General features: G+C 39.9%; 2 protein-coding genes across 3 annotated transcripts; one reads left to right on the forward strand and one right to left on the reverse strand.

Moving 5' to 3' along the window:
* Positions 1-320: 320 nt before the first annotated feature.
* CUNH2orf49 (chromosome unknown C2orf49 homolog) lies at positions 321-8,935 on the reverse strand. The gene is made up of 4 exons (XM_041468561.1): positions 8,772-8,935; positions 6,785-6,951; positions 4,014-4,386; positions 321-1,807 (listed from the first exon to the last, which is right to left on the reverse strand). The coding sequence occupies exons 1-4, from the start codon at positions 8,913-8,915 to the stop codon at positions 1,751-1,753; spliced, it is 741 nt and encodes a 246-aa protein (XP_041324495.1). The 5' UTR covers positions 8,916-8,935; the 3' UTR covers positions 321-1,750.
* A 3,654-nt stretch (positions 8,936-12,589) lies between these two features.
* Positions 12,590-49,094, forward strand: TGFBRAP1 (transforming growth factor beta receptor associated protein 1). 2 transcript variants are annotated; one of them, XM_041468452.1, is made up of 12 exons: positions 12,590-12,611; positions 15,247-15,948; positions 22,729-22,923; positions 23,886-24,040; positions 29,645-29,727; positions 35,351-35,692; positions 37,053-37,110; positions 38,447-38,590; positions 39,558-39,704; positions 41,004-41,163; positions 42,783-43,216; positions 43,827-49,094. In XM_041468452.1, exons 2-12 carry the CDS (start codon positions 15,264-15,266, stop codon positions 44,013-44,015), a joined length of 2,592 nt encoding a protein of 863 aa, XP_041324386.1. In that variant the 5' UTR covers positions 12,590-12,611; positions 15,247-15,263; the 3' UTR covers positions 44,016-49,094. The 2 variants fall into 2 exon arrangements, with proteins under 2 accessions (XP_041324386.1, XP_041324385.1); XM_041468451.1 differs by lacking the exon at positions 12,590-12,611 and adding an exon at positions 12,620-12,784.
* Positions 49,095-72,089: the final 22,995 nt, after the last annotated feature.

Raw genomic sequence — 72,089 nt, forward strand, 5'->3', positions numbered from 1 at the left:
AAACAGAATTCCCATCAAACAGTTACACAAGTGCAAAAACCAGCACTTCATGTGACCAGCACTAACAGCTGCAAAGCAGCTACTGACCCTTTTACCCTTAAAATGCTGATTACGTCAAGTCCACTGAAATACAACTGTATAAAATGAATAAGCTTAATTACACCACAAAAACAAGGCAGCACTGTTTAGTTTGCTTTTAATTTAATTTATTTAAATAGGATAAGGCTACTTAAAAGACAAGTCTTTACATAAAAAAACGTACATTACGTTAAAGTTTGCTGTACTCAAGTACAAAAACTGCACAAGTGTTTAGTAAAAGGGAAAGAGCACACCATTTCAAAACACACATTCTTACCATTTTACAGCATTCGAGAAGTGCCTTTTACATCATAACAGTGAATGGAGAACTTCTGTAAAGTAAAGAACTAAGCTACAGTTTTTGGTTTCAATATAAACCAGTGTTAAAAATGTAAACAAGCTTTCTGATCACTACCAAACTTCTTTTACTGGGTTAACTAAGTGGATTCAGAAGTTGATTCTTCTTGTTTTACCAAGTCTGGGACATTGTTATTATTCTTATTTACCATCTGTACCTAAAACTGATCTAAACTGCCTTCACCCTGAATCAATGAGTTTTAATAAAAATGTTTCCATCAACTCAATTGGATTTTTGCCCTGTGAGGCACTACCAATAACCCAGATAAAACACCAAATTGCACAGAAAACCAAAATCCTTTTTGCCCTGTGAGGCACTACCAATAACCCAGATAAAACACCAAATTTCACAGAAAACCAAAATCCATCTTAAATTATCAAAAGAAGGGAAAACAGGTTTGTGGGGTTTTTTTCTAGAGTGCAATTACAAGTGTTAATGCTCTCAAGGTACTTCTGTCTTCCTATCCACATCCTTCTTCAACTGTCTGTAGGCTGAGAAAGCACAGGTCTGCATTCCATTGGTTTTCTCCATATTTTATAAATAAGCATGATTGTAACCAGGAAAACAAGCAAATTTCCTACACTGGCACATTTTTACACTTATGTATGTAAAAAATATGCCTGTGTACTTAATAGAACATGGCACTAATCCATTCACTACTTCCTCTCGAAGTTCCGTTATCAGTCTAGTCACGTATTTCCATCTGTGCATTCCTTGTTTCATATATCAAGAGAAACTTCAATTTGAAGTAATGCTGTTAAAATAGTTCATCTCTTATTACCAACCTAACTTGCACTGCAAATTCTACACTCCTGTGCAACAAAAAGGAAAAAAAATTTTTGTAGACTATCCTATCAGCAGAATGGTCAGTTTTCTCACCTAAATTAATTACCTTTTTAAAGCCAAGAAGGCTCTAGGGATCACTCTAAATTTCAATAGCTATTTAAACTATTTAATCAGATGTGGAATAAAACTGAATCTTAGCGAAACAATGTGTGAATCACAGTGACATGGAGGAGATGAACTATAATAATCTTGAAAACTAAGAGCAGAGGGTTTAGTATAGTGTAATATCACCACCTTTTAAAGAAGTAATTAACTACTCGGTGTACAAGAGTGGATACTTTTAAGGTGACTGGTGATAGTGACTCCAGCTTTACAACAGGGAGCTGTTAAACTTGTTAAAACTTCACAGCAATCTGAATCTCTGTAAGTCTGTAAATTTTAAAATAATTTTATTTAAACTGTTTAAATATGGTCTATCTATTTGAAAATATGGAAGTAATATTTAGGTTTCGAGCACCATTAGCTACTTCATGGCCATGTAACATGCTGGATTTTCTTCTTTGCTTCTGAAGGCTTTAGGTCATTCTGGAATATAAGAAAATATACAATTATTCTTAGAGATATTGTGCAAACAGGAGTCAGTCATTAATCTGGCATATTTCAATGTGGTACTATCACAGTATTCAGCTACAGGCTACTCCAACAGCTTTCTATTGCCATCTTGTGGAGAAAGCTAAATATCACAGAACTTCTCTGGTGAAGATAAAAATAGAGCCAATGAATTTAACTACCTGCAAATCATACATGTGTTTTGGTTTTCAGCAACCTACAAATAAATATTCTTAAATATTCAAAAATTGCTTTCAGTTATGCCACTTAGAAACAGGTACATATTGGAGCTTCAAAACATACTTCTGAAGTTATTTCAGGTTGTCTTCTTAAAATACTTGTTGAAATGGAATTGTATAAGAAAAATTCCCCAAATATACAACTAGAAAACCAATTTACTTTTGTCAAATAGTAAAAAACATGAAAAAAAGAAACAGAAAATTTGGTCTTCCTTTGTAATGACCTGGATAAAAAGAAGATAAATAACTGCCAAAGCCTCAGATGAACTAATCTTTCAAGTCCCCCTGCCCAAAGAAACCTGTAAAAATCAAGAAAGCCCAAAGCAAAGCAATAGCACATGAAGTGGTAAAATAATTCCCTTTCATCATCTAAAATAATAATAATAAAAATTCTGAGAAATTAGAGCTTTAATAGCTCATATAAGCAGAGTAAAGGCAGGTATATGAGTTTTCAAGAACATACTGCAACACACTGGTTCAGGGAGTACAATCTAGAGATCGCTCTTCTCTTTAAAAGACTTTCAGTGTCAGTTTATTTACAGGAATCCTGTGGACTGCAACCACTGAAAGGTTTAAGGGAATTAGACCCAAAGACAATATGGATAGTTCTGTGCTATTCATTAAATTTTTCTTGAACATCAAGGAACAGTCACTTGCTTGGAGACATAATTGCCTTTACTGTCATTACACTAAAAATAGATCAGGCTTTACAGACATCTGCCAAGTACACTGATTCTTCCTGACAGCTTCACTTTCTATTCAATAGCACATTCTTTTAATTTCAGATGGTAGAGTAACATCCATAGAACACACATGCCTAACTTCACACCTCTGACCAGCATCAACCAAGGCATGACTGAACTGACAGGTATTAACTGGAACAACCTAAACTGTGGCTAACATAGAAAGTCAAATGTCAGAGGTCATAGCTTCTGAGTGTCAGTCATACAGGGATGCTTAAAAATGTCATCACTGTGTCTACAGGACATTTAAACCAAATACAAAGAAGCTGTGAGATGTATACCAAACAAGTTTCAAAAGCTCTGTAGATTCAGATCTGACCAATACTTGGAACAGTTCTAAATACTGAAAGAAGTTATTAAGTTCCTACTGGTAGTAGGAAACACACCTCTCAAGCATAAATTCCATTCAGAGCCTCAGCCATGGATCTTTTAAAAGCTGCTAAAGCTGTCTTTCACAACAGCCATATGTTTTGGTACTCATGTTTAACAGAAGTCTGATGGAACATACCAATCCATGCAGCAGAATATTACCTACATTCTTTCATTAAAGGACTTTTAAAAAATATGTTAATACTTTTATATATTATTATTAATATGAATGTTTTATTGCATCTCATGAGGCAATATTGAGAAAACAAAGTTCAGTGTCGTGTCTTAGAAAAATTCTAATCAATGTAACTGCACACTGTATATCTAAAGCTCCCCCTGCAGTTCAACTGAGAACAGATATTTCTATCTCTTCCGTTAAAACCCAGATTTATTCCAGATATTCCCGTATTCCAGTGGAAATGTGAAAACTTCTTTATTTGTATCATGAAGGAATGCAACACAAGTGTTAAGACCTCTGTCTGTATTGTGGCATGTTTTTAAGAGATAGCCCATTGCTCCCTGCTGATTGACAAGCCCTGTAATCACACCATTCCCAAAACTAACGACTGTTCTTTGTCCCCATCTGGCAGCTACACTCAGCACCATTACCTACACAGAAGCTTCCTACTGACAAGTAAAAACTTCCTTCATTCTAGTATTTCCCAAACTAGCTAAACTTTACTAGTACTCACTGTTTCTAAATACTCTACCATTACTCCAAAAGAAAATCAACCTGAAAACTCTTGCAAGGCTCTAACTTTGTCTCCTTTAAATCTCAATTAAGAAAAAAAAAAAAAAAAAGCTGCAAAACAAGATACTGCACAAACATACCGGCAAATCTGATTCCTCTTTTGGAACAGACCTCTTTAACTTCACAACAGTAGTTCCTGCTATTGGAGACAAAGGGCAAACCTTCAGACCAGTCAACACACTGCTGTCAGTCTTTGTAATATTGTTCTGCTGAGCCTCATTATTCCTTATTCCCAGCTTAGCGTCCTCTGACAAACTGGATGCTGAAAGGTATGTGGAGGCATTTGAAGGAACTGACAATCTCCTAACTGTGTTGGTGGTGCTTCCAGCTGGAGGAGGCTTCAGGCGATCAGCAGCTCCGTTCTCCGTCTTTTTCACCTTTATGCTTGTACTTGTCGAATTGCCATCAAATACAATCAATGGCCGTTTCCTTAAACCTTCCACTGTTGTAACACTGAAAATACAAATCATAAAATTCACAGAAACATAGGATCATAAAATTCACAGAAATGTAGGTTAGATTATCAAAAAATAGCATATCCATGACATGCTCATGATATGCTCATATGCTCCAAACTTAAATAAAAATAAATATACTTATATACACTTACATATACTAGTAGTGACAATTAATTTTATCCTCCCTGAAGAAGACATATATCCCAAAATATTAATATGAAACTCTCAGATGCTCCAAACTTAAATAAAAATAAATATACTTATATACACTTACATATACTTAAATAAAAATAAAAAGCAATAGAAGTCACTTCCAAAATATAAAGGCGCAGGGGGTTGTGTGAGGACCAGTGCTCCTCAGCAAGACGAGTTGTGTGAGGAACTGTCTAAGCAGACAATTATAGCTGTACACCAAAGGCACTATGCTTTTACCACTGCAGTTACTCTAGAGTAACTACAGAGATAATAAGTGTGAAGTATTTCAAAAGATGAGTATATAAGAAAGGGTGTGCTGCCTTACCTGCAGGGAACAGCATCTCATATTCTAACACTTCTAAATTTCCCTGTTTCCACTCTTATTCATAATCATAATGTTAAGGTAAGTCCAAAAGACAGTTAGCTAAGGAATAAAAACACGAATCAAAAAACCCATACCTTTTTAAAATAAGTATTCTTTGTACAGGAACCCTAAGTGAATTTAATGACATTTTTTAATAGTTTGTGCCTTTAAGCCTATGTGTAGTCAGAGCAGGCCATTTTAGTAACCACTGATTCATTAAAAGGAAAATTATCAAGCTAATATCAAAACAGTATTATCAGAAAACATCTTGACTGAGAAAAACAACGAAGTAAAACCATAACTCACACTATATGGATTCTGAGTTTTAAAAATGCAATAGTCAAGAATGACAAAGAGAAAGTGTTTGGAAAGTGCTGATTTAACAAATAAAAAACCCAAACCACCATTAAGAGAATATAATATTCCTGCTTAAAAACTTCAGTTTTCAGTTTTGATAAAAAGTTCTTTTGCACCTATTTCAGCACACTAACACTACCCAAACACTAACCTCACGCTTCCATCCTCAAGTCCACAGATGGAAACAAACTGAGGTACTCTAACCTCTTATGCACATGGAAAATAAACCGGACAAAAGACAGCTCAGTGTTTTAGCCACTGCTAGAATTTTAAAAAGCACCTAAAAACTGAAAAAACATCTAAAAAACCCCAAATCACTTGACGGAATTTGTTTAGCCCTTCACAGTTAGAAACCTCAGCAAAGCTAGAAGAGACTCAAGACATCAACAAGCTGTAATACTGAAAAACTACAGGAATTTCCATCCACCTTTCCTTAGGATTTACTGCTGAACATATCAGAATACCACTCATGCATATCACATGTCAAAGTCTTGGGCAGGTGGAAAGTTGGGTGAAGAGATTCAGTCAAACAAACTTTTGAAGAAGATTTTGCTTTCTGAGCAAATACAAAGAGAAAGATTTTTAAAACAAGACAGAATATTTATTTCAGAAAGCAAATGTTATTTTTGAAACAGACACACAAAATTTCTGCAGCATGCACCCCTCGCTCTAGATAGAGTAGGTCACCCCTGTACAGAAGAAAGCATAGTTAAATATGCTTTTAGCACTTTCCTTAAACACTGCAAACATGATTATTAATTAGTAATTATGCAGTGAAACAAAAAATATTTCCTTTCTCCTCCTTTATCAACACACACTGGGGGATGGAGGAACAATACCAACTCTCTGAACCAATACAGACTGGGGGTGAAGGGATTCAGAGTAGCCCTGCTGAGAAGGACTTGGGAATACTGGTGGATGAGAGGCTAGACACGAGTCAGCAACGTGTGCTTGCAGCCCAGAAAGACAAACATGTCCAAAGTAGCGTGGCCAGCAGGTCAAGGGAAGTGATTCTGCACCCCTTACTCTGCTCACCTGGGGTGCTGTATCCAGATCTGGAGCCTCTGCAGGAAGGACATGGAGCAGCTCCAGAGGAGGGTCATAAAATGATATAAGGAAAGGCTTAAGAGAGTGGAGGCTGCTCATCCTGCAGAAGAGAAGGCTCCAGGAAGACCTTACTGCAGCCTTTCAGTACTTAAAGGGGAAGTACAAGGAAGACAGATCTGTGAAAAGAAGCCCTATATGCCAGATAGCATTAACAACAATTAAATGGCAAAAGAAAAAAAAAATTACCCTCCCCTTTTCTCTATTTTTGCAGCAGTAGAATCTAACACTTCTGACACAGGCAAGCCAACACGGTGTTCTCTGTAAACTGTAACAATATCTAAAAGCTGTACAAGCTTCACTAATCAGGCAAAGATTAAACTAAATGCATTGTCCTAAATTGTCCAAGTGTGGCCCAATAAAGCTAAATTACCTTTTCTTCTCACTTTTGAAGTCATTTTGCTGTCTCTTCTTTTCCATCATTCTCCCCCATCTACTTTTTGGCAAGTCACGCTGAGGCAGGGGAATGGCATGTTGAATATAGAGATCAGTGAGCCCATCTTTGTCCATCTTCACATCATTTTCACCTAATATATTTTTCTGTGGGGAAGAGGAAAAGAGCTGTTATTTTTATGCAATCCAACATTCAACCATCTGAGTGGCAGAATTTCTTATTTCAAAATCCGCTGTGAAGTATTGTATTGGGCCAGGGTTCCAGAAGTAAAGGGGTGACCGGGATGATCAGTTTGGAGAGGCCATGAACTGTTCAGTGCCAACAGCCTGGTCTCCTACCTTCCTACTGTCAACTTCCTTCACTTTCTGTGTGGATTACACTCAGCCTGTCCCTCCAGTGAAGCAATGAGAAACACAGGATGTTTTGGTCAGTGCACAGTGGTTTCTTTTTCCACCACCTGCAAGTGCATTTCTTCTCATGTCTCCTCACCTGCCTCTTCCAGTGTGTCCTCTGGAGTCTCCTGCCCCCAGTGTCTGCTGCTCTTTGAGTGCATTTGAGCACAGGTGCCATGAGCAACTCTGCTTCAAATTCTGGGGTGTGATGGGCTGCTTTCTTCAACAGTGTGAGAGACATGGACCCAGCTGTGACCAGCACTGAGCAGTTATTCACCTTTGCTCACACAGGTCAACCTTGCAGCCCCTCTCCACTGAAATTACTGCAAGTTTTCCCAAGGAAAAAGGTAGCCAAAAAAGGGAAAAATTATGATAGACATACTGTTGATGGCTGATGTTTTCATGCACTCTTAAACACGCTTCCCTGAATCCAACTACAATACCAGAGCTCTTTTTCACATTTCTAGAAAACAGACAACTAGAATGCAATGCAAGTCAAACTTATAGATGTAGAACAGTGCTATCTTCCCCAGTTCCCAAAGAATAATGGAGATAAGTTTTATCCCGACATGAGGAAGAACTTCCTTAAAGATGGAACAAGCTCCCCAGGGACGTCGTGGACTCTCCCTCTCTGGAGACATTCAAACCCCACCTGGATGTGTTTCTGTGTCACCTGCTCTAGGTGACTCTCCTTTGCCGGGGGTTGGACAAGATGATCTCCAGAGGTCCCTTCCAACCCTAACTATTCAGTGATTCTAGGAACCACCAGTTAGAACACCAGTTTTCTTTCTAATCGTGTACTGGGTCGTGAACATTTCTTGGTACCTCATGCCAAATTTATGGGGTGAGAAAAAAACTCCACTAACATCCTACAAATCGAGGTCACTGAGAGCAGGTCAAGCCTCTGCCACTACTGGTTCTGGCAACACTTCGTGACTTCTGATGCTGGTCTGAAACCTATCCACACAGGCTGCATGGACAAAAGCATATGAAAATTCTTTAAGCTTATACAAAGCCCTGAAACTTTCATTACTATTGTTTCATTTTCAGCCAAGGCAGTAACTGGTATTCCAAACAACATCAACTAAAGCTTTTCATGGTCCTAAACTGTTCAGAAGTCCCTTTCAAACTCAATTATTTTCCAACTATCAAATATCAGTACTTATGCATTAAAGCATTAGCTTGACTGATTACAGAGGCTACATTTCTTTAACTCACAGAACTATTAGGGTTGGAAGGGATCTCCGGAGATGATCTAGTCCGACCGACCTGCCAAGGCAGGGTCACCTGGCTATGGACGTGGCAACTTTAACAGTGTAAAGCTCATCCTTCCACAGCCAGTTTTACTGTATGCAGACACTGTCTCCATTTGGGCAAATTGCTTTTTAGCAGCCTCGGTGTTCAAGCACAGCCCCTTTGCAAACACGGAGACATCTCCCGCGCCAGAGCCTCCTCTCTGCAAGTTCGTGGTGTCCAGAGCACCGACTTGGTGCCTGCTCTTCCCTGAGCACCGTGACTCTCTTCGCCCCGCCTCAGGGGCCGCCGCTCCGCCCGGCCCGGCTCCCCGGACGCACCTGCTCCAGGGTGAGCCGCAGGAATTCCTCCGAGAGCAGCTCCGGGTGCAGCAGCAACAGCTCCAGCTCCGACTCCGAGCCCCCAGATCCCCGCTCCTCCTCTCCACTGCCACCACTTGCCCGGGCTTTTCCATGCGCCGCCATCTTCTTCCCCCGGCGGCCCCTTCCCGGACTCCCACAATCCCGCGCGCGGAGGGAAACGCGTTTCCAGAGCAGCCGCGCGCCGCGGTGGCGTCACGGGCTGGAGCGGGGCCCGAACGGGGCGAGGGGACTGGGACAGAGGGGCCGGAACGGGCCAAAGGGGCCGGGGCAGCGGGGCTGGAACGGGGCAGCGGGGCCGGGGGTGTGCCCTGCCATGGTGGCACCGCTCCGTGGGGCAGCCGAGTCAGGGGAAACACACAGAATCCCGCAGAATCACGGAATATTCTGATTTGGAAGAGGCCCACAAGGATCATCGAAGCCCAGCTCCTGGCCCTACACAGGACAGCCCCAAGTATTACACCCCATGTCTTAGAGTGTTTTCCAAATGCTTGAACTGTGTCAGGGTTGGTGCTGTGAGCACTTCCCTGGGGAGCCTGTTCAGTGCCTGACCACCCTCTGGTGAAGAACTTTTTTCTGATATCCAACTTAAGCCTCCCCTGGTACAGCTTCAGGCCATTCCCTTGGGTCCTGTCGCTGGTCACCAGAGAGAAGAGATCAGTGCCTGTCCCTCATGAGGAACCTGTAGAACCTTGATAAGGTCTTTTCTCAGTCTCCTCCTCTCCAGGCTGAACAGACCAAGTGACCTCAGCCACTCCTCACATGGCTTCCCCTCAAGGCCCTTCACCCCATCCAAGTGGCCCCACTTTGGATGCTTTCCAATAGTTTTATGTCTTTTTTCTACTGTGGCACCCAAAACTGCCCCCAGCACTGGAGGGAGGCTGCCCCAGCTCAGAGCAGAGCAGGACAATCCCCTCTCTTGCCCAGCTGGCCATGCTGTGCCTGATGTCCCCAGGACAGGGCTGGCCCTCCTGGCTGCCAGGGCACTGCTGGCACATGCTCAACTTGCCATTGACCCCTGGGTCCCTTTCCATGGCACTGCTCTCCAGCCTCCTGTCCCCCAGTCTCTCCATACATCCAGGGTTCTCCCATCCCAGGTGCAGAATTGAGCACCCACCCTTGTTAAATGTCATATAGCTGGTGATTGCACAGCTATAATTTGTCTGGGTTTCTCTGCAAGGCCTCTCTGCCCTTGAGGGAGTTTGGTGTTGCTGATAAGGTGAGGTCACCCCCCAGCTGATAGCATGGAACCCGGAGAACATCTGTTTTATTGTCATTCTGTCATCACACAAAAGTATGAGTGCTTTGTGCTTCTGCATGCCGGAACTTGCTATGGAATGAAACACGATCTCCATCCTGCCCATAATTGCGACACCCACTGGTTAACGCTGCTTGATAGGCAACAACAAAAGTTGCCTTGTAATTCCGAAGTACAATAGCTTTGGATTCTGTCACCTGCTTACATGTTTTAAAGCAGAATAGATAATAACAAATGGTTACATGTGTAAATAACCATGTAGTTTTTACAACATAAAATTACAAGGTAATTTGAAGTACTTGATGCATTTTACAGAATTGCAAGGCACAGGCAACAATGTAACACAATAAAAGTACATCCACGTGGAAGGAGTTGAAGATACATTACTATGTATGTCGCTTTAGAACCTACAACTATACAGCACTTCAAAAAGCATAAATTCAAATTTTCAATATTTAAAAATCATTTAAGTGTACAAGTAGTAACATTATATCATATGGCTTCCTCAAAAGTGTCTTCTGGCAGTATATACAATTTGTTCTCTTGTGCTTTTTCTCTTCAGGGAAGCTGCGTCCAAGGGGAAGCACAGGCTGCATGCCAGGGCTGCCCAAAGCCCAGCTTTATAGTTCAGCAGGCACACAGCTAAAGACTAGTTCTATTTTCATTTTCTCATTCATTTCTCACTTCAGCCAATTATGACACAAAATCAGCTGAACTCAAGTAATCTTGTAAATGAATATAGCTTTTAGGGTGGATGTTCAGCCTGGATTTTGGTGCTTATTTCAGTGAATGAAATTACTTTCTTGTAAAGTACATGGATCATCTCTCTCTTCCTAAAGTACCTTGTAAGTTCTGCCTCACAGAAACATATCCTTGCTAACTGAATTAGTTGTGCTGATCAAGATTTCATCCCTGTGATTATCCTGTGTTAGTATTTACTTTGTTGGCATTTGTACCTAAAATTATAGTTCCTCTCTGATTAACCAAAGCATATCCTCTCACAATAAAATTCTGAAAGAGATTAAATGAAAACAGTCTGATAAAAATATAATGTTTATTTTCAAATTGCTGTAAAAAATATAATTTTAATGAGCTATATTGTTTTCATAGATTTGTTGAATGATCCTATTGCATTTCATAGTAGAGTTATTTTTTATATTTTTTTGTTAATGCAATAGGGTAATTTTAAATAAATGATACTAGGTACCATTTTCTCTTTTTAAGATTTTTACAATTAGGAAAAAAAAATGCTTTACATCACTTCTGATACCTTGCTCTTTACTTTGTTCATTAGCTGTATGTGTTGTCCCAAAATAGTTTCTTTCACCCAGTGAGCAAGAGGCCAATCCACACAGAGAATTGAGATATTTGATTATTTACAATTCTGTGCAGAAAGATGTGTTGGGCAGCCAACACATGCCACATGATTCCACAAAGCCAGCATGATGACCATCAAATCTTACCATTTACGTACTTTAGCAAACAAAGGCATTAATGTTCATTGGCTATAAATTACATAGTTCTTTCATTAATTAGTCTTCTATTGGTCAATGATTTCCTCACTTCTCGTGCTGATTAGCCTGCACAGTCTCCCTCTTCTCTTGAGCCAGTGGGTTTCTTGGGCCGTAAGTCAGTGACCAGAGCTCCCCCCTGCCTGAATTACTTTTTACCCAGTTGGAGCTGATTCCAGTGGAGTTGATGAGCAGACTTTGTCAGTTTCTTCCTTATCTTGGGAATTCTGCCAAATGTATTTGTGGCCCACAAAGTCTGCATTCTTTGTGTCCACTATCAGGAGCACACCCTTCTAACCAAGCTGTGTTAACCTCCTCCTAGGTCACTGAGGCATGTCAAGCCCTAAACTTTAACAAGGCAATTCTACCGATAAGTAATTTATCTTTTTAACATTTAATAGTTGGGAAATTTATAATATATTTATATTTATATAAATAATAGTAGTAGTATAAGTCTCTTATAATATATGAGACTTAGACAATATAAAAATACTATAAACAACATTATTGTAAGTCTCAGAGATGAGACTTATACTATTAATATTATTAAGTTAAATTTGAGTGAGGGCACTTTCTGAGAACCTGAGAAAAGCATCTCCCACATCATCATGTGTATATATATATATATATATATATATATATATATGTATGTATGTATGTATATATATCCCAAGGCTTTGGACTCTCTTATGTATCTATTTTAAATATATATATACAAATAAATATATACATATAAACATAAATATTAGAATATATTGAGGTAGAGATAGATATATGTATAAAATAGATGTATCGGTCTCTTCTCTCGGCCTCGAAGTAGTAGAGCTCCGCGAGGCGCACTGGGGCGCATTCCCGGCCGGCGCATCCCGGCTTTCCCGCACGTGACCGGACGCGGCCTCCCGCCGCTGCCCGTGCCCGGTGACGCGGGCCGGGGCGGGGCCGGCGCCGCACCGGAAGCGGCGCGTCCCCCCCGCCCGCCGCCGGCGGATCCCAGCGCGCCCCGAGGCGGCCGGCTCCGCTGTGCGCCGGCAGGTGCTGGGGGAGGGCGGCGGGAGAGGCTCCGTGTCCGGGCGGGCGCACCGGGGCCGGCCGGCGGCGGGCCTGGCTGCGCGGTGTGTGTGAGGGGACGGGCAGCGCATCCCTGCCCTGCCGGGGCTCCGCGGCTCCGGAGAGTGGCAGCCACAGGTTAATTAGAGCCCGCGCAGGTGAGGGAGCGGTGCGGAGCTGAGGGAGGCAGGGTGTTGCTCTCCAGGGCAGGGAGAGCACAATGTAATGCAAGGTTATTGCTTAACAGGAGCGGGGGAGAGCTGCTTCCCACTTCTTGCAGGAAATGAGTGCGTGCGGGGTTATTATTGCGCTCAAAAATCAGTGTCTACTACACTGATAATTTTCTTTGACTGTTGCTTTATTTTCCTTTGACAGAAAAACATCCCCATTATCTTGTTTTCCGGGCTTCTTACATCTAAATATAGTATAAAAAATGCTATCTGTAACTATGGAGTGGCCTCTTGCACTTCAAAGGAACGGCATGTTATGCAGAACCTGTTCCTTTACAGTGCTCGCTGGCCCCTAAGGTTTCATAAATGAGAACAAAAGAAATGCTAAAAAAGAAGTTATGTCCAGGTCATGCATGTTGGAATTGTTTGTTCCTAAAAGCTTTTTCTCACGTCTTTTTTTATTCTAGAATGAATGTTTTCATTTTATGTAGTACTATGGATTTTTTGTTCTTTCTGTTCAGGAGTCATGGATCTGTTAGGATTTCTTTCATACTTTTAATTTTCATCAACTTTGATTTAGGAAATTTGTTTGGACTTTTTAACACATCTTGGTCAGGAGTAAAATTCTGCATTTCTGTCAGTTACATTTTTACTTTGGGCTGGAACTTTAACTGAGTCCTTGGCAGCTTCAGGTATGAAAGCTGCCTGACCTCTGCAGATGGTAGTTTATCACTTCAGGCTACAAACAAGCTCTTAAGAACTGTTGGGGTTGTTTTGGCAGTCAACCTTTGGACGGTCCTCTCTAAGTTAAAATGCTGTGTTTCTTTTGATCCCGTTGGAGGGTAAGGTGGCTGTGTTGCCAGACTTGCATTATCATTTTACCCTCAGCTGTTTCTCTAGTGCTTCCTGGGTTTGTTTGGTTGGTTTTTTTGTTGAAGGTCGTAACACTAATTTACATTCCAGGTGAGGATGGAACTTGAAAATGTCACGGAAGCCCAAACTAAAATCTTTTTAACTTCTGATAAAAACCCGAAAAAATGAACTCTAAAGTATTTGGCACTAACACTTACTACTGTAACTTGGTAATATGGTTTTCTTCTAGCCATAATCTTAGTTTTATATGATTTTATTTCATTATTATCTGCAAGTTGTGTATCTTATCTTTTCTAACTCAATTATAGAAATTTTTGACCACAGTTTTTAGCATTCTCTTGTAAAAGCAAAGGGTTTTGTTAGATGTAGTAATTGGAAACTAAATTTGTTTTGACTGTGTTTAGTTTCAATTTTGTTTACAGGACCAGTTTGTTGATGTTGGTTTCTCTGTTGGTCCACAGAGATTTAATTTGGTGTTTTATACCACCACAGTACATGTGGAGTAGAAGTAATTGTGTGTGTTTGAGATGTTTAGTGTTGTGCCTGCGTTGGGTAAGGACCATTACAGACCAGTCATGACAAATTAAAAAGTGATTAAGTAAGATCAGCAGTTTCTCATTTGCTCTTCTTTGGAGTGTTGAGCACAGTTGTCTGCTGGTTTCTTATAAAATAACACAAGTCTGGAGTATAATAAAATTGCATGGATTGTTTTTAAAATAGTATTATCTGCTTCATAAATTGCATCTGTCCCTTGACAGTGCTTGATTGGAGAGGGGTAGGTATAGTTTGTAGAATAAATATTAGAAGTTCTGGTTAGCACTTAAAGACAGGCCTTTAGAATTATTGTGGTAGTGGAGAACAGAAACACTCTGAATTTCTGTGATACTATGTCTTGAGCTTAATGAATACTTTATGAGTCATGCACACTGCCTATGTTAAAAAAACCCAACAAGCTACAGACTCAAACCAACAACTTCTGTTATGAGTTTGATGATGCCTTGCGTAAGTTATTATTGAACTGGCATGGAAAGTATGTATTTCTGATTGCTGGAAACTAAGGAATGTAAAATATGTGTTAAAATGGAATATACCTGTGGTATTTTGTGAAAGGGCAGTGTATTAATAGGCCTGCAGTGGAGTGTAAAGCAATATGACATGTTAACTAGTAGCACTAAATGCCTTGCAGCCTCTCAGGAAATCTAAGACCTGAAGCTTGTCTGTTTTCATGTACAGGTGATAGAAACCTGTGCATGACAGGTTTATAAGTAACTAACTACTGGCAATAACCTCTTGTTGTGCCTGTGTCTGAGAGAGCCAATAACATGGTGGTTACTTGTGGAGAAAGCATCACTTCAGAATAGCTGGGTGCTGTTGTGAATCTGTTTCAGAATAGGTTAGAAGTGGAGGCATAGAGTTTGATTAATTTTTGTGGTTATTAATGTGCTTGCTCTGGCTTGTGTAGTTGGGTTAAAAAATGCAGTAGTTAAGTTTTTGTATAAGTGGATGTTAAATTGCTCTCTCTGATATTTGATTCTATGTGCAGAGGTAAATAGTAGTGTTTTTTTCTCTTTAATTAGATCACCCAGAAGACACAATGAGCGTTAAAGCTTTCAAGCTCGTTTCTGCTGTTGAGCGGGAGATGTTAATGGGAGACAAAAATTACATCAACATCGAGTGCATTGAGTGTTGTGGGAAGAACCTCTATATTGGAACCAATGACTGCTTTATCTATCACTTTCTGCTGGATGAAAAGGTATCCACAGCTGGAAAAATAACTTTTGCTGCCACCAAGCAACTACACAAATACCTGGGTTTGAAGAAGCCTGTGAGCGAGTTGAAAGCAGCCTCTGCCCTCACGAGACTGCTTGTGCTTTGTGACAACACGATAACACTAGTGAACATGATCAACTTGGAACCTGTCCCCACTGGTGCTAGGATCAAAGGAGCTGTGACATTCACACTGAATGAAAACCCTGTGAGTGGGGATCCTTTCTGCGTTGAAGTTTGCATTATCTCGGTCAAGCGTCGCACCATTCAAATGTTCATGGTGTTTGAAGACAGAGTCCAGATAGTGAAGGAAGTGTTTACTCCAGAGCAACCCTGTGCTGTGGCTGTAGATGGTTACTACTTATGCCTTGCCCTTACTACACAGTATATAATTTTGAATTACAATACTGGCGTCTCCCAGGACCTATTTCCTTATTGCAGTGATGAGAAACGGCCAATTGTGAAAAGAATAGGCAGACAAGAGTTTCTGTTGGCTGGCCCTGGAGGCCTAGGTGAGACTAAGGATTTTAATTTTTTTGCAATTTTTTATAACTTCTCTTTGTTTCTCTGAATTTCTGAAGCAAAGCTTTACAAATTAAGTGTTATGCATAATAATGATGATTTCCTTCACAGGTCTATATTGGAATGCTGAGATAAAAAGAGGATGATAAATTTTTGATACTTAGTACTATTATAACTCTATAATGCTATTATAACTGTAAAAAAACCCCACACTACCTGTTTTTTATTAATGCACAAGATTTTATTATTATTTTTATTCACATGAGGTGTTTTATTTTAATCAAAGCTTCATTTCATTACATCTTGCAGCCCCTACCAAAAAAAATTGTTGGGTATCAAGTGAAATTTCAGAGATTGATAGACAGTCTGTAGTGACTAGGGGGATTGTGTTTGTGGACGTTGCTACAAAATTGTTCAATTAGTGTAGATGAATTAATTTTTTCCTCAGTTGCTATTCAGAGGAGCTCATATGAAATCCATTTTATAGATTTTAACAGATTCTCAAGAAGGTATGTTGTGCTACAGTATTAGTAAGAAATTTTAGTGGAAATTGCATCCTACCTCCTATAATAGTAATTGCTGTCCTAACTGTAGGTGTTTTCAGATACTACCCAGTTTTTATGCTCTCATTTGCTTAATATTTTTAGTAGTATTTATTCAGCTCTGTTTTAACAGAAAATGATACTTTAAGTATTGCAAAACCAAAGTTAAATCATGTGAAATCATGCTCTTGTCTAAGAGATGACTGTAAGGACTACTGTAATCTATCTAAATGGACAATATGCTGTGAGGTTAGTAATCTTGAGCTTTTTTTGGAAAAGCTGCAATATCCCAGAGCTGACAGACCACAGAGAGAATGCTTTCATGCTGTTTGCCATATGACTCTCCTTTCAGGAGACACTGTTTATGTATTTTCCCTGAAACATTAAGAATAGCGTGGCACAAAGTTCACAGCTATTTAGGTCCTTAATTTGGGTTTTGGCTTTTTAATATACATTCCAAAGAAAATCAAGTGTGCAATTATTAATTCCAAAGAAGATCAGTTGCTTATATTGAAGTTTTGCTTTTTGATCAGAATGCGAGATGTACATCAACTCACTAGCTTTTCTCTGAAGAAGTAGACTCTCAGTATAATTTGAGCTTATGTGAGTTAAAGTTGTTCCAAGATGGACTTGGGTTTTTTTTTCCAGATACAGGGCTTTTCTAAGTCATTTCAGCTGCCTACTTCCTATTAAAGCTCTTAGTTCTTTTAGATACAGACATATATTTTTGGACATGAGCTGTTTTACTAGTGCTAGAGAAGTTAAAATTTGTCAATTAGCTAATTTTCTGAGAAGATTCCATTCTTACTTTAATTTGTAAAATTCTTTTAGGCAAGTCAAATCAGATTCCATTCAAGTAATTTATCTTTTTTTTTTTTTCTTTAAGACTATAATTTCAAAAGCGTAATTGTATTTATTTAGGAATCAGAATTTTATTTAGTCTGACTTTTGCTTTTGTCTGGTGTACTGTAAGAGAGATATATGAAGAGAAGGTTACTTATAAACTCCAACATTCTTGTGTAAGGTGTCAGGTATGTGAGATCTTAAGCAAATGAACTTGTGCTGCTGTAAACATGCTATAAACCACTCTTTTCCTGTACTGCCTCAGAGACCTTTTAGAGTATTTGCTATCAACTGTATAATTTGTCCTTGCTTAATTAATCTTCTTTTTTTTTAATCTCCTGTTCTCTATTCCCTCCCCACTGATGTTTTGACCAAGTATTATCCATCTTGCTGTTCCTCCTTGCTAGCATTCCTAGTGTCTTTAACACTTGTCTCTTTGAAGTTATGAAGATGGTTGGGCACCTTTATAGTAGACAAGTGTTGTGTATCTTGGTATCTCAGGTGGGCCTCTGCTGTGGAATGCATGGACTTGAAAAGGCTTGATGTAAATCTTCAATTCTAATTTTATTTGCTTTCATATGTCTCATTGATCAGGGCATGCTGGTAGGGCATCTGTGCTAAGTTCAGCCTCTTTTACAAAGGTGGAGATATTTTGCATTAATGTATTTGGCTTTAGAGTGTTTGAAGTGACACTTACTTGTATTAATTTTCTTTTGAGTTAAGACTGGAATTTACATTGGCAAAAAGCAAGTGCTTAAAATGATAATGTAAAAAATCTCGGAGTTTATTGTGTATGTAACCTTTTTCTTTATCTGTACATTGGATTTTAAACTGATTGTTAGAATTGCTCATAGCAGATGCTTAGCCATTTGGTACTTTGTTGTGTTTACTTGCAGTTAATATTTAGCTCGTTCTTTCAAAAGCGGGGAGAACTTAATTTTTGGTGCTTCTTCATTCTGTCCAGTAATTATTAATTTACAATTGGAAATCAGTCCTTTCCGATACGTATGAAACTGCTTACCAAAATTCAGTTTTTTAGTTTGTGAAGCTCTTGTTGCATGCTTTTAATCAGATTTCCTGCTGTGCAGAGGCTCTAAGTGTTTAAAATTACAGCAGACACTTCTTGATATTGGTACAGGATATGCTTCCCAGCACCAGCTGGAGCAACTTCCCCAGATCTGAGGTGTTGACTCAGACTGAGCTCCCAATGGAGGGTGCAGCTCCTCACACCTTGAGCTGAACAGAGTGCCTCCTGCCTCATGCTGAGACTGGACCAAGGAAAAATATTGTCCTTGCCCATATGTGTGCTTGGTTGAGGATTTCTGTTGCCAAGTAAACGAGATGCAGTGGGAGGTCAGCAGAGTACATGGCACCAGAGATGGCAAAAAGGAAATTGAATCTTCTCCAGGACCCAGGCATGAGGCTTCAACCTCCAGCTGTACAGAGGGGAAGGACAGGCTGGGTCTCTGCTGTTCTGTGATGACTGACTCCGGAAACTCATGACTTCTGATAATGGGAAGAATTCTCCTTCTCTGCTTGCTGATCTACATCTATATAATATGCTCAGTGCTTACAGTAGCAGATGAGAAGCAGGAAGTTCTGTCCAACAAATCATCCAAGCCTGTACAATGTGCAGTAGCACCAGGAGGAATTAGGAAATAGTAGTAGTGGGAAGCTTCCTCATATTGGAGATGGGAGTTTTCTCGTTAATGCTGCTGGTAAGGAAACATCTTGAGGAGGAGTACCTGGATTGTGCAGATCACCAATGGATTGCACAGCTTGTGGTGATGGGTTTTGTCTTTTACGACTATGGATCCCTATATAAGGAAGAGATGGGATCCACCAGGTCAAGTGAGGCAAATTGTTTTTGCTATCTTGACTGAGCAACATGGTGAGTTGGATTTAGGTTAGGCATGGTGGTGGTGGTAGGCTGTGTTGGCAAATCAGTGCAAGGTGGTGTGATGAGAGACTTCATAAGCAACAAACAGAGCTGAAGAAGCTCTGCTTCGGCCATATGCAGAGACCGAACACAGAACACTGTGGTAGTGGAAGCTGTCTCACTTTTTCTGGGAAATCAGCACAGCTGTGTTTTAACAGCTGAGATGGGGGTTACCCTTTACATGGGAGCAGTAGAAAGGTGTGGTGGGGTGCCTTGGAACAAAGGACGAGGCCAATAAGAGTTTATGGATTTGGGTTAGAGAGCAAACTAGCATGGGTGAGCAAACTAATTGCGGTGAGTGCCTGAAATTGACCACTTCATCAGGAAAACAATGTAGGTAAGATCCTCTTTAGGTAATCTGAAGAAATCTACATTTGCAGGCCCTGGTTTTTAGGGTACACTTGAACCACTCCAGTACCTTCTGAAGGGGCAGCACAGCAGCAGACAAGGAGGCCAGGAGTTTTCCAGAGTGCACTGGTAGTGACTGAGGAGATGATGAAGGGATGTGCTCTGTTGAACACCATTGTGTTATCAACATTGTTCTACTCAATCCAAAATACCGGCTGCTAAGAAGAAAATTAACTCTGACCAAAACCAGGGCAGAGGCCAATGTCCATCTGGCATTGACTGAACACCATGAAGGGCAAAAAAAGAGCTTCTACAAGCACATCAGCAGCATGGGAAGGCTGGTGGAAGCTCATTGTCAAATGGGATGGAGGACCTGATGATGGAAAAGACTGAGGTGCTTAATGCCTTCTTTATGTCAGCCCTTGGGAACAATGGGAAAATCTGCCCTCAGTAGAGAAGGATCAGGTTATGGAACATTTAAATAAACTGGACAGACAAATCCATGGGACCTGTTGGGATGTTCTCAGGAATGCTTGAGGGTGATGGTTAATGTCATTGTGAGGCCAATTTATTATCTTTGAAAGATCATGATGATTAGAGGATATTCCTCAGAACTGGAAGAAAACAAATGTTTTCACCCCTGCCTTAGGTGATCAAGAGAAAGGAACTAGGGAAGAACAGCCAGCCCTACCCTGATCCCTCAGGAAGATGATCTGAGAAAATCCTGGAAGCTGTTTCCAAATATACAAAGGGCAATAATGTGGTTTTAAGTAATCCCTGTGGATTTAAAAGGGGGGAATTGCCTGACCAGACTGTCTTCTATGATTAGAGGCCAGCTTGGAGAATGAGGGGAGCTGTGATCCTGTGAAGTTCAGCAAGGCTTTGATGCTGTCTGCCATGACATCCTTTGTAGACACATGGATGAAAAATGAGCTGGAGAAACAGTTGAGGTGAATTGAAAACTTGCCTGAAAGATTTGTAGCCAGCAGTGCAGAGTGCAGGTGGAGACCAGTCACTAGTCTTGTACCCCAGGGGGCCAATGTGAGGTCAATACTGACATCATTTTAACAACGTGGCTGGTAGGGAAGGGCACACCTTCAACAGTTTGCAGATGATACAAAATATTTATCTCTTGGTGCTGAAAACAGTGTAGCTTTGTTTCAGGTAACTCTTGTAATCCATGGGTAGCCTATGCAATTTTTAATATGGAATTGATTGCTGGCCTCATCTCAAGTTTCATCAGACACATTCCTGTGCTATAAAAAGGCTGTGTTTTCTGGTTGTAGTTATGTTTATTGTTATCCTTAGGTGAGAACTGGATGAAGACAGAAAATGCATCATTCTGCCACAGAAGCTCTAGCTGTTGAAGGCAGAGGGATGTAGAGAGACATTGACTGGAATGCATACCTTTTCATTTCCATAAAGGATTTTTTAAATTACCTAAAAAAGATCTTTCTCATTAAAAAAAAAAAAGGGGTTTATAATTATTTGTGTTAGAACATCATAGAAATAGAAAAGCCTATGAATTAGTCTTTCAAATATAATAAGCCCTATGTTTATTACTGGTTAGCATGTATTTAGAACAGGCTTTCTCCCATGTTTTGAAGTGGGATTATATCATGGAATAACAACTGAAAGCCTTTAAAACTGGACAGTACATTTTGCCTGACATACAATTTTACTTATGAGTCATAAAAATATCAAGATCTATAGAGTAAATTAGGAATTATATATTAGACTTAGAAATTTTCTGTAAGTAATGGTCAAAAAACTGATCATTGCAGTGAAAAAGAACTCTTAGTCAGGGGGAAAGGGCTGATCATTTGAAAGCCACTGTAAGGGATCCAAAAGCTTGGTCTCTACACTGTAGTTCTGTAAAAGTCTACAATCTTCTGTTTTATTTTCTCTGTTTTTCTTGGTTTTGTTTTGTTTTTTCATTCCAAGAAGGATCTTGTACCCAGCTCGCCTTGCCTCATTATCCTGTGTTTGGAAGAGATTTTGTAAATTGAATAACATAATCTTTTAATCTCTTCTGTTCTTTAGAGCTCAGACTTATTCTGCCAGCTGTCAAGTGGCTCACTGCTGCCAAAGATCAATTTTTATGGGCATTCTTTTTAATGGCCTGAGAATTCTTGGTTTAAGGGGTATGAACTCATATTCAGAACAGAAGTTTACACTGTGCTGGTAAATATTTATAGAACTGGGCCTGAAAATTGTGACTGAAATTTCTCTTCAATTTATGTCTCAGAATTGGGGAATATCAAGTAGAATGAATAGAACCAGTGGCATGTGGTCCTAAACCAATGTAAAAATTTAATAAGCTAGGAGAAGAATGGAGGACAGAATAGACATGAGGAAAGGGAATGACAAAAAAACACCCTGCAAATTAACTGAAGTTTAATCTGGTTATTCTGAAGACAACATAAGAGTTATCACTGTAATAATAGGAAGTCTTTACTTTGTGCTGCTTTATACACAGCCTCTGCATTGTTTCAAATGATTGAAAATGCAGATGCTTCACAGGAAGTGACTCACCCCAAGGAGCTGGGTCCTTGTTCTGTGAAAAGGTTGGCTGTAGCAAAAGTGAAAAAGTGTAAGTAAACTATTGTGTCCACTAAAATGCTCTGTAGTCATTGGACACGACAAGAACAAGCACATCTGCATTGCCAGATAGGTCAGGTGGTGCAGGTCTGCTGCTCCCACTAAGGTAAGATTGTTTAAAAGCTGGGTCTCAACAAGTGTTACTGTTCTGGTATGAATTCAAACTGCATGGCATAATTCCTTTAAGAAAGCTCTTAAATTTACTAAACTTGAATAATTCCTGTTAGTTTGTTTCAGTATTCATCTCCTATCTGTTTTTGGCATTGTCTCTTCCTTTGCTGAAGAAGAATGGAAAAAAAAAAAAATTGAACTGAATTAACCAACATCTCTGTTAGGTCCAGGGAGGTGTGATGTGTTGTCATCACGCTGCCTTGATACTGCACCTGCTCTGAGACTTTCCACTGTTGTACCTTGGTAGCCTGCTTTGTGTTGGGAAAGCAACAGTCTTCAATCCTCAACTAGCATGAGCCTCAGGCTTTGTCTTTCCCTTTTTCTAGGCATGTTTGCTACTGTAGATGGGATTTCACAGCGTGCCCCAGTGCACTGGTCAGAGAACGTGATTGGGGCAGCTTTGTGCTTTCCTTACGTGGTTGCTCTTGATGATGAGTTCATTACGGTGCACAGCATGCTGGACCAGCAGCAAAAGCAAACCCTGCCTTTTAAAGAAGGTCACATTCTACAGGACTTTGAAGGTATTAAAAAGGACACTTTGTTGCATCAGTAACTCTGGAACACTGAAGTCACTTGGGTTTGTTTTTTAAACAAAGTATATAAGAAGTGTTGAATGTTGAAACTTTTGTTGCAAGTGCTTTCCTCATTAGATTCCTTGCAGACTTCAGTAATTCAAAATTTCGCACTTCTAGCAAAGTGTATGCTCATTAAATGTGCTGTAATTGTCAAGTTAATTGTTGGGTAGGAGCCTATGGAGTTAGAACTTTTTCTTGAAACTTGATTATTTCTTTCAAAGGAGCAATGTTAATTTAATGCTACAACTCAGTAATTGTGATCTACAGGTATTTGTCCATTGACTATCCTGACAAAATTCTTACATATTAGAAAGGAATACAAAAGAAAAATAATTTTTAAAATATCTGTGTAAGAGGTTTAAAATTGGATCTTTCACATAGAATTGTTAACCAAAAAAATGCAAAAATTTCTCGTGATCTGTTCTTCAGTTGAAAACTCTTAAGTGTGGAATATACTATGCTACTATTTTTTTTTCCAGAAAAGCTACAAACTCTAGCACTGTGAACTGTATATTTCTTGCTAGATTTGATGTATGGCTTAAAATTTTCAAATATAAGCCTGGGGAAATACCTGTTACTTAAAAGTTCCTACTCTCTGGAATCTGGACAATAACTTCAGTGGCCTCACCAGCTTAGTTCACCATGAGTGACTCTAGCCAATTTCTCTTACTTCGAGTGGAGCAACATCTGCTGTAACTAAATAAATTTACCAATATCTCTGTAATTCTGAGGTGGAATTCATAGGTAAATGGTACTATCGAGTAAATGTGGTAGCAGCAGAGGTCGCTTTTGGGACTTTAACCCTGTTTAGGTTCTTGTATCTTGAATTGTATATTTTAAAGCTTATTTTTGAAATTGCTTTTTCCTGCAGAGGCTGTAAATTGAATATATCTGTTTGTTCTGTCCAGGAAAGGTGATTGTTGCTACTAACAAGGGTGTATATATCTTGGTGCCACTACCTTTGGAAAAACAGATTCAGGATCTTCTAGCTAGCCACAGAGTGGAAGAAGCCCTTGTTCTAGCAAAAGGAGCTCGAAGGAATATTCCAAAAGAGAAATTTCAGGTTTGTCCTTCCTTTAATTTTCATGAAAACAGAAATTTCACAGTAGGGGCATGTATTCCATTGGTCAAGTGATTGGAGAATGTGTGGAAGGAATTTACATTGTGGAGAAGTTGTAATACCTTTTCTGATTTCAGCCTTAGGAAATAGGTATTCTGCTAAATTGTTTTGTACTTGCAGAAGCTGTGACTTTGGCAGGGTTGAATGCTGTTGTTCTGGGGTTTTGTTGAATTTTTTCAACTGTGTAACTTGAGAGAATTGAAAACAAAGCAAAATCAGAAATCTAGTGGCAGAAAATCCAATTAATGCTTCTTTGGTACTAGATTCAATTATTATTTGCTATTGCTGTTTAAAAATCTATATTTCAAATTAGAATTTTGAAATTTTACTTTTTTTATGGAAGATTCTCACTGTATCCTAAACTCCACAGTAGCACTTATCTTCAAAGTTAAGTGATGGGAAATCTTAAGCAAATGCATCTTACTTCCAAGCTCTTACAAGTCGTGCTTGTACTCCTGTGTAACTCAGATTTAAAGGTTTTTGTGTGGCACAGTGTCTTTAACTCTTTGATTACAGTGTTGATTAAAGATTTATACTCATTCCCTTCTACTCCTGATTTAAATTGCTGTACATATTCTACTGTATTTTCTCCTATTTAGGGACTTGTAAAAAGCAACATGACATCTCTACTCATGGAGTAGGTGAATGAATATTTGACTTAGTTTCTTTCCGATTGTAAAAGCAAATTTGATCTGTAACCTGCAGAAAATCTGTGGTTTTCCTTTTTTTTAAATATACTTTGGAGCATTTTGTTGCCATTAAAACAGTTGTGTTACTTTTGGTTTGTTTAGGAAGGTATACATGACTCTGGAAGATACAGGATTGCAATGGTTCAAAACTATTCTGGCTGTCAGGATCTTTTTTGTTTTTAAATTTCAAGAAGCTTCTAATTCCTTTTCATCTCAGTTTCAGTCAAGGCCCAAAAGGCAATCATTAAATGAAACTTGTATCAGCTTTCATTTTGATCCTTAACTCCTCTCTTAAATGACCAGCTGGGAGACTGCTGGAACTAAAAAGCTCATCGAAAAAAGGTTTCCATCCTTTTGTGAAGGTCCAAATACCTGAAAGTACTTGCAGCTTGAAAGTATTTAGGCAGATACAGAGTTCAGTTTCCAGCATGTTTTGCTTTGCATCTTCACTTCCTGCTTTATCCTTCCAATCTGTTTAAAGAAGCAAACAAAAATCTTGCTGTGAGGGCAGGATGCATAATCTAATCAATGTCTTCTATGTGTGATGACCTATCATTTTCCAATTATTTCTTTACAGTTCATGTAGGTTTAGTGTGGGAATGACTTTCTGTGTTTTGCCACTGGATGAACTACAATTCATTATCTAAAATACATTATGTAGAATCTCATTTCTCATCAGTTTTCTTGCATTAAGAATTTTTCAGCCTTTAAAATACATTACTTTCTTTTCACAAATATCTTAAGTGTGCAGGGTTGATCTTCCTGAAATTAGTTTCCTAGAATATTTTAAGTTCTTTCTAACTTAGTGTGCTTTTAAGGGTGTTCAGTTATTTTAACTCAATGCTACAGCTGAAAACCAGAAAACATAGTACTTGCAAGCAAAATAGCTGTTCTTTTTCTGGGGTATATTTGCAAATTGATATTAACCAGTTATCAAATTCTTGAATTGATGGAGTTTCCCACTGACTCCTACTAAAGTGACTCAATTTGGTCTAGTTGTTGAGACATTACTTCAGTTTTTCAGAGCTTGTCTGTAGCTGGAAATGTAACATGTTGAGTTTGCTTTCTAAGGGACTCTGATACTCTGATATTGTCGTTACAGACACATCAGTCTTGTGTAATGTAAGTCTGATGGAATTCAACCAAATTGCACATCTTATGTATGTGTTTTTGCAACATTTCTTTGACATACTTTAACTGACCACACAGCACTCATTTATAACTCCTTTTTGAGAGCTATCCTCAGCTATCATATCTATTAGAAAATTGGTATTTTCTAATAGGTATCTTCTGGTATCTATTTGCAAGCATTACTGAATCCTGAGCAGTTCACACTTCAGAGGCCTTATTTTGCCATTTCCTAATAGTAGTAGGATGGAGAGCATAGGGTTGTTGTCAAGGCACTTGATCCAACCACTATAATCTATCCATATATGACAGTGATTATTATTGTGTGGTTCATGAAGTATAGTGTTCCCTTTGTCACATGATGCAGTTTTCAATGGCTGATGCCATCTTATGTGTCACTTGAACCCAGGGCACTGCAGGGCAGATCTTGAGGACGTGGGATTTTTTTCCCTACAGTTCAGTACTTTGTCACTGCATGCATGCATGGGGGCATGTTCTCCCTCTGTATAGCAGCATAAACATATGTGTATGCATGCTGGTAATGCAGAATGGTGGTGGAATAGCAGCAATGAAGTACTCTACTCTCAGAATTATTTGTACAGTCGATATTTAGTTATTGAAAAGTAGCAGGTCATGCCTTAGAAGCTCTAACCTGTTATTTGACTTGTGGTTCCCGCAGACTTCAAATTTAGCTCTGCCGTAACGAATGAAAATTTCTTTGTTTTTGAGCATCAGGAATTCCTGCTAGGTAAAAAATGCTAAGCAAAAGTGCTCCAAGGAGATGGATATCTCTGCTGGATATAATTTTTGATAGAATACAAAGGCCTTTCTACCATGCTACCATGAAATGACTGAATACTACTTATTAATTTTTCAGGACAGCTGACGTTTGCAGAAATCATGGTTGATGGTAGTGAAGACCTTGGTTAGATTGACACACATCTTGCATAGGTATCTCTCTCTTTTTTTTTTTTTTCTTCCTAATTCTTTTTAGTTTAAAAAACATATTAACTGCACCCAAATCTGACCAAAAGACAAAGTGGCTTTCTAGAAAAATTCCTTTGGACAATGTAGTTGGTAATTCTGACCATTTTAGAAAGGATTTTTTTAGCAGTTGAGAGAATTAAGACTTCACTACAGCAATCACAGCTTCAGCAGTCATCTTTTTTTCCTATTGCTTTTTCAGATGTGAATTAATACAAATCTTATGTCATGTTTTTGTAGCTACTGGTTTTGATGTGAATTTAGTCAACAGTGCAGAATTTGCCCAAAGAATTGCAAGTCCTGTGGTGGTTCTTCAGAAATTATAAAGGACTAAGCAATGTGTTGAATTTTGATTAATAGTACCTTTTTAAAAGAAGCCTGTTCCAGATCTGACCAAATGATCTGGAAGAACTGAAGGTCTTTTTCTGTCATAAACAGAATTTAACTGTGTGTGTTTGACATGTAGGTCTAGCCCATTCTTAAAAATCTGTGAGAAAGGGAATATTGGATTTTCCATAATCTGCTCTGTTCTCCTCCATAATCTTTACCCTAGGACATCTTAATATCTAGTGTTTATATTGTCAGTTAAAAATCTACCTGGGTGTTGCCTATCTCATCATTGCATCTTTAAAAAGTTCAGAAAGTGTCTGTCTGTAGATATTCTACAATTTTTTGTTGCATGTCTTTAAGGGGGAATTGAAGAAATAGCAACATTTAAATAAAAGTGAATACCACTTTATTAGTTGAAATTTAAAACTGCTTCCTTCAGCCTATAGTTATACTATCAATGAACTCTTTTCCACTTTTTGTTAAAAAGATGCTGTACAGACTAGCTCTGCAATTCAAGCAGTGCTTCAGTGAAATTAATTCAAACTTTATTACAAAATCATAATTGACTAAATATGTAAATTTTAGTGATCACTCTATTGCAAAAATTGAAAACAGGCTTTGGGGGGGGGGAAACACCAGCCGATCTATTTTTGATACTAGCTAGTGGGGTGAGAAGTCTTTCCCTGGAAAGTCAGGCTGGATTTTAACATTTTTCTGCTGCCATGAGATGCAAATATTTGCGGAACTTAATCCTTCAGCAGTGTCATTAGGAAGGTGACCAGGTAGGTATTCATTGGTTCACAGATTACTGTGTATTGGTGTAATAACACTGTCAGAAATCCAAAATATTCTGGATATTTTGTGAGTCAATCCGCTAAAGAAGTTTTACTTCATAGCTTTAATTAAATCCTCTTTTAGCTTTTGTTAACTCTATTTTTAATCATTACATTGAATAGAAAGCATTAGTTTATATAAAGATGTCATGAGGTATTGTTTGTTTAATTTTATATTGTAATATTTGTCTGAAAAACTGTGCCTGATAACATTACTTTGTTTCCCCTTTTCTCCCATATACTAGGGAGGCAAGAAAAGAACCACAACCTTACAAAGCATTTTAGAGACTTGCTAACAACAGAGATTAAGTATTTCCATTACATAAACCATTAGTAAGCTATGCACAGACTAAGTGGACTGAAGCCAAGCTTTTCTGTTGGTAAATCCATAACCTTTATCAAGGTGAAAAATCATCAATCAGAGCATCAGTCCACTGTACTTGAGACCTGGTGCTCTTCAGCAATTCCTTCCTGGAATACGTTCCTATTGTATTGTAGTTTCTCTGGGAAGTTTTTACTGAAAATGTTTTTTTAAGTCTGATATTAGTAACAGTGTGAAACATTACAAAGCTGTGTATTCATGAGCAAATTGAAGGGAAAAACTGAGGACATGAGTAGGTAGCTGGGTGTATTTGCCAAAGTACCAGTGCTGTCACGAATGGGAATGCTCTGCCGAGCACAGTTTAGGTTCCTTGCTTTTAGTACTTCTCTTTTGCTGTTGGAAATATTCTGAGCACAAGGATTTAATTTAATCTTGTAACTGGTAGTTGGTTGACCATTCAGATTTAATAACTACCTATCATTTAAAGTAGTTCTCTTTCTACTGAGCTTCATTTAAACACTTTTTTTTGTCTAGGTGTGACCTTAACAGTAAAGTTTGATAACATAACTTTCTATACTATGATTTAGTTGGTCTTTAACCATATTTTTATGGTACATTGCATAATGTACCACATATTGGATAGGTTGAGGTTTTTTTTGAAGAATATTTTATTTAAAAAAAAAAAAAATCAAAGTAGCAAAACCGGCAGAAAGTCAAAAATATGGCCATCAGCTGAGGATGAGACTATGAGAGTTGCCAGCAGTTTGCACAGAGAGGTGGGACAGGAAGGAAGTGGCTGTGTGTGGTCAAGTGGGACCATCTTTATTTTTTGTGCTTACTGAATCATGGGGAACTTCAAAGATAACCACTGGCTTTTATGTTTGCAAATAACACAAAAAACCTGAGGCAAGTCAGTGTGATGTCAGATAAGTCATAATTTGAACAAGAAAACTCAAACTTGCTGTTTGTTGACTTTGATTTTAGTAAGTACTCATGAGCAGTGTTGTGCTCACACACATTTGTGTAAGAAATTAGTCTGGGCAGCAGATTCAATATATTCAGGTACATAATTTAAAATGTAGAGGATCAAGGTTTATTTTGCTCGTGACTTGTCAGATGTGGCTGAAGATGATTTGTTTGGTGTTTTTTGGCAGGTAGCTATTGCAGTAGTAACTACCAATAGTAACTAGTATTGCACTAGTAACTAGTACATAAATACAAATATAATAAAACTTTTTTTCCCCCTCCTTCTTTTTTATAGGTAATGTACAAACGAATCCTGCAGCAAGCAGGTTTTATACAGTTTGCACAGCTTCAGTTCCTTGAAGCAAAAGAACTCTTCAGGTAATTGTGTGACAAGAAATTTAATAATTTACCTTCTTTAAATAAGAAGTTAGTGTTCTTATTTTGAGAAACTTAGTTGCTTGAATGTTTTTTGATGCAGATGCGAGTTCACTGTAATAAAATGGTTTTCTTGGGGTTAAGAACAGAGTAATGTTGAAACAACTTTTTAGCTGAAGAGTTAATGCAACTGGTATTTTTTGGGATGCTAACAGATAGTAGCATTAAGCACTGAGTGTTGTATGTATGGAGATTTTTTTTGCTTTATGCCCATGAAGGTCAAGGCTTTATCACCTAGTCTGTGCTATGATTTACAGCATGAACATTGCTTTGTTCTTTTTTTTTAATACTTTTAACAAAAGGTATAACTTAAGCATTAGTTACAATTGAAATATTATTGACACAATTGCACTATTTTTTATGAGGATGTTGATACTGAATTTGCTTTACCACTTGTTCTGTTAGACCTTTTCCAGAAGACAGATTTGTACTTGAAGTCTGTACTAACCTTGCTGATTTAGCCATTTCAGCAGTCACTTGTTTATAAATTGACCTTGATATTCCACTTTCATTCAGAAAATGCTTCTTGTTATCTTTATTCTACCTGATAATTTCATTTCTGCTAGCCATGCCTCATCCTGTGATGCAGCACTGTCTGTAGTTAGTGGAATGCATGCTGACCACAAAAAATAACTCTCCTTGTTATCTGCTGAAATTCACTTTAAATCAGTTTAGAGTCTATGGAATAGGATTAAGGTTAGACAATTTTTAGTATACTGTAAGCATATTTACAGTATAGGGAAAAAAGTTGTCCTTGGATATATGGAAACACATTGAGGAACGTAAAGCTTTGAGGAATGCTGCTGTTGGTGAGAGACTTTGCCATTTTACTTCCTGTTCACCAGTATAATGAGAGACACTGGGTTTGGATGAGTAGTGTACACTGAGTGAAGATGAGGGAATGACAGGAAAGGCCTGAGCAGCATTTACAGACAATTTTTTCTGGCCACAACCACTTCCTCTATCAGCTAGTAATTGTTGTCTTTAGTGAGAAACTTGCAGTGTTTCTCCACCCTTATCTTTCAGACACTTGTGTATCTGACCTCTGGGTTGTGTATCTGAAGCAGAAGTACAAGTGGGGCATAGTTAGGAATATTTTAAGAGCAGTGAAAACAGGGAAATGTATCCTGTGAGGGGTTCTACCACCTTGTGGAAGGAACCAGATTTGCTTATGTATCCTCTATCCAGCTATCAGTCCATCTGACAAATAAGCTTTAATGAACAGAATTGTGGGAGTTCCTCCATAGAAACAAACATGCTTCATGAGAAAATGTGCTGGCCAGCCACAAATTTTGCAGCTCAGGCAGCATCCCAGGGTGTTCCCTTCCTCTAAAAGCTGCAACTCCAAAGAAGAACAACAGTTCTGCTGATGAATGAATTGCTGATGTCTGCTTAGGGAAGAAAGCCAGAGTATGTTTCTGTGCTTTTCTTCTGTCCAGCCATACATAAGCTAAGCAGAGTATTTTGGTGACTGAAAAAACTTGCTATGGTAATCAGGTTCCTTGATTTTCAGCCCTGGTGGGCACACTGAGTTAGAGTAACAGCTGCATGTGCCCTGATACAGTCTCAATCAATCTTGTTCATTTTAAACTTACTGATGCTCACAGGCAAAATGGGAGAGTGGCAGTCTGTGAAAACACTTCCTCCCATCCCGGTGTGTTGCTCTGCAGATGTTTCAACCTTGTTTTAGAATTCACTTCAATCTTAATGTCAAAGGGAAACTTGGTACCTATCTGAGGAAAGAGGGTGTTAAGCAGTGAAACAGGGTAGCCACAGTACCTCAGATCTTGATTTGATATGTGGTCCTGCTTCTGGCTAAATATAAAGCGAGGTTGTCTCACTACTTGGAAAATATCTGCCAGTTACAGCTTAGCAGGGGCAATTATATTGGATTAAAGGTCTTCATTTTCTTGCATTACCCTTCTTGGATAACCTTGTCAAGAAACAGTTCTATCTTATGCTTAAATTCATAGTTCTTAAAGACTGGAACTTTTAAGAGAAATCATTTTCCAAGTTCCTCATGGTTAATGCTGATGCTTCTGAATACTGAAGAAGGTTGACAAAAAGGAAGAGTGTGGTAGTTTTATTGAAACTCAAATAGTTCAACATAAAGAGGATCATTTTCTTCAGCTAGATTCATTAGCCTTAAAACTGAGTGAGAAATAACAGTAGGGCTTTTTTGGTCTGACAAATTCTGTTATAAGCAATAACAGGATTGTGATTGTGTTAGGTAGTTGTGATTTATAGTTATGCTATTTCATGTTGCTATCATTAGGGTTAACAAACAGTGCTTTTTAGGAGGTCATTTGCTGAATTTTCCATGCCTTACTGAGATGTTTGGCAGCTGTCATAGGGAAACCAGTTCTCTTCAGTATTTACTGGTTAGATATTGCTTGCCTTCTGACCCACTGGATACTGGAACGTTTCTAAACTTTACTCTTTTAAACATATAAGAATGTTAACTCTTTGCACAGTATTTCTAACCTTGGAAAGCCTATAGAGAGAATTCTGGTACACTGAAAAGGTTAAAGAAATTGCTGGTACTTGTACCTGAAGAAATAAAAAGTAGGAATGATGTGGGTTTTGCATCTTAAATGTGATTCAAGAATACAGGCTTCCAATACAGCCAGTAGGATTTAGGCAAAACAGTTACCACTGTAGACTTCTTTGGCATCTCTGATACCTGTAGGTACAAGGGTCTGAATTCAGGCCTAAGTTTCCTGAAAACTTATAGATTCTTCTTGTTACATTGTTTATATATATGAAGCCTAATGCAGAATTGCATAAAGGGAAGTTTTCTCACAACACTGATGTTTCAAGAGTTTGTTTTCTACTGCGTGATAAGTTCCTATCTGTGCTTTACTGAGCCTGAAGTGCTAGAAGCTGAAGGCTCAGACATGTTTTTCAAAAGAGATGAAGTCCTTTGTAGCTGCTCTAAAAGAGTTTTGTCCAGATGTGTTGGAAAGATCCCCAAGACGTCCACAAATCCCAGGGGCCATAAGCTTGAGCTGAATGTTAGCCATTTGTGCAGGTGGGGTCATTGTTTAGTATTTGGTATTTTTCTGAAGAAGCCCGGGGATGATGTGGTGCTTTTAAGGAGGCTGCTTGATTACTGCTTACCATTGCTGTGGGGAGAACAAAACTGTACAGCTGAGGTTGAGTCAGACCTGCTCAGGGAGACACAGGTGATTCACAGCTCAGGCTCTGGGCTAGCCAAAGTTTAAATTGGATTCTCCTTTTGGAAACAGATCATCATTGAGGCCAGAATCTGTGAAGTCAGAGGTAAGGTAGCTGGCTGCTTCCTCATCTTACCATCTTGGATGGTAAGATGAAAGGACTCAGAAGCTACTGTAGAAGTTGGAAAATGTTTTGAAACTTATTAAAAGTGGCATATTAAATATAACATTTTTTAACATCATGTATTTCAATGGTCATAGTCTCCAGTTCAAGCTTAGGGCCATCTCCAAATACTTGACAGCATAGCTAGCAAGGGAATTGATGTTTATATTTTAATTTCTCCAGATTAATTAAGACTCCTTTTTTCTGCAAAAATTTTGAGCAGCCTGTGGATATTAGTCTAATTATGGGTTGCCTTTTGTTCTAAAACAAATCAGGGAAGATTTGTTTGGATTGGAGGGAAAAAAAATCTCTTTCTTCAAATCTCTTTCTTTCAAATAATAGAAATTAATTTTCTAGTGTAATGCATCTCATATAATATATTTAATCTCAGGACTTGAAATTTCAGAGTAGTTGCGGTAGCTAAAGCTGCAATCAGGTTACTGTGATAAGTTCATACTGAAAGCTCAAATATTCTTGGAACCATCAGGTCATGCCACTGCCAGAACTTACTACTTCTGGGTTATTCTACCTCTTATCATAATGTAGATCTAAGAATTTCAAAGCCAAATCCCAAAAGAAGGATTAACAGAAATTTCAGCTGCAGAAATCTGAAAAGTAGACCCGAATGCTTTACCTTCTGTTAGAGGTGGGTCTTTGTAGTGTAGAGGTGGGCTTTAGGCAGTAGGAGTTCTCTATAGCAACTGGGAAAACCTGCTGTTCAAGCTTCTCTTCAAGGGAATGCTTCCCAATTGTCTGTTGTGGTTCTTCTCTATTGTCTGTGTTGCTACTCCTGTGCTTTGCACTCACTAGGTTCTAGAAGAGAGGATGCTGCTTTTAAATTTGCTGTTGCTGCTTTCTCCCAGAATTTCCTTCTTCTGGTGTAGATTTTTGTAGCCAAAGCACTGTAGTAACTTGAAAGAAAAGTTCTAAATGGGGATTGTCATGGTGATGGCTCCTACTAGTTCATATTTCCTGGATGGTTTTGGAATAGTGTCTCTGGCAAGAAGTGAATGATGCAGGGCATGCCTGTAGTGAAAGGATGAGCCTGTTTATGATGACCTTTCACACTTTATTGCCTGTAGAAATGTGCTGCTTTTCTAGTTCTGTGTTACATTTGTTTCTTTTTGGAATTTGTTCCAATCAAAGTTGTGAAGAGAAAGTCTGAGTTTGCTGATCACCAGGGAGATGAGAATTATTTTTTAAAAGTTCTATTTGCAACAGAATAAACAGGGTTTCTTTTAGAGAACTGTCAAGTTCATTTTGATTTCTTTTTTCAACAACAGTATTTCCTGCACTTCAGTAACATTAATATCTAAACATGAATTCTGAATAAAAACTTTGATAGTGAAATAAAATACTATAAAATATCCTGATGTCTTGCTGTTCTTCTAAAGCAAGGCCTGGAAAGAGGGTTCACTGTAGCTGTGAAAATTAGGGATTGTTTGCCATGTGTGAAAAGAAAAATTCTTCTGTCTCAACATGCATTCTTTAAAAGCTTGAGGAATTTCAATCTAGGCTGAAAGAAAAACGTTTTGTGTGGCATATCTGTGTTACAACTTGCTGCTGAATAAAAGTATAGGGTATCCTTCACACCAAAGTGGAAAAGCCACTCCAGAGGAGCCTCCATAGATGTACACCCAAGGTCTGTACCTGTACAACAGACTTATGGGTTAAATGGATGCATAATCAGTATGTGTGGTTTGCTTACAGAACTTCTGTAAGAAGAGAGCCAAGTGAGGAATCTGGTGCATTTCAGGGTTGGAGAGAATGTTTTCATCATGCTAACACATGTTGTGAAAGCTTTAGTTTTGTACAGGAAGTTGCTGTTTTCGCCAGAATTACACTGGCACAATCTTTGTGGCTTGCCTAAAAGGATTCTCTTTTGCCTTTTTTTTTTTTTTTTCTGCCAATAGAAGACTAGCTCCCATAATGTATGAATGAAGTCTAGGGCAGTCCTAGGACTGCTGTAGGGCTGTTCAGCTGATTTTTGTATATGCCAGAGAACAGCTGTGGAAGCTTAAAAACAAAAGGCTGTCCAGTCTCTGAATTCTCAGAGCTTTCAATGTCTAGAGGAGGAAGAATGATAAAAATATAGCAAAAAATATTCCAGAAACTGCCTACATGTTAGTGTCCCGACTCTAAGCATATATGAGCACACTTTTTTTTTTGTGCCTATGTATACTTTTTCTTTCTTTTTGCTTCATCTAGTTTGACACTGTAATTGCAGAAGCGGCCAGCTTGATGTCCGGGAGCTGATCTCTCTGTACCCCTTCCTGTTGCCTACTTCCTCTTCATTTATCCGGACTCATCCCCCTCTGCACGAGTATGCCGACCTGAACCAGCTGACCCAAGGGGACCAGGAGAAGATGACAAAATGCAAACGATTCCTCATGAGTTACTTGAATGAAGTCCGCAGCACTGAGGTTGCAAACGGCTACAAGGAGGATATTGACACTGCTTTACTCAAACTGTATGCAGAGGCAAATCATGAAAGCCTGCTGGATCTCCTAGTTTCAGAGAACTTCTGTCTTTTAACAGATAGTGCTGCCTGGCTGGAAAAACACAAAAAGTAAGTGGATTTTTTTATTATAGCACCTTCTAGACCAGAGGGAAAATTGCCTTAGATGCTCTTGGCTTATCGAACAATATGTTTGAGTACCTGTAGTTCCTGTGCTTACACTTGTCCAAAAGACAACTCAGTCTGAATTAACATTGTTAGCATTTTTAAATGTTGGTGAAAAGCTATTACTTGACAGTCTAAGGTAAAGGAAATGCATTGTCTTATCCTGGGAAATGCAGAATTCAATGTGAAAGTTTCTGTATCCAACACAAAAATAAAGAACTGATACAAGTCTGGGAGAAAAAAGTTAAATGTTTGCCCTTGAGATAATGGGAGAGTGGAATGGCTGCAGTAGTTGTACACAGACAGAATGAAAAGATGCCTTCAAGCATGCACTGCCTTAGGAAAAAAGTTATTAACCAGTTAGTGCCTTTAAAATTGTAGTTGCTTGTTCAGGGAAATAGCTCTTAGTTCTGAATTGAAAGCTTTCTATGTTCCACTGATTGACCAAAAAGAGGTTCCTTAAGATGACTGCAAATGATTTCAAACCAGAAATGCCAGAAGGCAGAGAATTAATCATTAAGCCGGGAACATTAGATAATAAGTGTGTAAAATACAAACTCCCGCCTTAGGCAGTATGTCTATTTTGGTTTTCATTTCTTTAGCTTTGGACTGTCTGGTGCAGTAGTAGCAACTATACTAGTGAGGAAGCCTTTAGTCGTGATTATAATTGGGGTGATTTCATTTATTTGAGGTGTTTTTTTAAAACTATTGGTAAGTGTGGTTTGCATGGTAGATTTTTGCAAGTGTGAATTGAATGAATGTTAGAACATTTTTCCGTGAGGAAAGCCGTTACAGAACTTGGCTGTATTTTTCTTAGAGTACACAAAAAGCACTCTGAAGTTGCACTGTACAAAGCTCTTCTTTGCCTGACCTGACTCCATACCACAGTAAAGAACGTTTCTGATAGTAAAACAGAGTTTTAAACAAACACATAATAAAATATTATTTAACTACAGCTGATGAACTATTGGAGGAATAACTCCTGGGAGATGTGTGTAATGTCTGTACCTAAAATTGACAGAACAGCATGGGAAACATTTCTAATTGGGCACATACTTGGATAAGTTGGATCTGGTAAACTTTCTTGGGGAAACTGTCTTGGGGACAGGAGTGATGGAGACACATTTAGGGCAGGACTTCTCCCCTTTGATTCATAAAAAAAGCCTACAGAGACTTGTTGAAGTGTAGACATGGCCACGTACATGTCATTGTAAGCCATTATTCATTGCACTCTGTGCTAATCATCCATAATTAAATTAGTGGGAAAGTTCTAGCAATGTTAATATTATCTTCTCTTTCTTTACAGGTATTTTGCTCTTGGTCTCCTGTATCACTACAATGGTCAGGATGCTGCAGCACTTCAGGTTAGAATAAAGCTTTTAGTGTCATCTGAAAACCATTCCAAAATACCATTTTAGCTCTGAGATAAAAATCTGAGGTCTTAGTTTATCTGTTTGAAAAGTTTGTGATATGTGTGTATGTATGTGTGTTTATGAGAAACTTGAAACTTATGCTGACTTCCTTGAATAAATTAATATGCTAGATGTGAAAAGTCTGAGGAGCTTATTGAAGTTGACAACTAAAGTTTTCAACTTACTGAAGTTGACAACTTGTATGATCCTTTTAAAGCAAAACTGTATATACCAGAACATATGTTTATACTCCTAAAAGATGGACAAAAGTGCTAAAATAATCAAGCAATCACTTGAAAAGATATTTATGGGACTCAAGGAGCATGCCCTGTGCTGATTGATTTGTATACACACAGCAAAACAGCATTGTATTCTCATGGCAGGCATTAACAGCAACTGAGAGTTTATTTGCTTACCTGGTGATGAAGAGTGAACACATTCTGCAAGATCTGTGGGTTTCAGTTGAGTTAGAAATCCCTTTGGGGACCTTCCATCTGATGTCACTAATACTGGTAGTGGCCTGTACACTGCAGACTAAATAATTCTGTCCTTTGTGTCTGCAACACTCCATCTAGAGAAATTAGAATGTTCTTGATGTGTCTCAGACCATATCCAGTATCTTAAGTTTGCCTTATTGTGCAGCTTTTTGAACACATTAATCACAGTAACCCTATCAGATGTATTCAGGTCAGTTATATAAATAGTAATAATGGTCTGAGAAGACAACAGGTAAGGGCAACAATAACACATTTGTCACGTGCAAGAAATTTTGGGTGAATTTTGATGCTGCAAAAAACAAGGTTTATTGCTAAACTGGTCTGCTAGGTGTAGCATGTTTCAATTCCAATTATAATGCATATAAAAATAATATCACATGGTACTTGTAGTTCTTCAGACAAAACAAAAGAAAAGCAGAGCAGCAATTTTTTTTCTAAATTGCTTGTATAATTTGTTTTTTATCTTGCACACACAGAACACATGAAAAGTATACCATGCATTGGAAAAAAGGACTTTTGATAAAAGGTTTTTTTGTGATTAGTGTGCCTCCTTTAGTCACTCCCAGAATGAGAGCCCATGTGATATGGGGTCTGAATTGGTGAATATGCCAGATGCAAGAGAAGGGTGTAATGGCAAGAGTGACCAGCAATGTTCCTTGCAGCTGATGTTCTCATCAACTCTTTCTAACTCCACAAGTCTTGGACTAAGTCTTTTAGTAGCTGACATAAATTTTGAGCTGGAAGAGCTAGTACATGTATTAAGCACTTTAATCTGTGTGTTTTTGTTGCAGTTATGGGTGAAAATAGTTGATGGAGACATTCAAGATTCTACACGTTCAGATCTCTATGACTACATAGTAGACTTCCTTACATTCTGCTCAGACCAAGAGCTTGTGTGGAAGTATTCTGAATGGATTTTACAAAAAAATGAAGAGGTTTGTGATTGATACACTTTTAACAGAACATCAGTATTTCCCTGCAGTGGTGTTTGGGTTTTCCTTAATGTTGACTTTTCTTGGTAGCTGATTGGACCTTTTGCAGAATATTTCATGCCAGTTAAATAGTGACCAGCAGAAGAAAACTTGGAGGTTTCTCAATTCATCCAAGTTCCTCTATTAGCAGGTGGTCGTGATAATTGCCTCTTTTTATTCTGAAAACAAAGTTTAGAGCATTAAAAACACAGCATGTCTTCTGTTTTCTTCATATTGAGTAAGATAATTTTTGAATCTTAAAATAAATAAATCATCTGACAGGTTAGCTGTTGCTGCTGCTTTTTATTTTAAAGGGGATGGGTAGTATCTGTGTACACTGGGACATGGAATAAATAGCCTCCATTCAAGAAAAAATTTAATTGTTAGAAGACAACCTGCCAAAATTTAAAAAAAAAAAAAAAAAAAAAAAATCTGGGATGTTTGATGTTGATCAGACAGTCTGTGCTCTTGAAAATCGTCACTCCTTGATTTATATTAATTTCAGCATGGCTATTTTGTGCAGTGGCAGATTTCTAAGCGTTTGGTAATTACAGAAGTCTCTTGCTCTGTCTGTATCATCACATGTGAAAAGACTTAGAATATTCTGGTCTGTAATTCAAGCTTTCTTGCTGCGAAGTCTGAGGTCTCTGGTTCTGTTGTGCAAATGTATTCAGTTTTTTTTTGTGGAAATTGTGCCCAAGCCAAGGTTTATAGGCTGGACAATGTATACACCACAAATTGAGGTATGCAGATAGGAGTGAGTGAGATCAAGATAAGCACAGAGTATTGTAATCCTGTGGTGTTGAGCAAGGTTTTGTGTTTATCTTCCTGAATAATGTATTAACAATAGTGCTATTCCTTTATAATTTTAAATATTTATTTAATAAAATAGCTGCAATTAAGTTCCCAAATGCAATAAACTCTTTTCTAGGTTGGTGTACAGATTTTTACCAAAAGGCCTTTGGAAGAACAGGAGAAAAACAACTTTAATCCAGATGATATCATCAGTTGCCTTAACAAATATCCTAAAGCACGTGTCAAATATCTAGAACATCTAGTACTGGAAAGAAAAATACAGGTGAGTTCTGTAGGAATGCTAAAAGTAGGCATAGGATTCAGAATGCAGATTATGATCAACAGGACTGAAAACAGGTAATGTCTGGAAAGAATAGGCATAATATGAAGTCTTTCAAATGTATTCAGAGTAGAGCAGGAGTGTTTTTAAGATTAAAGTAAAAGATGAGGAGTGGATACCTTTATTATTTTGAATTCTTCAGTGCTTGTGATAGCAAAACAATTTCTTATGTCCCCACAGACTTAAGGGGTTACATCTGGTTGTTGAATACTTTTCTATTTCACTCACTTGATGAGGCTCAAATCTTCTTCTGGTAAGATCATAGAAAATGATCAGCATCAGGCTGATCATATTGCACAGTGGCAGCAATATATTAAAATTGCTGATTCAGTGTTTTACAAGTAAGAATGTTTTATTCTGTCTTTCTAGAGAGATTTGAACAATCAACAATCAAATTAAACCATGCGCCCCTCACTAGAATTCCAAACCACTCTTGATTTTGAATGCTCAAAAGATGCATTCACAAGTCCTAAGTGACAGTGTATTACACTTTTGGGGGCTTTAGCTCAACACAAAAGCAGCCAAGTGTTGTATTTGGATATGAAACGTTTTAAGCACAGGAGAAGTTCTTTAACCTGGAAATAAAGCAAGGAAATGAACAGTGAAAGAACTCTGCAGAGCTGATGGTCAGTGCACTAATTCACATTCTTCAAATGCACATCAGATCCGTGGGTTTCCCTTACTGGTGTTGCAGGTGTGTTACGCCATGACTGATGAATGTACTTGTCTCTAATGTCATGGATATTTCCAAACAAACTTTTTGAGTTAAACACAGCACCTTGTAAAATATTTGCGAAAATACTTTACAATTAAATCTACCTGCTAGTAAAAACTGGGTTATAATTGATCTTTAAAACTTACTGGGTTATCGTGAATGATTTAGTGGGAATGTTTAAAACAGTCAAATCATCAGCTTATTTTGATGAATATTGGATAGTAGATAACAAAAAAAGCAGTGTGCCTTCAGAGTGATATTCTTCCTCTGTTGGCTTTGTCAGATTTTATTGCAGAAATAGAAAAAGTCAAAGAACATACCTGAATATGAGGAATTCCGTATTTACAATGTAGTTAGTGATGCTGCTCTGAATTAATTATCTATCTGTATGGACAAAAAACTTTGTGATTAATTCAAATTAAATAAGTTAAAACACATTTCTATGTAATTAAGTATATATTCATCACTATAATTTCTGGGGCCAAGAGATTTGTAAACTGAGCTAACATTGTTCTATTCATCTGTAGAAAGAAAAGTACCATACTCATCTAGCTGTCTTGTACTTGGAGGCAATACTTCAGCTAAAATCTGAGACCACAGATAATTGTACAGAAACAACTGAACTGCTGTTGAAACTTCGCAGTCTGCTTCAGAAATCTGATCTTTATAGAATTCGCTTTATTTTAGGTAGGTTGCATGTTATCTGTTGTAAATGATATATGTGTTTTCCAGCTGGACACAAAATCATAGTCCTTTCAAGGGTAGAAAACTAAAAGATCTAAGGTTTCTCTGTGTTTTTGTTTGATAGGCTGCATTTCTGACAGACATAGGTTCATTTAGGAAGCATATATGTTGATGGTGTCCTTGGTCTCCATTGGCTCCAATGGTATGTTTGCCACTGCACCAGAGACAAAATACCAATTGGCCAGAACAAATACCTGCATACAACTTTCTTATTAGTCACCTTCTTTTTAATGATGAGCATGGAACTTTTGCATGACAAGACATGACAACCTTTTGCAAATGAGAGACCTGCAACTTCATTTTTTAAGCAGTCTGCTTCTAATGAATGGAAGTGAAACTGTGAGGAATCTAATTGCCAAGGACTTGTTACCCACAACCCTGAAACTCATTCTTGGGTTCATGTTAAATAAAAATATAAATGAGCATCTTTTAAAGTGAAAAGTGCAACATACATGTTACTGTTGGTATTAGGCAAGCAACAGTTGAGCTAAGTATTTTCCTTGGTCAGTGCTTATAATCTTGGCCGGTGCTTATAATCTTTTAATGTTTCATCCAGTGGAATGCAAACATACAATGCAATTAAGCAAGCCAAGTGTTTAAATCTTCTCAGGTATGGAGGATTATGGCTGAAGAATGATGGAATAGTGGATGAAAAGGAAGTGACTTGTTATTGAACTGAAAGATGTGAAATGATTTTTTGAAATTCAGTGGGAAAAAATCCAGTGTATATGGAAATAAAAATTTCTGAATAGCAACTAAAATAATTTACCAAAGTTTAATGTTTCCATGCCTTTTCAGGCAGCAAAATGTTATGTGGTGGATTCTGTGCAAATAGAGCACAGTCATTGAAATTCTTGTTCTTTTTCATCTTTTAGTCAGTTTTTAAACAAATTTTCAAGGCAAGAGTTACAAAATGGATTATTCTCCTGAAATCCATGTGCTCCAAAATAAAGGATTTCTTACATGACAATTCTTACGTTACATGAAAGTGAGATCTGTGCAAGCTAGTGTGTTCCTCCCTGATAACGAAAACATTTTGGTGAGAAAAACATTGTATTTCCATGCATTTTACATAGGCCTATGGTCACCTTTACAGTAATTAGATTATTTTCTACTTTATTTGGAAATGCCAGATGAACTTGCTGTTCTACCTGCCTATTACTGACACTTAAACTTTAAACTGCATTAAGGGTTTGTAATGTCCTTTTCTCAAAGGGAAATGCTATTTTATTTTTATTGTTTTTTAATGGAGTTTATTCTGTGACCCCCTATAATACTGGGAGAAGCAGAGGTTAAAATTGTGGCTTCATCTTACAGTTCATTGTACGTGGTAGCAGTGTCTGATAGAATTTAAAAGGTGTCAGTGACAGTGGTTGATTACCTATTATTTAGTAATTTCTTTCTCCCATATTTTGTGGTGCTCTTTTGTTAGAGATCTTTCCATATACATCTGAGCATTCCTGTGCTTACAAGCATCTGCCTTCTCTATAGTCGCACTGACTGGCAGAGGGAGCAGTTGTCTCCTCCACTGAGCAAATATTGCCTTCTTTCTCATTTAACAGACAAAATCCAGGGCACAGACCTTCATATGGAGAGTGCAATTTTATATGGGAAACTAGAAGAACACGAGAAGGCTTTGTATATCCTTGTACATGAGTTGAAGGACTTCCATGCTGCTGAAGAGTACTGCATGTGGAACTCTGAGAACAGAGACTTGCAGTACAGGCGGAGGCTTTTCCATATGCTGCTGTCAGTGTACTTAACTCCAGGCACTTCGGACTGTGCGCTCGTCATGGCTGCTGTGGATCTCCTGAATAACCACGCTGCGGAATTTGATGCAGGTCTGGTTCTGCAGGTGGTGCCCGACAGCTGGTCAGTGCAGCTCCTCTCCCCTTTCCTGGCTGGAGCAGTGAGACAAAGCATTCACACACAAAGAATGACTCAGGTGGCACTTGGGTTAGCACAAGCTGAAAACTTAATCTACAAGCACGAGAAGGTAGGTTACTGGGGTGTTTTTAAATAAAAGCACTTTGAAGCTTTACAGTTGAGTCCTTTGTTATACAGTAATCAAAAGCAGCTTGAAGAATTAGTACAAAAGCTGTCTTCATGTCTTTGGCATTTATTAGGGTTTTTTTTTGCCATGACAACTAGACTCAAAATTAATTGTATGTTTTCTCTGTAAAAGAAGGGAAAGTTGGAGCCTTGAAATAGGAATAACCTTGGTGAGCTTCTGGAATGAATGTGAAGTGAATCTGGGATTTGCAGATTAACAGAGTTCATGCAGAAACTTTAACAAGTGTCAGTTAGCATTTCTTTCACCAGGAGAGAGTGTCAGATTTTTGATTCTTTTTTTTTTTACAGTGTCACCTGCCAAAATTTATTAAAAACTTATCCAGCATTTAGTATTAATTGAAGCTTGTTAGTAGATTTTGTTAAGGATAAAGCTTTCTTCCATTCCTGGCTAGGACAGTGTTGCCTAGAGTTCACAGCAGATTCTTGAAACTGTTTTTGTTTTATCCATTTGGTATAGTTGCAATTATGCTCTTATCATTTCCCTTCCTTTCTTGTTATATTCACATTTGGAATTTTTCCCCCCTCTCTTTCAGGTTAAACAAAAAGGAGCCCCGATTCTTCTTTCAGACAAAAAGGTGTGTCAGGTGTGCCAAAATCCTTTCTGTGAGCCTGTGTTTGTAAGATACCCCAACGGGAGTGTAGCCCACACGCACTGTGCTGCAAACAGGCATCCCAATTCCAATGTGACTCATCACTCTCCCAGCTCCAGCAATCAGACTTGAAATATTCTCACAGTTCCCATGACTTATACCCCATCGAAAGTGGGCAGGAAAGAAAACAGTGCAGCTACTTTAAGTATAAATCAAGGTGGACAGCTAGTTTTTGGGTTTATGGGAAGACTTCCAGTAAATATAAAATACTGCTACTTATCTTTTTGATTTCTAATGAATGTAGATAGAAAAGAAAATTCACTACCACACATGGAGAGGTGCAAATATGGGCTCTTCTGTGAATAGGAGTAAACACTTAAGAGAAAAGGAGCCTTTTCTTCACAGTGAGGATGAATGTTATGGAGTGAAGGCAAACAGTCATTTTAAGAATTGTCACTTTGCACTGACTGTGGTGTTGATAAATTTGTGGAGGGCAAGGTGGCATTTATTGGAGTTGGAATTCCTGAAGAGTGATGGGACAAGATTGGCATCGTGCAGCTTACTATGAAGACAGAGATGTGCATCGATTTTAGTACTTGCTGCAGCATGTCTTCTTTTGGGCTGGATTATCTTCCACAGGATCACATTATCAACTTCAATTTTTTTCCTCTACAAAATGTGGGCTTTTGATGCACTTTTTAATACCTCCCTCCCATCCACCTGCTATATGGAATTTAAATGTAAGCACTGTTCTGTTAGGTTTCTGCTCCTGCAGTTACTGTAACGTACTGAGTGGAAACCAATAACCTCAATCACACAGGTGAGCTTGGAAGAAAAAAGAAAGAAAGTTTGTCTGGTCAGACTGTAGTCACTTTTATATGGGGGAAGAGGCCCTGACTTTAATACTGATTTATTTATTAATATGCAAATATGCTGTACATACAGTTGAATAAATTGATCTTATCATTCTAGCATTTCTTTGGAGGATTAAGATGTAGCTGATACATAAATGTACAGATGATGTGCTAAATGTTTGCTATAACATAACTTAGGCAGGTTGGAACTCCACAAAAATGGGTTTTAGTGCTTATGGATGACTTTGTGCAATCAAAACCACAGAGAGAAGGTATAAAATTGTAAGAAATCTACAAAAGTGCACTACAGGGGTACTGGGTTTTTTATATTCTACTAAGTATTCTGTGGACTAAGATTTTTCAAATAACATAAACCCCTTACTTAACTGCCCTCATATGTATTCACATTGCTATTTAACCATTTTAAAGAAGTTGATTTAAAATATGTAGCTTCCCCCAAGAGAGGTTAAAAAATGACAACTTTAAATAAACTTCAGTACTGCAAAGTGAAAGCATTTCTTTGAATTCTGTAAAGCTCTAATAAATACCAGGCTTACTGACCTGCATGCAGTTGAGTTGGTATGGCTGCTCCCTGTTTCAGAATTCCAAATCAGTGGAGGCTTTCAGCAAAATGGAGTATCTGCTTGGTCCTTTCTAGAATCACAGAATAAGCTGAGTTGGAAGGGATGCATGAGGATCATGGAGTCCAGGTCCTGGCCCTACACAGGACAGCCGGAGTCACACCGTGTCCCTCAGTGTTGTCCTGATGCAGCCTCCTTGTACAGAAAGGCTGGCTTAGGAAGTACAGTGCTGCCTCCAAGAAGGGGCAGCCAGACCTCATCCAGGGGAAGAAGATATCCATCTCTTCTCACAGAAACATGCAATGGTTTGGGGTGAAAGGGACCTTAAAGATCATCTATTCCAACGCCCCTGCCATAGGCAGGGATATCTTCCGCTAGACCAGGTTCTTCAAAGCCTCATCCAATCTGGCCTTGAACACTTCCAAATATGGGTTGTCTACAACTTCCCTGAGCAACCTGTGCCTCACCACCCTCACAGTAAAGATTTTTTTCCTGATATCTGAACTTGCCCTCCTTCAGCTTAAGCCATTCCCCTTTGCCCTATCGCTACATGCATCTGTACAAAGCCCCTCTTCAGCTCCCTTGCTGTCTCCCTTCAGGTTCTGGAAGGTGCTATAAGGTCTTCCAAGAGCCTCTCTCCAGGGTGAACAGCCCCAGCTCTCAACCTGTGTTCCAGGAGAGGTGCTTCAGCCCTGTCATCATCACTGAGGCTTTACTCTCAACTCATTCCAACAGTTCAACATCTTTCTTGTATTGTGGGTCCCTGAGCTGTATTTGAGGTGTGGAGTACTTTGCTTTAAAGCAAAGACCTTTGAATCTTTCTCCTAATTTTGAAATAACTGTTGTGCTGAATTTTATTTGCTTTTGAAAGCCCGAGTAAGGAATTTTGTAGTGCTTTGTACTAAGACACGCAAGTCACATTTAATGAGAGGCACTTGAAAAGAAGTCAAGTGTGGGCATTTCTGACTGTTCTGGCATGAGTGATTCTGCTGTGGCACTGGTATAAGCAGAGTCTCTATCTTGTATCATGGGGTTTGAACATTGTGTTTACAACTGGCAGTAATGGCATAGAAAAATTTGTAGTCCCCTGTCCTCAAAATACTTGCTGATAAGAGTGGAAGTGACTTTTACAAAGACCCTATAAACCTTTTGTGTACACTAGCATGCATTTCTTAAGAAATACTTTCTTTTGCTGCCAGCATCCTAAGTATGCTCTTTTTTCCTATTTAGTAAGGGGGTGCTAAAACAGACCCCTCTCCATGATTTAGGGTAATTTTAGCCACTTAGTAGTGATGAACTACTGCTGCAACAGAATAAAAATCATATCATTCCAGACCTCAGGAAAGTTCTCAGTTGCTATTGCAAGAAAATTATGCCTATAAAAGATTAAATAATTCTTTATTAATATTCAATATCTTTTTGCAGATATGTACTTTGGCTAAAATGCAGCAAAACCAATAATTGTACATACAGAACAAAAACAGAAATCAGAATAATGAAAGCCAGCATTTTTGCAATCAAAAATGTGATTGATATTTAAGTTGGGGGCATCTAGATCTTTGAAACCCAGCCCCCCAAAAGTGTGGAGTGGAAAAATTGATACATTGTTACCTGTTGCTTTGTTAAGTTTTATACTAGAGCTCATTTGAATGAATTAATATGGAAATCCCACGGTAGCCAAAGGAAAAAGCAAAGAAAGCCAATGTGAGGCTAAGGCAGAGCAAGAGCTCAGCAGGGAGGTGACAGGTGGGCAATGCTCTTCCTGTGTGTGTCCAGCACGTGAGCAACTGGGAATATTCCCAAGCAGAGGAGATGTCAGCCCACATCAGGGTGCTGTGTGGTGTTCTGGGCTTTGTCACCAGGAAATTTTTGGAAGGTCTGCATTCAAATTCTCTTAGGTGGGACAACTGAGCACCTCTTGGGTAAGAGAGCTTCATTTTGGGGAACCTGAGTTCAGTCCTTCTTTTGTTTTGGCACTGTCAGTTTGGTGATTCTTGGTTTATGTACCTGAAATCCTGTGCCAGCATTGCTGCTGTGGTAAGTTATGGCTGCAGCAGCACAGAGGCAGTGAACACGGAAGGAACCAGATGTGGGTATTAATTGCTGACTGCATATGTGAAGGAGGAGAGGCAGGAAAGAGAAATATTTCTCTGACCATTCTTCTAGTTTGGAAATAAATGCTTTTTTTGGGAGTCAAAACTTGATGTGATCTTTTTATCTCCAGTTAGGGAATGTGGAGTCTAAGACCTGCCCTTGGAGAGTGGAGATTCTGCCAGAATATTTATCCTTAATTTAGTTGTTGCTAAATTATTTGAAATTCATCTCCCTTACTTTTTCCAATGAGTCTTCTCCAAGTTTGTATGTGTCAAAACCAAAACAGTAGTGCAGAATTTTTTTTAATGTGACACTGTGCCTGTGATTCAGGACATAATAAATGAGATTAGTCTCTCACACTGATGCCTCTGTGGATATCAAAACACGTTTGTGTAACATGTAACCTCCAGTTACTGGAATATTGCAGCTCTGACTATTTTTTCAGCCATTCACTGCTACAGATGATGGTACATAATAAAAGCACTTGTTAAACTTTCTTCTACACTTTCATAGCTCCACACTTCCTCATGTAAAAATTACCTATGGTGTGTATATGTCATCATATGCAGTTTTTCTCTCTTTCAGTCAATAAGAGGAAAAATCCTAATTTTAAAAATTGCTCAGAATCTGGCACTCTGCTCAAAATAAGATTAATGGCTCTATATTCATGAGAAAGAATTCAGTTACATCTTCATTTCTTTTGTTTAAATGGGTAAGTTGTCAATTGAGATCAGTATTCTTGTAATATTGTCAGAGGCAGGGGAAATAAGCATTTGGGGGTTACACAGAGCACACCACAAATACATGTGAACTGACTTGTTCAGACAGCCCATACTGAGGTGGCTCAGGTCTCCACTGGAGTCCAAGTTACAATGAGAACTTCTCTCGTTGCTCCCCTTGCTCCTAGCCTTCGGGAACTTTCCAGCCTTTGTTACCTGACCTGATTAATGTCATTTGTCTTGCATTTAACTGACATGGGTACAAATCTTGAGAGGTTTGGGGGACTCCTGAGCAGATCTGTCTTCAGTAAAATGTCACTTTATTACTCAGCCACATGAAGCCCTACTAATGTGAGCTGTGGATATTTGGTGGTAGGGACAGAGTATGTGTATGTTTTCTGAGAATTTTATTACATATTTAAACACACAAGCATTATCCCGACTGCTGAGTCTTTATAACAACATCTGTTCTTCGCAGGACTCCTGTCCTGAATGACATTAAAAATATTTTGTTTTATACAGTTCTATCAAGAAGTAATTTTTTTTATTTTATAACTCTTCCTGGTTTGCTGCAGTCTCTATTCAGCATGGCTCTAAGTGTTTTATTAACATCCTGCTGTTCATAACAGGCAGCAACTAATACATTTTCATTGTGAGCTCTCCTTCTATTGCCTATATTAGCTAATTAATTTTTCTCTTGCTGTACAGCACTTTAGGACTTATGCCTTGTGAACACTGGTAGTTAAATGTGCTGCTACTTTTTAAGGAAAAAGAAGAAAATAACATTCTGTGATGTATGATTGATTTCAAAATTGAAGTTCCCCTGCAGTAAATTTGTTCAGATGGAAGTTTGTACCGTTAAGGCTTTTGGACTTAGTGGTTATATTGGTGAACATACACAGCAGTATGTGGAATGTACAAATGTATAAATATGTTGATTTTTAATAAAATAAATTCTTTTAATTACATTTGTCATGGATTCGTAGATACATAAACCCTGGAATGTGAATGTCCAAGTGAAGGGAAAAGATTATCTATTGATGAATAGAGGATTCATCAGGGTGACTGACAGAGGGGTCAGATCCCTGACATGTGGAAGTGAGGCTGGTGCTTACATACTCTGCAGAAGGCAGCAGTGTTGGTGTTCCTCATCTTCCTCCTCAGCTCTCAGGACTAATGGCCCTGGCTTAGGGCCCAAAGGACCAGCTGCTCCCAGTGCTACCACAGTGGAACTGTAGGACAAGGAAACCTCAGGAAAGGAAGGGTGGTAAGGGCTGGTAAAGAGTCTGTGGTAAGCCAAGGAACTGGTGTGATCTCTAAGGGGACTGAGAGGGGAATGCAAAGGAGAAGTGCAGAAAAGGAGTGCTTAGGGCATGCAGGTGTGACCTGGCTCAGCTGCTCTCCAGCCCCACTCTGCCAGGCAGTGCAGGCACTGGCAATGCTGCAGGCATCCTCTGGATGCTGAGGGCAGGTTGTGTGCACAGCTTAACTGGGGATCCAGCAGGGCTAAAATCCAACAGCTGGAGCTTCAGGGAAGGGCTCTTGTTTTGAAGTTCAGGTCTGTGATCACTTGGCAAGGTTTTTACAGCCCTATCAGGTAAAGTTTGTTCCTTTGGCTGAAGTGAAGGCTGTGGGAACATTGGTGGGTGCTCAGGATGCTCTTACAGAGGGTGTTTGGGATGCAAATATTGAGTGCAGCATGGTGCTGGAAGGAATGAAAAACTAACACAACAAGCATGACTTTATTAGCTCAGCCAGCAGGAAATACACCCTGGTTTGCATTGCCCCATCCATCCATCCATCCATCCATCCATCCATCCATCCATCCATCCATCCATCCATCCATCCATCATCTATCCAGGAAAGGTAACACAGAAAGCATTAAGCCCCAAACCCAGTTGTGACTCCAGCACAGTGGGATTTCAGCTAGTTTTGCCTCTAGACAGTTAGAAAATGGTCCATGCTAATCATCCAGATGGCAACTCCTTCCCAGACAAATAATCAATAGAGTATAGCTGAGTTTAGGCAGAAGTGAGTCCCAAAGGTCCAGTTCACTGCGACAACTGTAGCTGCAGGACAGCATAGGGTCAAAGAGGCCAGGGCTGCCAGCAGAAAGCTGATGGCTGAACACATGGCAGGTTTTCAGTAGATAACAAGGCTGATTACAGTGCTTCAAAATCCAATAGCAGTCATGAGCATCATTACCAATGCCTATAATTGCCAATAGTCCCCTGAAGATAGTCCCCTGACCACCTTGTCAGCACGGTATTTGCATTGACTGGGGCCTCACCATCCCAAAGCAAGTTAAATCCTAGAAAAATCTAGGCTGGTTGGGCTCTTTGGAGATGATGTTGTCCAAGCCCAACTTGATGCAGGGTCATCCTGTGTCAGGTTACCTGTCTTGTTTTAAACCAGAGCTGACAAGCTTGAAACCAGATTGGCAGGGGTCCAAGTGTCTTCTTGGCATGTCTTTGCCAGGGGCATGTATTGTTTAAACATCCAAAATATTCTCTGTTAAAGAAAGGTAAAAGGATAAAAGGTACATTTGCCTTGAATAAATAGTTTAATTTATTTTGTGGTTTGGGCTTTTTAGGGTTGTTTTGGTTGGTTGATTGGTTGGTTGGTTGGATTTTTTGGGGTCTGTTTTGTTTTGTTTTGTTGTTTGTTTTTGCTTTTTTGCAAATATTACAGAAAGACTAAATCAGCAGGGAATTTCTAAAAATTATCAAGTTACTGGGGACAGCTTCAAGATTATGTACTTTGTGTCTCTCTAACCTGGAGAAGTATATTCAAATAAAATGCAAGTTCTTTGTATCTGTTTGAAAGTCACAGACAGCATGCAAAGATGTTTCAATCCTTTCAGTCCCTCTAACATACAAGGTTACTCTGCAGTGTCATGCCAGAAAGCTCCCAGTGTGACAGAAGTAGGGGTTTTTCTACTTGAATCACAAGCAGTTGAAGATGGGGAGGGAGGAGTACAGGATGGATTTGTATCTGCTTTTTTAAAAGATGTCATTCACTGGGGATTTGTATTTGCAAAGCGAAAGAACGTTTTTATTCCTGTCCTTTTTTGATCCATCTTTAGGTTTTAACTTGTCATATCACATTTCAAAGCTTCTCTGTGGCCTTTTGTGACATGCTGATTTGTCAAGCAGAAGTTTTAGTGTTCCTGCTTCAAAACCTTCCTGAAATCTCTTGTTCTGGGTAGCAGCCACTCAGTACATCCCCTCCAGATACTCCAGTCAGCGTGTCAGGAGTACTTCTCCTCACAGTTTCTGGTTCTGTAATGTGAATGCACAACTGTGCTGGTGTCATGGTTTAGCCCCAGCCAGCAGCCAAGCCCCACACAGCCCTGTGTGAGCCCTGCTCACTAATAACAAAAACATCTCTCTGTTACCAACCCTGTGTCCAACACAAACAAAAAACACAGCCCCAAACCAGCCACTGTGAAGAAAATCAACTCTATCCCATCCAAAGCCAGCACAGATGGTCAAAACTAAAAACTACAAACCCAAGAAATTTCAATCCCCGAGGAGGGAGGAGTCTCTTGTTAAGCTGCTGTTAATTATCAATGCCTCAATACCCTACGCTTTTGGTTTTCCCATCTGCCTGATATCAAATCACAAGAGTGTGCAGTGTCTCATACAAATAATCACTTCTGCTGATAATTTTCCTCCCTGTGGACAGGAAAATGGAAAGATTTTCTTGATTGAAGCCATGCCATGACAAGATTTGAAGGCAGCCAAAGAGAAGACCTGACAGGGCCTCTTTTCACAGCAAGTGCCCTTAAAAGCACCAAGTGGGCTCTGACTGCAAAAGCCAGGCCTCATGAAATCATGAACCAGAACAATTTTAAAATAGAAAAAGCTCAGGAGTTGAGTAGGGAGAAAGTATTAGAGGTTTGCAAGCAAATTCCTCACCTCATGTTTTGTCAAGTCAGGTTTTGACTTCTGTAAAAGCAGAACAAACATCAATGACTTCCTGAATTGCAGAGCTCCCTCCACCCAGCCCCTTCTCACTGCCTGGGAATGAGCCGCACTCCTCCAGCTCTCAGGGGCTGCCAGGCTGCTCTGTCCCCAGGCTTCTGGGCATCCCTGGCCACCTTCCCTTACCTGGCCACACCTCCTTGTCCTCCCAGCTGCAGAGCTGTGTGGCTCTTGGGGCAGTGCAGGCTGGGCCCTGCCTGGAGTGCTCCCTCTGCCTGAGTTCAAGGACTTTTCCCCTCCAGTCTTGTATCAACTTCATACACTTTGATATTAGGTTTTAGTAAAATGCTAGAAGATAAAAATGAGGGAAAACTAAACAGAGATTCCTGACTACAGTGTTGCATTAAATAAAAGCAAAGCTGTGCTCTAAACAACAATTCATGGACTCTTAACTTGGTAGCAATATCTTTTTGTGTTGAAATGTTTTCATACACCCAGTACTTTAATGAAGTCTCTATGGTGAAATTTTGTCTTTAGTGATTTTACTAAGGAAGCAACATCTAATACTTTGACTTACTGTCTTAATGCCAAGAAGAGTCTGAAGGCATTTGTAAGCAGTCCTGTCACACTCTGTCCAGCTCTGCAGAGGTCTGAGGAAGCCAAGGGAACAGCCCTGCTGCCAGTGGACTTGCATCATACAATAAATAGCAAGTCTCTCTGGTGGGGGTGAGCTGGGGGACATGGAGGAAAAGATGAGCCCTGTCCATCTTCATCCATCATGTTTTGTCTGGATACTCAAGTGCTGCATAACCCAGCACCTGAGTGTTGTGTGCTACCTGCAGCATCAGGTCAGAGCCATCCCAGAAAACTCATAAAATGCCTTGTTCAGGTAGTGTCAGCAATGAAAATCGTGAACAGCCTAGCAGCTTTGATATGCTTATTTTATGCATCACTACCTGCCATGGTTTTACACAACTGTCCTCCTGCTGTCAGAGCACATGGAATGCTCTGACATACAAAGTTTTTTCCTGTTCTTTGGAATATTTAAGGGGGAGAAAACTGTACCCAAGGTAGAAACTGGCCTCATTTCTCCTTGAATACTGTCATGCCTTACCTGTGAAGTGATAGTGGTGGTTCTAAAACTGTGCTCTCACTGATTGTACTTTCCAGTAGAGATATAACCACAATGTAAAGAAAGCAGGCAGCACCAGCACAAGTGTGAGTTCCCACCAGTATAACCAGTCCTCTCCAGCACAACTTTGCTCCCAGCAGATGGCAGGTGTTGTGGAGGGAGAGAAGCAGCTCCAGCTCTATGGTGGGCACAAAAGTCAGAGGCAAACGTGCCATGGGCTCAGCTGTGCAGCAAAACCTGCTGGTTCCAAGGCTGTCCTTTACTCATCCTTTTCCAGCGGAGACTTTCTTCAAGCCAGGCCCAGCAGCAGGTGGGAGGCTGGGCACCCAAGAGGAGACATCTACAGTACCCACACTGCCTTTCCTAAAGTGCAGGGGCAAAGAGATGCATCAAAGATGGGTATCAACTTTATTGCCATGCACCCTACAGCAGAACAATAACAATATTACAAAATATACAGCAGAACAATAACAATATTACAAAAAAAAAAAAAAAAAAAAAAAAAAAAAAAAGCATTCAGCTGACTTGGAGATGCCCCAGACAACTACTCTTGCACTTGAGCTGTTTCAAATTACCCAAGCTGGCCTTAGGAGCAACATGTGCTGATGGCACCAGTGAAGGTCACCAAACAAAGCCACACAATCACAATAAAAAGCCACACAATCACAATAAAAAAGACTGGCAGCTTCATGGTGCATAAGGAGGCAAGTACCGTGCAGAGGCAATGTTTAATCAGGTCATGCTTGTCACTCTCTGTGGATTCTTACCAGAAAATTTTAAAACCTGAATATGTGCCCCAAAAGATGAGTACATTTTTCTTCTCATATAATAATGGAAAATAAATTTCCAGCCTTAGCTGGAAAAGTGCTCGGACACTGTGTAGTTATGCTAGCAAGAAGCCCCTCTTCTTCCTCCCTGCTCCTTGCCCTAGTCACCTTTTGGGCATTTGTATTCCATTTGCTGTCTCCACTACTATATTTTAAAATGTGTGGTCTTGTAATAATGCAAGTTCCATTCCTGGACAGCCAAGACATAAAGCTGATTAATTCAGCCTTTCTGAAATTATGCACACTGCAACAATATAGTGTTTCACCCCTTAAATAGTGTTTAAAAAAAAGGTCACACTACATTTGCCCATCAATAGTACTTTAGAAACTCTGAAAAAAACCCCCATGCCCACAGAAAATGTCAGGGGTCTCGCCCAAGTGCCCTGAGCTTACAAGCCTGAGTTTAAAAATGAACTTGTACCTGAACAGTTGTCAGTGCTTTAAGTAGTTACATTTATAATTTAATGTTCAGCACAATTCAAGTTGTTCTTTACAAAGAGAACAGAGGAGAACAGCCACAACAGAGCAAGAGAAAGAAAAGGTAGGGGAAAAATAAGGTTCCCTCAGTGCCCACTCAGCTTTTAGGGCTGGAGGCACCCACATATGCCACCAGGGCATTGAGAATGGTGGTCCAAACAGCCAAGTGAAATCTCTCCCCTCTTTGTCTCATCTCTTCCCCTTGGCTCATCCCATCTGCACATCTTGGGCTGCACTCTAACACAGTGGTCCTCTGGTCACTCTGACCTCTCTGTGCTGGTGGCTGGGAAGAGACAGGGACCGTACCTGACTCGTGACGTTTTTGTGCACAACCACAGCATCACTGTCTGAGAGAGATGGCAAAGTTATACCAAGCAGATTCACTAGGAAGGTGACTTATTTACAACTTTAAAATATATACAAAAAGGACAATAACGAGCCTACTTAATGATCATGAAACAGATTTAATGCCATTTAATTACTGCACCTGTATGAAAAGGCAGAAGGAAAAATATAATTAAACTCCAGAATTAGAAAGAACAGGAAAAACAGTCTAATAATAGCTACTTCACCAATAAACATAAAGGTTATAAGTGGAATCCCCAGAATTTCAAAGTCAAAATGTATTTGTAAAAGTGAAAAGGTTAGAAGGCAGAAAAATAATAATCAGGCAGCAAAAGGTAAATTATCCATTAATCATGCACATCTGCCGAAGCGTCTGAGCGAGCAGGCTGCAGGAGCTTCGGGGCAGGATGCTCGGGCTGCAGAGCAGCGGGGGCGGTGCCCGACGGCGGAGAGCGCATCCCGCGCATCCAGAGCATCCAGCGCATCCAGAGCTCCAGCCCATCCAGAGCTCCAGCGCACCCAGAGCATCCAGCGCATCCAGAGCTCCAGTGCATCCCGCGCATCCCGGGCATCCCGCGCATCCAGAGCATCCCACGCATCCAGAGCATCCCGCGCATCCAGCGCATCCAGCCCGGCCCCGGCAGCGCCTGCCCTGCAGCAGCCGGGAGAGAAAGCGAGTCATTGGAAGCATGCACAAGAAACGGCTCCTGTGGGAAATGCTTTGCTTACAGGGGAGAAGCACATGGTGAGAGGCAAAAGGCAGCAGGCTGCGGCCGGACAGATGCCTGTGGAGAATCAGGAGCGCTGCAATGAGAAGGCTGCAGGCAAAGGAGCATTAAGCCAGCCTGCAACCACGGACACGGCAGCTTCACTCTGCCTCTCACCTTCTTCAGCTTCCTTCCTGCAAAAACAATTTCGTGTCTCTGACATGCATGAAAAAGAAGGGTGTTGTCTTTTCACTGAGGCTGGCAGCTTGCTGCATTTCCTTTGTACATTTGGGGTTTAGGTCTGTAAAACCCATTAATGAGCCCTGACACCTTGTGCAGAGTGGTGGCAATGGGCAAACCTTTCCAGGTCCATGAAGGAAAACAGACTCCATGCTGCTTCATGCCTCAGCACAGCATTGTCTGGCCCCACAGCACAGGCAGGGATGGGCACAAAAATAAAGCTCCCACACACCTCACTTCCCACGTCTGGGACAGCTGCTGCCCTGGTACCCACATTACTGCATCCCTGAGCGGTGACCTCCGGGGTTATGTGTCTGTTGAGACACTCTATTGAAATGTGAGATGTCTGTTGAAATGAGAGGCACTTTATCTTGTTCTGCTCTGAAGCAGGAGGTGCTCTCATGTGGGTGTGTCTAATGGCCACCCTTCCCTGGTGTCTCTCCTGAAGGGGTCCTGAGGTTGTGAAGGAACACTTGTTCCCTGCCCACTTGAATAACTCCGTGTCTTGGCCCAAGGTATGGAATTGCTGTGATGCTCATTTTGCTTTGTGCTCAGGTGCTTTCCCTGGCAGCCCAGCCAGCTGTGACACGCCCTGCTCTGAGGAGGTTTGCAGATCATGCAGATCACTTTTGGATCAGATGGGATGAGATACCACCACAAGCAGGGACCTACTGATGCAGTAGGGCAGGAAAAAATGTTACCAAGAAGGATGATATTGAACAAGGAGTGAAATCAGGTCATTCCTGTAAGATCTTGTTCACTAGGTCTTAGAGAATAATGCTTTTGGATGAATTAGAGCACATTTATAAAAAATACTTCCTTCTACCTGTGTTTGGTCCAAACTCACAGGAAGAAGGCTGATCCTTTCATAGAATCACAATGATGATGTGCACAGAGGACCCTGGTTTAGCAAAGCTTGCTTACATGAAGAAGGAATATGATTTTACAGTGTTTTTATAACGATCATGGAGATTTTTCTCAGAGAGAGGTAGAGATCTGGACTTGGGAAGCAAAGGTCTTTGGCACAAGAGCACACTTTGGCAAGTGGTTTTTTTTCCTGCAGAAAATAACTCCTTCAAGCACTCTAAGCAATGCAGAATAAAATATTTTTTCATCATAATTCTCTGGACTGTTGAAATGTGAAAAATGTGAAGCTGAGTTTCATGCAAGTTATTGGGCTGCAAATGTGCACAGGGAGCCATTGAGAACCATTTGAAGGAACATTTTGAGCTTAGACTATAAAGTAAACCAAGAGGAAATGGGTTTGTTTCTTGAGGAAGAAGGAATTTAGTAGTTGTCCTGTAATTCTAGCTCCACAGATGAGCTCCAGGACAGAAGAACCACTCCACTGCAAGAACATACACCAGCCTACTCAAAGGCTCACAGAAAAATCTTTTTTTTTTTTTTTTTTTAAGAAACTTTTAAAAAAATACTTTAAAGTCCAAGCTTTTTTGTGTTTTGACTAAGAAGCCTGAAAGTGTATTAAATTAATTGATGACTACTAGTTTAGATCCCCCTACTAGCACACAGACATTTTGTTCTCAGACTAGCTCCTGGATATTCTCCCTACCAATGCCTAAGGCAAATCTTATTATTGAATTGAAGGCTGAAAAGAAGCTTCATTTTTATCTTACAAGTTAAAAAACAATTTGTAACCAGGAGGTACCTCTATTTATCTACATTCCACCTTCAATTGCAAGCAAGGCTTAATTAAACAGACGTCTTAATTCAGACGACATTAGAAAAATTATTTAGGAAAAAATAGTTCAGATGATTTAGAACAAAGACGCTCACGTAATTCAAGGCGTAGATGTAGAAACTCTAATAAATGAACTAATAAAAAAAATCATGCCCACTATCTTGAAAGTGAGATTGTTCTTTCCTCTGTTTTCATTGCTGTCCCAAGCTGGTTCTCCTTTCCAGAGAGGTGGAGCCATTGGAGGTTATCATTAATTAATAGTTTAAAAAGATTTTACATTGAAGATTCAGAATAAAAAAAAAAATCCATATTCTCTTCAAAATACAGCTGGGTCATGAAGACCTGTGAAGCAGCTATGATAAAAATGTCATTTTTACAATGCCAAGGGGAACCTTTGGTGTTCCACTCTGCTGTCGGGTGGCAAAGTTGCTACAGTGACCATGGCAAAAAAGGGGGATAAGCTGCAACAGCTGAGGTTTTCCTGCAAGCTTCAGGTGACAGCTTCACACACTGCTCCTGGGCTGGAAGCAGCAAAGTAGGACAGAGTGCATTTGTGTGCATGTTTGTTCCTCTTCTCAGCAAATTAGAAAACATATGTGCTGAACCAATTTAAGAGGAATCTGCTCTTCACTGAAAAATTCATTCAAATAATGGAAAGTTCAACATAAGCAAAGCAACATGGAGAAATATTTTTTTCCATTTTCAAGATCACATGTCATAAACAGTTCATATGGTTAATATCAGTGTCGCACGAACTTGTTTCTATGGTGTTTTATTAGTACTCAACCACTACAATTTTATATTAACAATAATTCCTAAGCCCACTCCTCTACCTGTGAAAACACAGCAAGTCTCTTCTTGTAGCTCTGGTTACCTCTTCTGGATCCATTAACTTTGCCCACTTTCCCGTCACTTCTCCCCAAGTCCTTTGCCTCTGATGCAAATAATTCCCAGTGGAAGATGCCCTATGATCAAAGCCAGCTTTTAATTCCTGAATATGGGCCCATGCAAATGAGAAGCTCAGCTAAATAAATCCAACCAGTAAAATAATGTAGTGGAAACAGACCCCCATAACCTGCCTTTGCTTTTACCCACCACTTGTCAGACATGATCACAACAATAGCAAATTAACTTTAGGGGAAAAAACACCCTGACAGGGCAAAGATACTTGGGCAATATTCAAATGAACCACTTAACCTTTTGGAACTAAAAGCTTCCTGCAATAATGACACATTAGTCATTAACTCAATATGTGCTTTGTTAAATATGAGACAAGAGCTCACATTCAATTTAGCTCTCACACGTACTCAGCCACAAAGAGCCATCTGTGCTGACTACAATCTCCAGGATGGGAAGTGTGCTGTGAATGGCACTCCAGCCTAGTAAAACTCTGCTGTACTGGGGAAGAGTACACAGCAGCCAGTATAGCAGGGGAAAAGGTGATCCAGAAAGGAGAATAATCCTCTTCATGAGGCTATTCTCCCTCCTCAGTGCTACTGATCCTGTGCAAGCACAAAGCAGAGCTGAAATAAAGGAGCTGCACGTAGCTCCTGGGCAAGCAAGGAAAGAGCTCTGCCCAAAGCAGGGCACTGCCCGTGACACCCCCAGGGCTTCCCCAACAGGCTGCATCACCCCATTCCTTAAACTGGCAGCTGCCATTCACCAGGTCACTGGGTGGCACAAGCATCATTCCAGAGGCAGGGCTTGCATGTGTCCCTGAGACACTGATTTCCCCTGAAGCTGGGGAAAAAAAGGGGAAGAGAATGATGACTTTAAAATATTTGCCCAGTTAAGTACATGGACAAAAAGGCTGCATGAATGGGACCTATATATAAAGTGTTTTGAGTTCCTCCCCAAGTACAGCAACAAAGGAAGAGTAGATTTACTGTCTGACAAAAATTAATTTTTGTCTTCTTGTGTTCAGTGCAGAAAATTGTTGTGTACCCTCCTTACCCACTGGCTTTCACTTCCTTAGCCCTCCTGGCTCCCCAGTCACCTTGACTGATGTGCAGCTGGCAAAGTCAGCTGGGCTTCATATCTTCTCCTTGCTTGACATGAGGTAAAAAACATCCTGACAGACCTCTGCTGGTCACCTGATGCTAGCCCAAAGCACATTAGTAGGTCCTCAAACAAAAATCCTTCAAAATACCTAGGTCTGAATTTCATTTACTGTATGATAAAAAAAATTCAATATGAGATTCTGGGCTATAAAACACCCCATTTCTTTGCTTTAAACATGTGTGTTATTATTATTATTATTATTGCTTGTGTTAAATAAGAAATATTAGTTTTCTGTCATCACATGCGCTTCAACTGCCTGAATTTTTTTCTTGTTCCACAAAAACTCAGGAAGTGCTTCAGACAGCTCCTGACCAAGACACAGTACAAGTGTTATCTTGTTTAGCTTTAATGATATTGCTCTGGGCAAGGTCAGATATTTCATATTGTTCTGTCAAGAAAAGAAAACATATAAGCAATAAGATCTGAAAGGTTTCAGGCCTTCAGGGAATCCTCCCTGGAAAGATCACTGTAGCAGAGTCTCAACAGGAACAGCAACAAAAATATGTAGCAAGAGAAACAATGTTCCACACCATAAATTTATATTTTCAATAATTTCTAAGACTTTAGAATCAGAGGAATGTTTTTACAATTTCTACTGATCCCTCTACCAAAGGCTTCTCAACAGCACTTGAAAATTCAGAGGATTCTTCAACTTTGCAAGTTCCTGATTTGTGACATATATTCAAACAAAGTAATTCTTATTTGAACAACTCAGTCAAGTTTCTGGAAGTGAATTAAGTTCACTTAGATTTACAACTGAATCCCTCTACTGTGAGCCATGATTTCTGTATATTTAGGGTTTCTGTGTGAGGTAGTTGCTCCCTTCTTTCCAAGGACAGAAACAAGCTCTACTGAATCCTACAGAAACTTTGCAGTTGCAGGCCTTAGAAGTTTTCAGCTGGTGTCTTGTCGTTCTGCCAGATGTCAGACAGAAACACACATGTTAAAAAACAATTGAAAAACAGCAAGAGATCTGCTACAATTTGTCCTGTATTTATTCCTACAAAGATTTTTCTCAACTACTTCTCTATAATACCTTGCCAGACACAGTGAAGAACTGAGAATACATTGAATGCCAAAATATAAAGACGAACAGTTCTTGTCACAGTACATTATGATATGATGATAGTGCTTTTCCTGAATTGTTCCATTAGAAAAGCTATTCTAAGGGGGGAAAATCTGTGGTTAGCAGTCAAAATATTAGGAAGAATTCTTAGTAAATGACACCTTTAAAAGTCTACTAGAATAGCTATGGAGATTGCACACATACAGGAAAAAAAAAAAGCCCAAAACCAAACAGTACCTGAGTTTGACTGAAAGGTTCAATCTACATTAGTACTGTATAGGTGAACAGGAAAATATATATTTTTTAGAAATATTTATAGATTTGGACAATAATATACAGGGTTAAAGGTAACTAATAAAATGGATCTGTAACTGAGGATACATGCTTATACTGACAAATATAAGCAGGCCCCAGCCTGATAATGAGAAGCTGTGGATTGATGTTTCCTTCGGTCATAGCCTGGAAACAGGACCTGAGACAAATGTTTTACTCTAGGTTACAAATGAGCGCAGTGAATTTTAAAAACTCACACCACCTCATGCCCATGAGGGGTTATTTGGGTTATGGTGACTGGTTTTACAGAGGCACAAGTCTCTGTTCCCTATTACCACAGCACCTGGCATTAAATTCAGAATCACAAATATTGAAGTTTGGTAGCAAAGAAAAATCAGATCCGAACAGATTTCTCTACTACCTGCAGATAATCTCTCCTTCTGGAGAAAAGAAAAGCAAAGCTGTACTGTGTGAGCCAGCACAAGATGGTTCTTGTTCAGAGAGGTACTGCAGGGTCAGATGCCAGGGAATCTACAGACACCATCCCTCTCCATCATTAATCCCTTACAAGCTCTCATGCGGCACTGCCAGGCTCAAGGTTAAGCTCTGGTCAGGAGCTTCAAGGGTGTGAAGCACTGAGACTTGGAAACTGAGCAGGGTGTTACCGTGGCAGAGCACTATCCCACTGTCCCACTGCTGTGGGATGTGGCTGGTCAGCCAGCGGGGCTGGTGCCCTACCATCAACCCTCTTCATCCAGGGTGTTTCAAGTGAGGGGAATGAATCAGAATTCTGGTTATTACTCAGGGTCTGGGTATTTCCCACATTTAACAGACCAGCACCTCGTGTATGTGTGAATTGATTACGGTATCTATGTTACTATCTCAAATCTGTAGTTATATAGACTATATCTTAACTATAGTCATTGTCCTATCTGTAGTGAATTGTATTGAATAGCTTTGTAAATGTTAAAGCACTCAGTGATTAAGTGCTGCTAACTCCTTTTGCAGCCTTATCTTTGCATCCATATCCTTGGCACCCTTTTGCATTCCTAGCTTCCATGTAAATAATTCCAAATTGCTTCTAACTTTACCGTTCTATGGATGCTTTAAATTGTCCAGTAAGTAATAGAGTGAACCTTGCCATCAAAATTTATAAATCGTATATTCACAAACTCATATTAAACCCTGCTTTTGCCAATACCTTTGATAGTATTTCTTTGAGTGGCCAAATCACTCAATCATGACAAAAATTCACCACAGTAAACTCAAACAGGCCCAGAGGAGGATTCTAAGCAAGGTTTTCCACAGTTTTGCAATGAGCTTGCTGCTCATTTCTGAGCTGCTCAGAGGTGGTAACCAGCACCAGCTGCTCCAGTGGGGACCTGCCTCCCTTCCCTGCACTGACACTTTCAGGAAACCTGGCCAGAACCACACCCAGGCAGCTCTGCTGGCCAGCACCTGGGGATTGGTGGGGGACTCCCACAAGGGTCTACTGGAGGAAAGCTTGTCTCTGTACATAACTACATATAGCTGCACAGGACATTTGGAAAGGATTTTCATCTACTTTGGGACGTTCCTGCAAGTCCTCAAATCTTGAAAAGGTGGGCTTCAACTTTGGCTTAGATATGTGCTATGTATTTTACCAATGTACAACACACATATATTATTTTTATTTGATTGTATATATATATATGCATATGCACCTATATGTAACAACAGAATTGTCATTATTAATGACTGATTCCTACAGAGAAGCAAACTAGGCATCGCTTACATGTCTCATATAACTGTAACAAAGTTTTCCCAGATTTTTGGAGGGGGAAAAGGGGGAGAGGAGAAGGAAGAAAGAGAGAAACTGCATGTGAACATTTTTGTTTTGGGGGATTGAAGGCATTTAAGGGACCTTTACAAAAATCACATATAAGAGACCTCTCGTTCATCTTGCAAACAGTACAAGAGCTTGCAGGAAATGATAATTATCTCCTACTACCACTTGCTGGTACACTATAAAATATTCTTTTAAAATATCTAATGCGTTGAGGTGTGTCAAGTAGCTTTTTCACCACATGATGTGTGATAAACAGGATATCTCTCGTAATCAGAAATCTAAAGCACGCGGGATGTAAAGTTTAAAAGAGCAGTGTTTTTCCTTAAATGAATGTAATCAATGTGCTTATTAGTTTGCTGCGGCAGAAGGAGGGAGTGGGTGGGTGTTTCAGAGTTGGCACATGTCTATTTGGCAACAGTGAATAGCCTGAGTGTTTATAGAGAGAGCTCTGTGGAATCCCTAGATTCTGCAGATTTTCTTACCAATTTTGTCTCAGATAATTAAGGATTTTAAATAATAAAAGAAAAAGTTAAAGAGGAAGTATGAGCTCCAGCTGGATCAAATAAAAAATAATAAAAAAGAAAGAAGGGTGTTTAAATTCTCAATATTGCCTTAAAACTAAAAATCAGCACTAAGGCACAATTTGGCTCTTAAAAGTAACTATGGAAAACTGGCACCTGCTTCCTCAACAGATCTCCTCCCTGGGTGTATCCAGAGATATATCTTCTTAAACTAGTGATTTTAAAAAGTTTCTGCAGCTGTTGGACCTGCAAGACACAACCCATAAATGGGACAGGACTGAGCTAGAGACGTCCTGGTCCATACCTGGCTGAACTTCATCACTTCACTGACACTGCAAGCAACAACCCCAATGTCTCGCAATCCCACCCTCCCCTGCAAGTAAGGACAAAATGTTACAGCAACCCTAAAATGAAAAAAAACATACGTAAGTTTGCACAAATGCAGCTGAGTTGCTCTCTGGTCATGCCTGGGAATAACTGTGGCAGAGCTCCAGCTGGACAAAGCTTCTCTTTCCTGCCTGACGAGCAGGACAGCTGAGGCTTAGGCACGGCATCACCTGTGGGAGGAAACCTCTCACTGCAACACACTGGCCACGGTGTTTGTGCCTCTTTCGAGCACACAGAGCCAGCTCGGGCACCAGTGCTGACATCAGGGAGGAGGGAAGACGCAGAGAAAGGATATAATTCAGTTTTGAGGAATGATACTCTGCCACCCCAAGCAGTGGTCATTCAAGGCATCTCCAGCTTTGCTAATGGCAGCAGAAACAAAAGGTCTGACCTGGCCTCCTGCCCCACCTTTCCTCCTTTCTGTAGCTCAGCCTCTCATCCTAGAAACACAATTCTTTTTCATCTACTGTTCCAAAAATCCATAGGTCAGTTTTGAGCACCAGCTAAAAGCTGTGTAGTCATTTAAGGTTCAATAAGTCCTAAAAGCCAGTTGAACTGAGAACCCCCCTCAGGGGTCTTGTGGCAGGTGAGGAGGTTGCGCTTCTCATCTCTGAGAGCAGCACCTCTGGTGTCATCAGACACAAAGACTTAGCTCGGGACACAGCATGAGGGCTGCAGCAGAAGCTGCAGGCTGTCTGAGAGAAGCCATGAGGATGGACAGACAGGGCCAGGGTGACTGACATTAGCATGCTCGTATCTGGATTTTCTTCTGAAAGCTTGAACTCTGTAATGAGCTAAATAGGTCTGTGCCATTGCCTCTGCTCAGGGATTACCTGCAGCCCATGGCCAGGCATCAAGCAATTTCTCCACAGTCACGTACAAGCTCTGGAAAGGAGCAGGAGCTGAACCATGTGCTTGCCCAGCATCATAACAGCCTCCTAACTTCAACTTTATTCTGAACTGATCCAGTCCTTATAGCTAAGTCATAACCATAGCACAGTTATCAAATTAGCTCAAGGAATAATTTATTTATTAAAATCAGAAAGAATTATGTATCTTCCCTTGTTCTAATAGATGTAAGTGTGTAATACCTGGATGCAAATGTGTGTTCATGTATGCATGCATACAATACACTGATCAAATATTACTTTATTATTAGGTGTTAACATCTGGTTGACCACAATTTGTTTCCTGCTTCCACTCTGACCAAAAGAGATTGATACTCTTGGGCAATTTATTCTTTTGCCAGTTATAATAAATTAAAAGCTAATCCATACCAGCAGTAACTCAAAATAGGGAAAAACCTGTATATTGTAAAGATGTTATATCTCATTTTGTCCAGTCAGCGACTAAACAAATTACATTATATTCAATAAAATAAAATGTATTTCTTAACGTGCATACCTACTAGGTGCACTTTGCCCTTTTTTCTTTTTAAAATTTAATGTTCAAAGGTTACACTGACCCACTAAACCATACAACACCAAGGCTATGTGTAATCTTAATTCACACATCTGTACCAGACCCCCACAAAGGTGGCTCCTGCTGGCATGAGGGCAGCTCATTCTCAAACACTGGCATCCTCCTCTTTCCCCCAAAAAAGAAAGATCATGTGTTTTCATACCCTCTCCAAGAGCCATGCTCATGAACTGGTATCAGACCCAATGTCCAATGCCAGTTTAAAGTAATCTTTGCTTTAAAGGCATTGCACGGAGGCCTCCCTGCCTTCCTGCAATCCTCCCTTGAGGCATCCTCCCACCTGGGGAAACGCTCTCAGGGATCCAGCAGGGGACCCCAGAAGGCACAGCAGGGCTTGCAGCTCTCTCCAGGCGCTCAGGGCTCGATGCCACATCGCAATGGGCAGTCGCCGCTCCAGAGGCTTTGCCAGCCTTCAGAGCCCCACCAGACTCCTCTGACAAACAGCTGCAGAGCATGGAGGAGCCTCTTGGCTCAAGACATTTCTATCTGGTGTATGCAGAGGGAGAAGGGACAAACCTCCACCTTGTTCACTCTCCAGTGAACTGGAAAACCTGAAGGAGTGCAGCCCATAAACCACACTGTGCCACAGGCATTGACAGGAGTTCACCAGAGGGATCTTTAATCCTTAAAAATACAAGGACCTGATGTAAAGGGTTCCACTGACTTAGGATCAGGTCTTGAGGGTAGCACACAGTGGGATATTATCCTTAGGCAAGTCCACAACAACACTCATCTGGAAAAGCCGGGCTGAGGAAAGGGGTGTTGCTCATCCTGAGCTGCGGGGTACATCCAAAGCCCCATCCCACATCCTTTCTCAGCACACACAGCATCTGGATTGAACATTTTAAACCTTATCCTTCAAAGCACTTTCCCAACTATTCAGCTTTGGCAGTGACCATTTTCTCATGAGATTTTGATTACCCCTACCATTTCCATGACCATCTCTTATAAATAATGGCCATGCACAGAAGTGTGTAGGTGAAGCACATTAATTCTGATACTGCTCTGTGATGGGGGCATGCAAAGCTGCTTCTTTGGAAAGGTCCCTCCTCCCCTCCTATTTTGATTTTTCTGCTTCTATACTTGATGACTAGCAATAAAAATGGGTAAACAAAGATCCAAGGGAAATGAAACTACATCTGCAGAACATTCAGAGCCAAAATACACAAGGTGGATAATTTGCATGCTGTATGTAAAAAGTAGTTATGCAGCTTTCTTCCTACTCTTTACATCTCCATAAAACATAATAATAGATTTCTAATTATACATCCAAATAATAGGCAAGCTGCAAGATGCTGGGAGAAAATTAGAAAGGGGGAAAGAAACTAACCAAAGGTACAGATGTAACGAGGGTAGTGACATTTCTATAAAGACGCTTTAATGGTTGTTAAGTAGTCATTTTGAAACAGAAAATTTTTAAGTGTCCTAATAGGAGTTTTCATTTTCAAACAATTTGCTGTGCAGTTAAGTGATGTCAGACTACAAGCTGCAATCTACTACAATGACCAAAGAAGAGCTGTTTTCACACCCATCACAATATATAATTGATTCCTAAATTGGCTTTCTACAAAAGAAACCAATCAGATTTATGCCAAATTTAGGCAGTGGATGAAGTCTTGACTTTTGATGTTAAACATCTGATAAACTTTATGCTAACATAACATGCTACATTAAATTATAAGTTCCTTAACATAAAAATAAGCTCACAGTGGATCATGAAACACATCCAGTGTCCTCTTTTTATTGGAAAATAAAATCGGCTGCATTGCTGTATGGAAGGGGTACATCCTCTGCCCCCACACAATGGAGTTTCAGCCAGCACTTCCTCCCTGCCACAGTGAAATGCTTCCCTGACTTTGTCCTGCCAACCTGAGAGCAGCCCAGCTGCCAGGTGGGGGAGATCTGGAACCCCATCCTTCATGAATGAAGGATGATATCCCAAGTAACTGAAGCACTAGACACCATCAGTGCATCAGTCAGTGCCACGGCTTCCACACTGAACAGCAATTCACCACCTGACGTGGCTCCTTTCCTAGGGCTTCCCCAGACTTCAGCAGCTGGCAGGGCTGGCCTGGTGCTCTTGGAAGTTCAGTTGCCCCGACTCTCTGCAGCTGCTCTCTGCTGTTCTGTCTCCTGCCCAGTTTTTGTTTCATATTTTGGAGTATCTTCATGGGGCAGCTGTTCTGCACGTTCCTGGTCTGAGGCAGGAGTTTTCCAGAGGGTAAAGTGTATGCTTTGCATTCAGCCCATCAATACCAGCTCAATCAGCACACCTGGTGCAACCAGCTATCCCTGATGAATTAAGGCAGAGATCACACAGAAATCTGGCTGTTAGAGAAACAAAGAAGCAAATGTCTTTCTAGTGAAATTTTCTAGATATTGTTTTCCTTTCTCATTTTACCTTAGTCAAAATCATTAAGGGATCTTCAGAACTTGAGTACAAATGAGTCTTTCAGCTTTGGAAACATGACCTAGAGAAGAAAATAATCTGCCCCTATGCTTAACCTCTGAAATTATACAGAGTTCAGAGGTAATACAGGGGGAGGAATTACAATAGGTCTCAAAGTGACTTTCTCATAGGGAAGGAAACTCTTTCAGGGAAGCTGAATGTTAAACCTGTGTCAGCTCTCCTAGCAGAAGCAATAGCTACCAGAGATATCTCAGATGAAAGATGCAGGAGGTACCCCTGTAGCCTTGGCTCAAAAACATCCAAGAGATGCCAGCATGCATGTCAAGGTGTCACTGAAGAACATGCTTTTTAATTCCTAAGAATTTAACTGCAGCTGAGTGAGGAGAACAGCAAATTCCTCACTACCTTGCAGGTGATGTAATCCATGGGCAGTAACAGCTCCTAGATCTCTATTACATGAGCAGGGGCAGTCCTTGCTTCAGCATTGCTGGGGTCCCTCCCCACCAGAACACTCCAGCCTCAGTGAGATCTTTCTGAGCTTCACTTCCCTCTCACAGCAAACCCAGACAGCAAACCCACCAACAGTGTGCCTGAGCTGCAACACACCCTGCAGCAGCTGCCTGGGGCTTTCCTCAGCTGTCCCCAAAGTTCATGACTGAGATGGGGGTGTCCAGCTTGGGTTGACAGGTGACACGTAGCAGAAAGGTGTAAGATCCTGAGAGCCCAGCTGCCCTGTGGTTTTATTTGTGAGCTGAGCAAGGAGGATATTGTGCAACCATGTGCTTGCATTCTCCTTTTGCAATGAAGTTGAAGAAGCAGATGTTTTGTCTCACACAGCCGTGTCAGTATTCATGTCACAGCCTTCTCGGGCATTGCTGCTCCTGCCTAAGAGCACTCTGTGAGGATTTTGCTGGCTCACCTCACACTTGTAGCAACGGGCATGCCGTGCTCAGACCAAGGGTGAAGAGTTTTGTGAGACACGAAGTCCTTTACAAAGCAGCGACCTCTTCTTTCCCTGTTATGCAGTCTGTAACAATATTCTTACCATTTTATTGCTGACAATGGATAACCTATACTAATTCTTGCTTTGTAAAATATTTTCTTCTAAAACCTCAGTTGATGTTATATGAATACGAGTTTAAACCAACAAAAATATATTGTTGATATCTCCACCAGCACAAAAGATGCCACTGCCCATATGCAATCTAGCACTCAAGGAATTAGGTACATATTGCCAAAGTTTTAGTGGTGCCACCAATCCAAATCCTGCAGGGCTATTCTGGGACTTGAAATAAGTACTGTACCAAGACATGTTGTAATTTTTTTGTAATAATTTCTACCCTGGTACTGTTAGTGTAATCATTTTTTTCTTAGTATTATGTTACAACAGTTACTAAGGTAAAGTATTACCAGGCCAGCAGGGAAGTGTCAGGACCAGTTCTGGAACCAAGGAGAGTTTGTTTTTGTTGACCTCAGAGGAAAATCAGCACTTTCAGAAAGATTTAACCATCTCCTGCTAATTATCCCTCAGTCTGAAATTGCTTCTGTGATGTACTAGTCTGCTCAGGACATGTGACAAGCACATACTATTCTGCTTGCATTATGTTAGTGTCATCAGCATCTGAATGTGACATTTATTGAAATGATGAAGAAACAGTCAGGACACACCTTGAATGCCTCAATGATTTAGTGTGTTGAAATACACTGTGTTGTGAGTGGAGCACTCAAGGTTTTCTTCCTTCCTTCAAATGGAGCAAGTCCCCAGCAGAGCATCCATCACAGCTGATAGGGCTGGCAACTAGGAGAGAAATGGCAGGTGGACTGGAATTGCCCACCTGACTTCAACATTTGGGTATTTAATACTGAGAACTATCAGCGAAGGTGATTTCTGACAGTGGCTGAGGGCAGATACTAAGCACCGTGAAATCTAAACCCATTACTGCCCATTTGTTTGCTTGTTTTGTTCTGCTCCCACGCTGTTTATGTGGGCAGGTACATGGGCAGTGATTTATGTTTACTTGTTTGTCTGGACATTTAGTAAGATACCACAACCTATATCCACTGCGTGCTAGCACAGCATTTAAAAAAAAAACAAAAAAACTTTCAATACCAGCCCATGAAATGTTATCCATATAAAATATCAGAGAATACTCAGAAAATTAATTCCAATATTTACAAGAATTTTATGAAACTTACAGATAAAACACAATTTCAGTAACAAACTCCCTCCCTTTAGCAAAAATTGATTTCTGGCATTTTACTTAAATAATTATATTTATTATGTTATGTATACATTTGGTGTGATTCATTTCTAAGGGTAGGTTTATGTTGGACATAAGGCAGAAACCCTTTACAATGAGGGTGGTAAGATACTGGAACAGGTTGCTCCAAGAAAGCTACGGCTGCCCATCTCTGGAAGTGTTCAAGACTGGGTTGGACGGGGCTTTGAGCCATTTGGTCAAGTGGAAGGTGTCCATGCTAATGGCAGGGAGAGTGGAATTAGATAATCTTTGAAGCTGCCTTCAACCAGAACCATTCTGTGACTTTTGACGACTGGCACAATGTTACAGTACCATTTCCAAGCTTCAAAGAGCAGCTGGCTTTTCTCAGCATAATGTACTATTAATTTGAAGGTATTACACACCAAAATTAATTGCTGAAAACTAGTATTAACTGACATTTATTATTTCTCACTAAAACATTTTCTTTTGTCATGAGGAAAAAAAAAAAAGTCCTGGAAAGACAATACCCTTTTGACAATACCCTATACATTTATTCCCATATTAACCTGTGGTTATGGAAGCAGTGTTTATGAGGAAGATTCCTCCTTTCCTTCCCAATATCCTCATCCCACACTCCTGGCTCCGCATTCTGTTGCGAACTGCGCCACCTGGTGGCAGCGCGGCAGCACTGCCCGCCGCGGGGACACGGCCAGCTCTGCCCGCGCACCGGGGAACGGGACCGGCCCCAGAAAGCGCCGGCACTCACACCTTCATCGGCCTTACGGAAAAATTCGGTATCTTACAGCAAAACCATCAGTTTGCCGGAGAGGAACGAAAAAACAAAACCAGCCGGGATGAATCCCAACATACATTGCCCAAAAAGCATGGAGGGCTTATTTCTTTTTGCCCACATTCAGAAAACATTTTAATGTTCAGTGTGTAAGCACCTGTCACAGGACAGTAAATTAAGAAATCTTGCTGGCAAGATAGGTGGGTCCACATTGCAAGTGTTCAAAACTGAGACCTAAGAAACCTGGCTTGAACACAGAAGCAAGGTGTTCAGGGCTGCTTCTCTCAATAACTTTGGAAATGCAATGGAGTAAGAGGAGCGGGAAGTTAAAACAGATTATTCAAATTGATGAATTGATTCTACTGCTGTGCTGCTGTCATAAGCAACAATTAACAACCCCGATAAATTTGGTTCTCCCACATGATACTTGTACTGATGTCTGCAAAATGAGTGAAAAAAATGCTAGTTTCACCTTTTCATCACCTTTAACACTACAGATAATAGTAATCTTTCTTAATAAAACAATTTAACTTCCTAACTCCTAAATGTTGACATGTATTGCAGATGATTGAGAGGAACTTCATACATATGAAAAATGAAAAGAAAAAAATGGTACAATTATAGGTTGGGGTTTTTTTTCTCTTTTAAAATGTTTTTTTGGTTCACTTCCAGATTTAGTTGAAAGCCTGAGCTGGTAGCTATTAAGCAAGTGACCTGGCTGCACAGCACTAACTAGTATTCCTAGTGACTTTCATAAAAAGTTGTGGTAAATTCTGAAACTTTATCTCATTTTCTTTGCCCAGTTAAAACATCAAAGGCCACAGCCATACTTTTTTGAGAGGTAAAACACTAATAATTCCTTTAAAACACGGTAAGAGGCTTTGCATGTTTTAAGTGCTGATAGGCTGTTGCAGTTGTAGCTTCTTGCTTAGTAATGAGGCAGATAATGTGGCCGAACTGATCAATTCTCATCTGAGATGATGATACAAATTCTAATACTTCATCTTCTCCAGAATCTTCTTCAGCTAGTACCTTCAAGACCATGTGATTATGTTCATTTCATCAAGTGAGCACAGCAAAAGGATCCTTGGGTACCTGTCCCAGCATGGATGAAAGTTTTTATTACAAATCACAACTTCTGTTGACACATGACATATTTTGCTACACACAAACAATTCAGATTTAAATTTAAAGAAATGCTATTTAAGCCTTTCTGTATTTGCCTTAGTGTAGAACCTCTCATGTAAAACCCCCACTTCTTTTCCAAAGGGACAAGTGAATTGCCTCAGCTGTTGAATTCAATTTAACCAGTCACAGAATCTTGTGCATTGGAAGAGATGTCTAAATTCAGAGTCTGAACATTTACCCAGTGGTGCCAAGTCCACCACTAAACCATGTCCCCAGGTGCCACATCCCCATGTCTTATAAATACCTTCACAGGTGGAGACTCCACCACTTCCCTGGACAGCCTGATCCAGTGCTAGACAATCCTTCAGGTGATGAAAGTTGTCCTAATATCCAATCTAAACCACCCCTGGCACAACTTCAGGCAGCTTCATCTCATTCTA

The sequence above is a fragment of the Pyrgilauda ruficollis genome, unplaced genomic scaffold (genome assembly GCF_017590135.1).
Source record: "Pyrgilauda ruficollis isolate IOZ18807 unplaced genomic scaffold, ASM1759013v1 scaffold22, whole genome shotgun sequence".
Taxonomy (NCBI): Eukaryota; Metazoa; Chordata; class Aves; order Passeriformes; family Passeridae; genus Pyrgilauda; species Pyrgilauda ruficollis.

Coding starts and splice junctions, on each gene's coding strand:
- CUNH2orf49 (XM_041468561.1), bottom strand. CDS start 8,915: ATGGCGGCGCATGGAAAAGCCCGGGCAAGTGGTGGCAGTGGAGAGGAG. Junction 6,952..8,771: donor TGCGGCTCACCCTGGAGCAG/GTGCGTCCGGGG, acceptor TCTTCCCCACAG/AAAAATATATTAGGTGAAAA. Junction 1,808..4,013: donor AAGAGGAATCAGATTTGCCG/GTATGTTTGTGC, acceptor CTTATATTCCAG/AATGACCTAAAGCCTTCAGA.
- TGFBRAP1 (XM_041468452.1), top strand. CDS start 15,264: ATGAGCGTTAAAGCTTTCAAGCTCGTTTCTGCTGTTGAGCGGGAGATG. Junction 15,949..22,728: donor GGCTGGCCCTGGAGGCCTAG/GTGAGACTAAGG, acceptor CCCTTTTTCTAG/GCATGTTTGCTACTGTAGAT. Junction 38,591..39,557: donor TTTTACAAAAAAATGAAGAG/GTTTGTGATTGA, acceptor ACTCTTTTCTAG/GTTGGTGTACAGATTTTTAC.